Source organism: Lampetra fluviatilis, chromosome 35, assembly GCF_964198595.1.
Source record: "Lampetra fluviatilis chromosome 35, kcLamFluv1.1, whole genome shotgun sequence".
In the NCBI taxonomy this organism is placed as follows: Eukaryota; Metazoa; Chordata; class Hyperoartia; order Petromyzontiformes; family Petromyzontidae; genus Lampetra; species Lampetra fluviatilis.
Window position 1 is genome coordinate 12,067,235 of NC_136309.1, and position 60,263 is coordinate 12,127,497.

Sequence of the window (60,263 nt, forward strand, 5' to 3'; positions counted from 1 at the left end):
GTGGCTCCGTCCTCTGTAGCTCCTGCGGCAGCCTCCTCCTCCACTCCAGCGGCTCTCCCTGTCCCTCGGTACCTGTGGGCTGGGGCACAAACTCAGCAGCAGAAGGGTTTAGGAGCCGTCGTCCGCGTCGTCTCCTGACTGGATCGGGGCGTCTCGGGGGCCCGGCGGGGCCCATGTAGTGTGCGAGGCCCCCCAACACGAGGGGTGCGGGTACCCCGGGATTTTGGGGCCTTCGGGCGACGGGGTTCTCTCTCCCCGGGGCCGCTTTCCATGGTTTTAAGCGGCGGATGTTGACCACCGTCTCTCGACCCCTCTCCCCGCCATAGATTAGTACCGTCCAGGGGGAGATCTGCCGCACCACGGTCCAGGGTCCTCGCCAGTAGGTCGTCAGTTTCCCCACCTGCCCGGCCCCGACGCGAGGGGTGTGTAGCCACACCTTAGCGCCGGTCAAGAATAAGGGGGGTTCCATGCGGGGTCGGGCGTCCTGTTCTTGCCGCCGATGCGCGGCTTCCCCTTGCGGGTATGCTCGGCCTCGGGCTTCTCGTAGGGTCTCCATCAGGTGTTCCACGGGGCGGCTTCCCTCCTCCGGCTGGGGGGAAGGAACGCCGAACAGCAGATCTGCGGGTAAACGAGACTCACGGCCGAACATCATCAAAAACGGGGTTTGTCCCGTCGACGTGTGTACGGTGGTGGCGTAGGCGAAAAGTGCGTAGGGGAGGTGTTCGTCCCAATCCCGTTGATTTGCGGCCGCCATACGTTTGAATTTCCCCGCTAAGGTCTGATTCATGCGCTCCACCATACCGTTCGCCTGGGGGTGGTACGCTGTGGTTCGGTCCTTCTGGATTCCGAATTCTCGGCACAGTGCCTGGAACAGCTCGGCCTCGAACTCGCTACCCTGGTCGGTGAGGACTCGTTCTGGGATCCCGTGCTTAAGTACGTAATGCTCCACGAATGCCCGGGCCACCACCAGGGCCGTTTTGTCAGGGATGGCCACTGCCACGGGGTAGCGGGTGAAGTACTCTACTGCGACTAGGATATACCGGTTGCCTCGATGGGACCGTGGGAATGGCCCTTGTAGGTCGATCCCGACCAGCTGGTTCGTGCGGCTGACGCGGAACGGCCTTAGGGGTACCTGGTATCATGCCGGTTTCCGCCCGCACTGCTGACAGGCGCGGCAGCCCTGTACCCAGGCGGCCACGTCTTGTGCCAATTTGGGCCAGAGATACTGGCGACGCAGGGTCTCTCGAGTGCGTCGTTCCCCATCGTGGCCCCCGAGTAGGTGGTCATGCACCAGCCGTAGCAGCTGGGGTCGTACCTGGACAGGAACACAGATGCACCTCGGCTGGCCGGCCTCGGTTAACTCCTGTACCACCCCGTTCTGCACACACAACCGGCCATACAAACCGCTCCAGGGTCCTGGTAGGGCGCTCTTTTCCTCCCGTAGTGCCGCCTCCACCGCCGCCAGATCGGGATCCCGCTGCTGGGTCTGTCTCAGCTGCTCGTCGTTCAGGCCCGGGAAGGCGCAGCCGACATCCTCCTGGATCCGTCCGATCGGGGCGGGGTGATCCGCCGGGTCCCGAGCCGTGGGTCCCGCGCTTGCCGGGCGGTCGACGGGATCCTCGGTGCCACCTGTGAGGGTCTCTGTGGCGCACACTGCACTCTCTCTCGCTGGGGGGGGGTCAGTAGCCGCGGCCTCTCGGGGGTACGTTGCCTGCCGGCAGCGTCCCCCCGTGAAACATAGGCAGGCCTCCTCCGCCCTTATCTCGGCGTACACCGTGGGCCGCCTCGACAAGGCGTCCGCGTTTGCATGCGTCCGGCCAGCCCGATACTCGATTTGCAGGTTGTACTCCTGCAACTGCGCCAACCACCGGGCCATCTGCCCCCGCGGCTCCTTGAATGTAAGAAGAAACTGCATAGCATAATGGTCAGTACGTACGCGACATTTCCTGCCGTACAAATACGGCCGGAACTGCTTACATGCGAAAATCACGGCGTATAACTCTTGGCGGGTCACGCAATAGTTCAGCTCGGCCCCACTCAAGGTCCGGCTGGCGTACGCGATGACTCGTTCTGTCCCATCCTGTACCTGTGACAACACCGCACCCAGCCCGCTGCTGCAGGCGTCGGTGTCCAAAATAAAATCGGTGGTAAAATCGGGGAAAGCGAGGGTGGGGGCGTGGGTGAGGTGGTCTTTGAGAGTGGTGAAGGCCGTCTGGCAGGCCCCCTAGGGGAGGTGAGTTAGGTGAGGGGGCATGCAATCTCGCTGAATCCCTTCACAAATCGACGATAATAGGTGGCGAGCCCCAAAAATGATCTGATCTCCGTCAGATTCCTTGGCCGTGGCCACTCCACTACGGCGCGTACCTTCTCCGGATCGGTGTGCACGCCTGCCTCGTTGACGCGGTGCCCGAGGTACCCCACCTCGCGTTGTGCGATGTAACACTTACGTGGCTTGAGCTTGAGATGAGCCGCTCGCAGTCGCTGGAATACCTCTCGTAACCTGGACCAATGCTCAGACAAAGATCTACTGAACACTATCACATCGTCCAAGTAAATCAAGCACTGTTCCCATTGCAAGCCCCGCATCACCAACTCCATCAGCTGCTGGAACGTCGCGGGCGCATTGGTGAGTCCGAACGGGAGTACTCGAAACTCGAATAGCCCCATCGGGGTGGTGAATTCGGTTTTCGGCCGATCCTCCTCCGCCATCTCCACCTGCCAGTACCCGGACGCGAGATCGAGGGTGGAAAAATATCGCGCTCCGGCGAGGCTGTCGAAGGTGTCGTCGATGGGGGGTATGGGGAAGGCGTCGCCGAGTGTGACTGCGTTCAGTTTACGGTAATCGACGCAGAACCGGGTTGACCCATCCTTTTTCGTTACTAGTACCACTGGGGCTGACCAGGGGCTCGCCGAGGGCTGAATTATGTTATCGCGAAGCATGTCTCCAACTGCCTCTTTGATCTGGGCGCGTTCGGGTGCGCCCACTCGGTATGCAGGGAGTTTGATGGGTCGGGCTGCACCGGTGTCAATTTGGTGCTTAACAAGGTCGGTCCGACCCTTGTCCGAGTCGTGTTTACTGAATACGTCGGCATACTCCCGCAGTAACTCGCGCAGCCGATCGGCCTCTCCCTTAGGTATATCCGCCCATGGTACATGTAACGCGTCGAGCAGGGGAACAACCTCGGCTCGGGGAGTCGGGCTGACTCGCCAGGCCAGGTCCTGGTCACCCTCAGGACGACCGGGGTCCTCAGCCCAGAGTGCGAACACCGAGTCGTTAGAGTGGCGTGCGTGCAGGGGGTGTACAGTGGCTATCGGGGTGCGCCGTCGTAGTATCGCTGGGGTGCTGTGGGGGTTAAAAATCCGCATAAACAATCGGTCCCCATCTGCGTTTACCAACGTGGCGGACCCCACGACCCCATATCGTTTGGCCAACTCCGGGTGAGGAGTTAGCATTACCTCCCCTGATGGTCGGAGTGCGGGGTCGGTGGGGGATGTTGCTACCGGCACTAGCATCTCAGTGAGCGGCCCGATGGTGACTGCCGTCGCCAGGATAGCGGCCACAGGTGCGAAGCGGGGGCGCGTCGGTTCTCGTCCCAGGAACGGAATCCGCTCGCCGTTGCTCTCCATGGTGGCGCATCGCTGGCGAAGTTGCACGTTGAGTCCCAGCCGTTCTAGGAGGTCGGTACCTGCGATACACAACGCACTCGACACGTAGAACTCCTGGGTGCACACCTGGCTGCCTATGCGGACCTCTAGGGTGGCTCTCCCCAGCAACCCCATTCCGGCTCCGCTCACCGTGTGCAGCGCGCGGTCCGGGGCCTGCAGGTGACGCACGTCGACCCCGATCGCGCTGCAGTGCGCTGCACTCACGAGCGAGGCCACCGCCCCCGTGTCCAGCAGGATTCGGGTACGCATTCCGTTTACCTCCCCTTCCACCAGCGACGTGGCCCCCGTGATCCCCGCCACCAGCTCCCGTAGCCAGTCGCCAGGAGTCACCGTTTCCGTGGGCGTTGTTGCTGGAACCTGTGTGGAGATCACTCGCTCGCCATTATTCTCATTATTGTCTATTTGTATCGGGACCGCGTCGATTGCACCCCTAGTTGGTCCGCTCTCTAGGGGGCGTTGGAGTTTAACCCCCGCGTCTGCCTAGCTCGGGTGATTTCAGGACAGTCTCTCACTAGATGTCCTCGGCGATCGCACATATAACATGTCCGGGGAGGGGGGGCGGCTCCGTAGTGGGCCCCCTGCCCACTCCCTCCCCCCCCATTACGCCGCTGTCCACCCGCCGCCTCTAGTCGGGCTACCCTTCCAGATAACCCTCCTACCGTGGCGCGTAGGTCCCCCATCTCGGATCGGATGGTCTCAACGGAGGATTGCAGTTTAGTCATATTGTTATTCGTTTCTTCGCGTACTTGGGTTACCCTCTCACCTACTTGGGTTACCCTCTCACCTACTTGGTTTATCATATCTCCCATACCGGCCTGTAACCCGGCTACCCACCCCGGGGTTGTCTCGCTGGGTCTCTGGGGCTCCCTTGCCCGTCCCCTTACTGCGATGGCGAGCTCTTCCTCCACGTCGGAGAGTAGGCTCGCTACGGCGCACTCTCGTCCCCTCCCTCGAGGCTGCGCGCGCTCACCCGAGAGTTTCTCGCATTTACGCGCACGTTTTACGAGGGTGTCAAAGGAGAGGCATGCACCATCTACATTTGGCTGCCACCACGGGGTGTGTGCCAAATATCGCTGGACCTTCCCGGCAGCGAGGCCCTCAATTATTTTTGACTCGTACTCCGGGTACGCGAGCTGGGTCAACGTGCGTACGTCCTCAGCGTAATCTCGCAAATCCTCGCCGGGTTGGCAGCGGCGTGCCTCTAAGGCCGCCTGCGCCTCCTCCTCGTCATACGTGCCGAAGCGCTCTTCGAGTTGGCACATTTGTTCCTCCCACTGTGTTTGTGCGCTTGCGGGCAAAGCTTCCACAAAGTCAGTTGCCCGCCCATCTAAATGTAGCTCTAACTGCTGCAACGCCTCCTCATCTGACCACCCATTAACCTTTTTAGCCCCCCTGATGCTGCGGGCAAACGATTTCCATGATGGAATTCCTTTGCCCGTAAATGTGCATTTGATTTTAATCTGGGTTGGGGGGCCTCTTTCCCTTGGGGGTGTGGGGGATCGTCCCGTTTCTGACACCAATATGTGAGGGTCGCTGGCCCCCGAGATCCCTCCCTCGATAATGCTAACGGCCGGGCTAACATCGTTACTCGCCCCCCCGCTGCTAGGCGAACCGCTGCTGGGTTCCTCACCCATGGGGTGTGAGCCGTCGCTCGAGGATTCCCCTCCAGCGCGGGTCTGCGTAGTAGGCATGGTTAGTTAGCGAGTGGTATTATGCCCCCCTTTACGCTACCACGATACCTCCCTTTCCTAATCGCGCACCTGCAACCCACACGGAGCGAACGTACGCACACCCACACACGCAGCTCCGTGCACTCCAACTCAACACTGACTACTCACGTTATGATCGCGCACACGCGACACCCACTCTCGCGCCGCTCTGCGCAGCGCTCCCACGAGGCGAGCCGCTGTATACGCAGCACTACACGCGTTCACACTGCTCAACGAGATCACACGAGGCCACGATTCGCTATTAATGATTTATTGTTTGCTACCTGGAACTGGTTGTTGAGTCAGTGTGAATCGACGAGGCTGGCCTATTCTACTACCCCTGAACCTATTCTCTATTAGGCTGGCCTATTCTACTACCCCTGAACCTATTCTCTATTTATCGGCTATGATCCTACTTCACCTTCTTACTCACTGTTAGGTGCCCACGGCGGTCCGTTGATCGCGTGCTCGCAGCGCACCTCGATGCGTCTCACGGACGTTCGGGTCGCTGGCTGGAGAGCGTCTTGTCGCCTGGTGCTGGAGTAAGAGAGAGATCTCTCGTTTTCGCCCCCTTTTATCGTCCCTACATCAAAGGGATGTTGCTCTGCCTGTCGTCGCTCCCCTTCCCGTTTTTCTTTAGCAATCGGCGCGCGCCCGTTAGGGCGCGTGCGGCGGTTCCGGGCGCCTTTGTTATGCAACTTATGCGGCGGTGTCCATCACAAAGGCTCGCCGTGGGAATTTGTGTACGGGCTCCCCGCGTGCCTCCGCTCTCCCGATTATTCATACTTTTAGCTCCATCCTTTAAGTCCCCTAACAATGGTGTCTGCGCACTCAAGCATAATTATCCCAATCAGCAGCGACTACGCGCAAGAGCCCCTGCGGTCATGCTAATCACGCCGTCCCTCCCCTGCCTGTGCGGCGTGTGTGTGTGGTGCTTATTCTAATTATGCTCCTCCATCACAATGCTTATGCGCGGCGCTCACTCCAACGGCCTGCTGTGGAAGTTAAGTGCGGAGCCTCCGCATGTCCCCACCACCTGCCCTATCAATTGCGCACCCTAAACTATGCCGCCCCGTCCCTCCTCTGCCTGTCTCGTCGACCCGTGGGGGGTGTGTGTGGGGGGATGCGTTTCAACCGCGGTGGCCGAATGCCCTTCGCCGCAACCATACCATCTTAAGGCCGGTCGCAGTGCCGCGGTGCAAAGTAGCGTCGGGGGAGGTCGTCCAATTCCCTGGTCGCCGGAAACCGTGAAAGTCAATCCCGATAAGGGCTTCTCGGATAAAAACCGGTCGATCAGGTGACCTCCCCTTCCAGCTCTATGGGGGGGGGGGGGAGATGCGTGCGGGTGTGTTCATGTGAGGTGAGGTGAGGGGGACGCGGGGTCGGCTCCGTCGCTTGGTGGTGGCGAGGTCGTAGATGGGGCGCCTGCTGAACGGCTTCGTGGCGGCGGCATCACACAGTCCTGCGAGCTTACATTGACATGCTAATCACATTTACACAGTACATTTACATGTAAATTTCTCACTTTAACATCACGAGCCCCCCCCCCCCCCCCCCACTTTGTTTATGACTGGGGCTATGCCCATCTCTAACCTTTAAAAGCTGCCTGCATCAGCAGCTTCCCTCTTTCTTCCGCCTGATGACGATTGCTTGCGTTGCAATCGAAACGTTGTGATCTATAATTATTTCTACCTACGTTATTTCACAAAAAGAACCAAAGAGTATGGTTAGTTTAGTCTTGTGCTATTCTTTCGTCCCGTCTCACCAAGCTAGAATTTGCCTCCTGAGCGAATAACCCACCTGTCGCTAGTATCGGGAGTTCATCTTTAGTACCAGGTATCCGTTTTTGTACTTCGTGTACTGTGGCATATCCCACTCTGATTTTTTTTAATTAGCTGGTTTATCAGTTAACGCCCCCAATTTACGGTAGTTTAATTGTATTATCAATTTCATTGTTTGTACAACATGTTTTGGTTTTGGCACTCACTGCCATTTTAATTTGTGAGTTATTGTAACCGTTTAATTATAGCGCTTTGATGTGTTTAATCTTACTTCTCAGACTTTCATAACTTTGTAATAAAGGACTCTCTCTCAGATGTCAATCTCCGTTGTCCTTTATTGGGTTCGTAGAATCTCGGCACCACGGCGTCCTCGCTCAGGCCCTCGTCCCTCCCGACGATCTCTCCACAGCCACTCGGCTGCTCCGATATGCAGTCTCCCTGTGCGTCTGACACCGATGGCTGACGGTGTCGACGTCTCCCACCGCGTGGCGACCGCGCCACTCTCTCCGTCCTGCCCAGCGTGGCCTCCTCCTGTTTCACTCCATCTCAACTCCCCTTTCCCCTTCCGGTTCTCCCCCTAAATCCTCTCTCCCACGTGACCCTAACTCCACCCACTCCCCACATGACCCAGACTCCGCCCCCCCTCAGTCCTTGCTCGCATTACACGACCCCCCCCCCCTAATGAAAACCCAGCCGTCCCCGGCTGCAATAAATATAATAAAATAATGCGAGCAACATTGTAACCATCTGGCATTACTGGACAATGGAGAATATAACAACGATAACAAGAACAACAAGAACAAGAACAATCAACGAAAGGAAAGGGATTTGGAACGCGTGCGGGTCGCCGGCCCATCACGAACGGGCGGCGGTCCCCCCACAGAGCGAGAACGCGACGGGGTTTTAAGGTCGACAGGAGTAGAACCGCCCGCCGCTGTTGGAGGCCCAAGGTCCCGTTCCCCAGAGAAACCCAAGTCCGGGGTCTCTGGCAACCGTGTCTGTGGTGGGGTTGGAGGGGCAGCGGGGTCAAGTGGCCCCGTCGCCGTGGTAGGCCCACCCAGAGCAGGATTCGCCACATCCGCCTGCGTCACGGCTGGTTCGTCTGTAGAAGGCACGACAGGCGCGCTTGCAGAGTCAACAGGCAAAGGCAGAGGTGCGTCGGGTGCAACAGACACCGGCAATGCAACATCAGGGGATGACGCATCCGTCCGCGGGGCCACGTAGGGCTTCAACCTAGACGTATGAACGTACCAGCGCCGCGATCCAAACCGAACCCGTGCGGATTGCGGGTTAGGGACTTCAATAAGCTTAACCGGCCCCTGCCATGGTTTGTGAAGCTTAGGGGAGGTCCCCGGCCGCACCTGCGGGCAGTGCAGCCATGCCATGTCCCCCACTCGCCAGGGGCATGTACCGGTCGAGCGCCGGGCGCAACGCTCGTTTCGCGCCTGAGTCTTGGCAGTAGCCAATCGGGCCCCCTCCCGTGCCTCGGCGACGCATCGAACAGTGTCCTGAATGTATTCGGGGAGAGGTTAAACAGGACCCTTCGCCCCCGTACCCGCAAATGTGCGGCTAAAGACGATGACATCGTCTAAATAAATCAAACATGTCTCCCACTGCAGACCCGTTAACACCAGCTCCATCAACCGCTGAAAAGTGGCGGGGGCCGCATTCAAGCCCATCAGAAGGCAATTAAACTGAAACAGTCCCTGCGGCGTACGGAAAGCCATCTTTTCCCTCGAGGACTCGTCGAGGGGAAGCTGCCAGAATCCCGAAGAGAGACCCAGCGTTGAAAAAAACTTCGCCCCAGACAAGGCATTGAGGGAATCATCCATACGCGGCAGGGGGTACGCGTCTGCGATGGACACCTTGTTCAATTTCCGAAAATCGACGCAAAATCGCAGTTTCCCATCCTTCTTCTTCACAAGGACTACCGGCGCGCCCAATGGACTGTTAGACGGGGATATTATGTCAGTGGCCAGCATGTCCTCCACTGCACCGCGAACCTGATCCCGCTCCGTCGGGCTCAACCGATGAGAGTTCAACCGAATCGGAGCGGCATCCCCCGTATCAATGTGGTGGGAAAGCAGGGAGGTGCGTCCCAAGTCAAAATCATCCGAGCTGAACACGTCGGAATAACTTAGCAACAGCGCGCGAAGCACGAACCGGTGTTCTCCGGTCAGGGATGAATTCTCCCCACATAACTCGGCAACCCAACTGTCATCCTGCCCCGTAGGCCCCGAAACCCCCCCTACCATGTCCCGGCGGGCCCGGTTGTCATAGGCCGTGAACGCGGTCGTGGCGTGAGCCAAAACCGTTCCGGCCGAGACACTGACATTCTCCGCACTCCCATTTAGCACCTGTAAGAACGGGGGCTGGCCCGGCCGGACAATCATTTGTGCCCCAACCAGAGCCGAGCCGCCCGTTATAGCCGTGGACGGCGATAACAGAACCCCCGCCGCTCCCTCAACGCCAGGTACTGGCTTCCGATATCTCAACGGGATAAGCATCTGCGAACCAGGTGGAATGTCAACAGATACTTCGGACAGCGCCTGCACCTGGCAAACAGGGGCAGGCCGGCCCCATGGCGACGGTAGGAACGAAATTTTCCGCCCCCTGGTAAGTCAATGCAATTTTGATCAACCCTTATTTAAATGGGCATTTTTGCCAGGAAATCAGTCCCCAACAAACAGGGTACCGCGAGGGACCTAGAGATCAAAACGGTCCCTGAAGCCGACACCTCCCCAATCGATATGTTGGCGTCCACCTGGCCCACAATGCCCATACTTCCCCCGTTCGCTGCTATGCATGAATCATAAACCGCTCGCACTCTCCCTGGCGGAATGCCCAAAAGATGGAAAATGACATCCGAAATAATGGTCGCGGACGCACCGGAGTCCACCAAAACACGCACCTCGACCCCCTGAATAGAACCCGGTACCGTGGACGAGCCCATAGCGGCCGCAACTACCCTCCGTGCCATTCGGCGCCATTGCGTCAGCGAGCGACACGGGTCAATCAGAGGCACCTCGTCGTTGTTAACGACACACGGACCGCGCGGCGATGGTGATGCATGAGGTGACAGGCCTTGCCGGGTGTCTGATGCGCACCGACTTGCCTGTCCTGGCTGGTCTTTTCGCGCGACGTCCGTGGTCGAGGCCGCCTTCAACGATGGGGCCCCCCGTCCAAGCTGACACCTGCTTCCAGCGTCAGAGATTAAATTGAGCGTCCAAGCACTTAGCCGCAGCACGGGACATCAATTTATCATGGCTGCACACCGGCATGGGGATCCCCAGGTCTCTAGACAATTCCAGCTTCTTGCCCAACACAAGGGGCTCCAACAAATCCGGCTCCGTCTCGGGGTATGCTGCCATCGCCAGTTCCAGAACTGCGCCTCTGAAAGCCATCGGCGATTCATCACGCGCCCGTTGGCGCTGAACAAATCTACGATGGGCATCGTCCGGAGGCTCGTACGCATCCGCCATTTCCTCGAAGACACCCTGCAGCGTCTTCTTCTTGTCGGCCTTGATGGAGCGGAAGAACCGGACGGACTCGTCGTTGAGAAGTGTTGGTAAGACTTCCAGGGCCTCCGCGTCCGTCCATTTGGCGGAGCGTACGGCCGCTTGAAAATGGCAGGCAAATGCGCTCCAATCGCCGCCGATGGAGAATTCTTTGACCGTTGTTAAATGACGGCTGCGGGTTCTTGCTCCGCCGTCCTCCACCGATGGTGACTCACGCGGCAGCGACAAGATGGCGTCACTCCGCAACGTGTGCAAGATGGCGGCTTCCCGCGGCGGAGGGCGCAAGATGGCGGCTTCCCGCCGTTCCTCCTCGGCCACGCCCAAGATGGCGTCTTCGTGCCGCGTGGTCGAGAGGGCTGATGGCGACGGCAAGGCCCCGGTCTGTTGTTCCCCGCTGGGCCTCCCCGAAGTTTTTGCCGGCATCACAAGGTCGCACAACTGTGCCAACACCGTCTTCAGTGCCTCCAGTTGCGCCGCCACCTGTCGCCATCCGTCCTCAGCGTCCAGTCGCGCGAATGGGCCCACCGAGGCGGCCACGTCCTGCACGCCCGGACCCCCGCTCGTCCCCGCGCCACTTTCCTCCTCCATCGTCGGTAGCGCCACCGCTGGAGGGAGGTCGTCGTCAGAAGATGCTGCAGAAGATGGTGCAGGGACGGTCTTCCTCCTGAGCTGTTTTGACATGCCGTTTCACTTCTGACACCAATGTAATAAAGGACTCTCTCTCAGATGTCGATCTCCGTTGTCCTTTATTGGGTTCGTAGAATCTCGTTACCACGACGTCCTCGCTCAGGCCCTCGTCTCTCCCGACGATCTCTCCACAGCCACTCGGCTGCTCCGATATGCAGTCTCCCTGTGCGTCTGACACCGATGGCTGACGGTGTCGACGTCTCCCACCGCGTGGCGACCGCGCCACTCTCTCCGTCCTGCCCAGCGTGGCCTCCTCTTGTTTCACTCCGTCTCAACTCCCCTTTCCCCTTCCGGTTCTCCCCCTAAATCCTCTCTCCCACGTGACCCTAACTCCACCCACTCCCCACGTGACCCAGACTCCGCCCCCCCTCAATCCTTGCTCGCATTACAACTTGACACCTGTTTTTCCCGATGAATGACCATCTTGATGAGAGAGCTTTTCTGTGCAGGGTGATCGTGTGAGTGTGCAATTTATTTCTGTACACGCTGTTATTTTGCAGTTTGGGCCACCTCCGAGCAGAATATCCAGGAATTGGGTTTCCTTCACCTCCACTTTCACGGTAAACTGGATGGGTTTTGCGAGTTGAGATGATTTAGACATTAATTCAGTGTAATTTTACCGTGGGGCCCAGACAATCAATGTGTCCTTCACATATCTAAACGAACGAGAGGGTTTTAGTGTACTTGAAGCTCGCGCTTTTGCTTCAAACATTTCCATGTGTAATGAGCGACTTCCACGACACGTCGTATAGAGGGTACTTCTTTATTACTCACACTGGGCACAACACAGGCCAACACTGATTCTTCTTCCCACTGAATATACTCTAGACCAGGGGTCCTCAAACTTTTTAAACAGGGAGCCAGTTCACTGTCCCTCAGACCGTTGGAGGGCCGGACTATAGTTAAAAAAAACTATGAACAAATTCCTATGCACACTGCATATATCTTATTTTGAAGTGCAGAAACAAAACGGGAACAAATACAATATTTAAAATGAACAAGTAAAGTTAAATCAACAAACTTGCCAGTATTTCAATGGGAACTTTGGGCCTGCTTTTGGCTAATGAGATGGTCAATGTCCGGTTCCATATTTGTCACTGCTAGTCGTAACAAGTGATGCAAGTGTGCATCCGTTAGTCTAGATCTGGTTGGAGATTTCAAATGTTTCATTCTGGAAAAAGTCTGTTCACAGACATAAGTGCTGCCAAAGATGGTTGCCATTTTGAGTGCATGGTTCCTGAGATGAGGATATGTCTCAGAGGGGAGAGATGCATAGAAATTATGAAGGCTGCTTGACTTGAATGCGTCTTTCAGAGTCACAATTCTGCAGTTCAGCCAGTTCCATTTGGTAAATTGTATCCACATTTTCAATGTCAATAGAAAATGGGTTACGGAAAAGCTGTATGTCATGTTCATGGAGATGAAGCTCTTTAAATCTAAATTGGAACTCCTTTTGCAATTTTTCCAGTGAATCCACACATGTTTTGTTTGGGAATGCAACCAATGGTTTTTCCGCTAACAGATTTTGAGTTGTGGGGAGATGGCAGAAGTTTTCCTCCTTCACTTGTTTGATGAGGAGGCCTAATTTTACTTCAAATGCTTTGACATGTGATTGCATATCACAGATGAGCTTCCCCTTTCCTTGAAGTTGCACATTGAAACTGTTGAGTAGCTCTGTTACATCTGTCAGAAAGGCAAGGTGCCATTTCCATTCTGTATCATTGAGCTCTGGTACTTCTTTGTTTTTTGAAAGCAGAAAAGCTGTAATCTGTGGAAGTAAGTCATAGAAACGTTTCAAAACTCTCCCTCGACTCAGCCAACGGACTTCTGTGTGGTACATAACATCTTCATAGTCAACATTTATCTCAGACAGAAATTCCTGAAATTGTCTGTGGTTTAGTGCATGAGCTCTAATGAAGTTAACACAAGATACCACAATTTTCATAACAGAGTCCCACTTCAGTGATTTACTACACAGCGCTTGTTGGTGGATGAGGCAGTGTATGGCTATTGGATGAGAATGGTTATGTTTGTCCATCTCTTGGTTAATGCGAGCAATTACTCCTTTCTTAGACCCCACCATGCTAGGAGCACCATCCGTTGTCACACTGGCTAGTTCAGCCCAGTTCAGCTCCAAACCATTCACAGTTTGGCAAACCTTTTCATAGATATCCTCTCCTGTAGTTGTTCATTTGATGCTTTGCAGTGCAGCAAGCTCTTCTGTGACTTCGAAATAGTCATTCGTCCCACGAATAAAAATTAGAAGTTGTGCAGAATCACGAACATCATTGCTTTCGTCGAGTGCCAAGGAAAAATAGGAAAGTTTTTTTGTGGAGTTTTGCAAATGCTGATGCAAATTGTCTCACATTTCTTCAATCCTCCGTGTAATTGTAGGTCCTGAAAGACTCACTGTACTAAATAAATCGGCCTTCTCTGGACACATCTCTTTGGCAACAGAAAGAAGGCATTCTTTAACAAATTCTCCCTCCACGAATGGTCTGCCAGTGCACGCTATTAGCTTGGCAACTTGAAAACTTGCTCGCAGTGATAAAATATTTTGCTGCTTCTGCTTCACAAAAGTATTTTGCTGAGTTGTTAATGTATTTTTCAGTTTTAATATTTTATCTTTTCTCACTTCTCCGACCAAACAATAATATTTATCTTTATGTTGAGTTTCATAGTGTCGACGTAAATTGTATTCTTTGAACACAGACGCTATATTCTGGCATATCAGATACACAGCTCTTTCCTTGTACTGCATGAAAAAGTAATCATAAGTCCACTGTTCTTTGAATATCCTACACTCCGAGTCAATTTTTCTCTTTCTTGACATCATTGTTTCCTAGGGAGTCAAAATTGCTATTAGTAAAATACCAATATATATACAGCGCTACAAAAACAATATACCAGCAATAACTTTGCCCACACAGAGACATACAGACTGCACTGCCCATCAATGCAGTCTGATTGGGGGAACTCCGCTTTTACCCCAGGCTCACACTGGTGCGGGTGCCATTAAAGAGTTAATTACACCTGCAGTTTTGTTCACAGATTACAGTGCGATCTGCGAACTCGCATAGGAATATGATCGCATGGGGGAGAAGACCCATGCGATCCGATTCCACTGCAGGAAAAAAGAAGGCACATGTGCCTTTTTTCTTCCAAATCTAATGCAAGTTCAGCCATACAAGCATATGGCTGAACTCGCACTGCTCAGAGATCGCAACAGTATGAACCGGGGCTTACACAACATACAACACATAACCTCATACAACTGAATAGCAATCAGAATATAAATGCACTTACTGTCATTTAAATTGGGTTTCCTACTCCTCGGCTGTCTGTCACTGACCAGCACGGGAAAACAGCAGGCAGCCCCTCCAGAGATCAGAGATCACTCTGTTATTACCCCTCTATCATTTACTCAGCGGTGCGTGTGCTGGGGATCTACATCCCCAGCACACAGGAATATCACTGGGAGTGGAGCCGAGGGGCAAGTGAGGGAGCTGAGGGAGGGAGAGCCAGTCAAGCGCAGCCAGGGGAGGGCTGGCAGCCTTAGGCCTGGGGGGCAAGTCCAGTCAATTGGCCCATTGAACCATTCACCAGCGCAGCCCAATGAGTGGCCACCGCCGCAGCTCAATCAGTGCCCACCGCCGCAGCCCAATGAGTGCTCACCAGCGCAGCCCAATTAGTGCTCACCAGCGCAGCCCAATTAGTGCTCACAAGCGCAGCCCAATTAGTGACCATGGGCCGGATAAATGTCCTCGGCGGGCCGCATGTGGCCCGCGGGCCGTAGTTTCAAGACCCCTGCTCTAGACAATAACACCTCTACCGGCTACACGCACAGCCGATCACTCTGCGTGGTCCCCTTGCCCTCGTCTCCGCCGCTGCCTGGCGGCGTGACAACGGCGATGGAACCCACGCAGGAGATCTTCCACGTGGCCGGACGAGCAGGTTCCCGGAGCATCTCGGCCAGCCCCACCTGTGACCTTTGCCCCAGATACACCTCCTTCCCTGATTGGTTGTTACCTCTGTGGCCATTCCCGTGAATCCCTTCCCGGGCCAGTAGGTGTCACCCTGTCATTTCACATAGGTTATCAGAAGACAGGAGAGCCCATTGCTGCTGCTTTTCTCCGTAGAAATCGCCTCTCTACGGGAAATAGGTGTAGTTTATACAATGCTCAGCTAATTGTGGGATGTCTTTGGGTAAACTTTTGTTTCAACCAGAATACCGAGTATCTTTATTAGACTCGTTAACTGGAACCTTAGTGACCAGAGAAATTGCACCAACATTTACCGGAATATCATTAGGGTTAAGCTTTATATATTTTATTATATTTACAAGATATTCTGAGTTTTTTATGACCGAACAGGACCTGCTAATGTGGGGCTGTATGTTTTGTTACATTTGCACTGATTTATGTGGCAGAGCTGATTGTACTATTGGTCTTAATGGGCCACCACATTGGTATACTACAGGTCGTGGGTTCGACCCAGACCATGAAGCCTGTATATGTGGATTTTACATCTCTCTTCCCATAGTCACGTGGATTTGTGTCTGGGTCCTCCAGTGTTTTCCTCTACATTTAGAATCAACATGCGTTTAGAGTATTTGGCTGCTATACATTTTCACATGATAAGCCACTTCGTTGAGCTATCATTTGTGGCTAGGTCGCTTCTCAAAGAGAGCTTTATAGCTCAGTGGAGCCTTCCCTGGTAAAAAAATTAAAAGTTTAATGAACCTTTGGCAAACCGTAAACCCCCAGTGGTTATGGCGCCGTTTGTTTGATCATGTATTCCTCCTCCTTGGGAATTAATGGTTTGGCAATCATTGCAGTTCTCTTCAGTTCCAAAGGACTGGTTAGGTCTCATCCGGTAAAACTCTGATTTTGTTCCCATAATCCCCACGGGATATCATGTTAATTGCCATTTGTTTTAGACTTTTGCCTCACCTAAAGTAATGTTTTTGGCAATTTACTGCTTTCAATTATTTTGGCAACCTCGTGCCCAGTCATCTCAGCTTGATTTTCAGAATCAGAATCTTTATTTATCTTGGAGATTCCACTTAAGCAATTATCGCAATAGCAATTTTGCATGGGGAAACAGCAAAGACCTTTAGATAGGTCGAATATCATATCGCTGGTAAATCATTGTTAGTCATGTTAATGACCGTATTTTTAATGATTTTTAATTGAGTCTAATTAAATTTAGTAAGTTTATGACATATTTCCATGATCTAACTAAAAAAAATCATGAATTTTAACCCCATTTACAGGAATGGAAGAGCTAGGTCACCACGACAAACAGAAGGGGAATCGGATATGGAGACGCGCTTTAGCCAAATTATTCAGAGCAGTGACAGAATGTTTCTGAAATTTGCATTCGAGAAACAGGAATAATTATGAAAGGTGAAAACATGGACCATCGGGTTTGATTTTGAAGAGAGAATTTCCACTACTTGGGAGTGTAGATGGGAGATGAGCACTGCCCCAATATTGTCATGAGCATAGGCAGCGCTCATCTTTGGATTATTTAGATTACTTTGCTGCTATAAAAATCCACATGATGAGACACTTTGTTGAGCTGTCATTTGTGGCCAAGTTGCTTCTGAAAAATAAGTTTATACCTCAGTGGGCTTTATTTAGTATTATAAAAAGTGTAGTTATATTCATATATATTTTTAAAGTGATTTGTTTACCTTTCCTATACTTTGCACTCCTATCGTGTCTTTGTATAGTTTGTTGTAACGTTTTGACCCACCATACTAGACATCTGCGATAAAGAGCTTTATGGCGGAACAGATTCCTCCAGGATAAATATTCTGATTCTGATTCTCCGCACATGGATAATATACATATAGAGACGCTGAGAAGCAACCCCTCATTAAAATAACGCAATCAGTGGCAGCATAACATCACACCTGGTGTTTGAATAAGGTGCACCCGACTCATTCGCTGAGTGGAGAAGCCAATCAAATGGTCGTACCAACTAGAGGCCCCTTGGCCGCCAGTTTAAAATTGAGGTGGGCGTGGAAATTTCGAAAGGGGAAATTACCTATGTGTGTCAGCTTATTCTCTACACAAACGTGTAAGAAGAAATGATAAACCGTAGTCTATAATTTCTACACAAACCTAGTTAGGCTAAGTGTGAGGGCTGTCTCGGACGGCCCTCTGTGCGCATGTCCCCAACGTATGCTGACGGAACGTATCTCTCGGATGCGGCGGACAGGATGGAGTAACACGGAATTGGGCCTATGGGAAGTGATGGCCCACAGGGATTCGTAGCCCCCCGTTTGAAAGCCCCGTACTCACATTCCGTGACCTTGCGTCCTTCGACCTTGCAGCGCTGTCCTATGCTGTGCAATGGTTTCGGCCCATACTCGGAGGGCTCTCCTCTTCAAGCTGACTCGCTACCTGCCAATATTTTACTGTCATTGTTGCCACCCATTGCGTAGCGCAACGGCCGGGGTCCATTCACGAGCGTGCAGACTTCCTCGCAATGTCTGCCCATATTTTGGTTTGGTTCTGCCCACGCACGGCTCCGCCACCGTGGCGGGAGTAATGGGATGATTCTCTCACACCTCCATTGGGTTGCATTCACCTCACTGCTCCCCCGCCTATCCCGCCCTATCCACTCCCATCCCTTGTCCTGGAGCTGCCCCGTGGCAAATCTTGTCATGGCCTACGTGGCTGCCTGGCTCACATGTCGGGCTCACTTTGTATCTATCACAGCGACCGGGCGCTTCCCCCTTGGCACATCAGATGAGCCAATTCTATCCCCCCATAGGAAACCCTTGGCTGAGGTTTGATATTGGGGCTAACATTTTTGGTTGTACCCAGGTGTGGAATGCTTGGTGTGCTGGGGGTGTGTAGTGGAGGGAAGTCGTCTCTAAGTGGTTTCACGGTCTTGGCATCACACAACCAGCTTCATGGACAATAGTTACTGCACAGGCAAATTGTCTCAATTAGCGTCACCATCTTTTTGGATTTGACTTGGATAGTCCAGGAATTGGCATCTGGGTTTGGGTGACAGGAATTGCTTCGTATTGAGATCTGGTGGCATTCTTTTGAACTCTATGACTGCACAATTTTCCAGTATTGGTCTGTGGCAAAAGTGGCCAATCTCATTAATACAAAGTCCTGGAGACAGCTCAATCTGAAGACATTTCAGGACAACCCTATTTAGGGATGTTTGACAATTCTTTAATGTTTTCGGTAGGAGGAAAACAAAGTACCAACTTACATTGAATTTAATGAAAAAAAATCAACATCTTAACTTTTTTAAGAAACAACAAAAACACTTAATAGGATGACATAACCCCCCCCGCCTATTAAACTACAGGATCGCCCGGCTCCTGTGCAGGCTCGCCGGACTCCTTCTCAGACTCTCGGTACGAGCAGCTGTCTTTCTCTGTAGCTACTTCACCCTGCTCCTGAATAGGTATCTTGTTTCTCGTCGTTTCGTCAATCGGGTAATGTGCTGACGTGAAATTGTCACCCTGCATGTTACCGTCGCTCGATATCTGTGAATGCAGGCTGGGCCTGGTGCTGGGATTGGGTTGGGTCTCGGGCCAGGGCTGGGTGTCAGGGCGGGCCTGGTTGCCTGGGAGTGGTGATGGGGGCGTCGGTTGGGACGACTGTGGAGGTTGGGTTGGCTGTGGAGTTTCGCTTGGCGTGGCGTTTGTTGGTTCTGGTGTTGTCAGCTGCACATCAACCTTAACATCCACGTTTGGAGCTGGGGAAAAAAACACCAGTTTTTATTAACTTTTTGCTCACAGCTATGAATACTGTTTCATTATTAAAAGCAATGGCTTATGACTTAGTTCAGGGAATCAAGAAGCACTGGTTCAGATCAAGATGTAGAACCTATCCCCTTGAGGCACAATTGAAAAAAATAGTAATAGCATACTAAACTCATGATCCTAGTTTCAGGGATGTAGATGCATAGCCTAACACAAATGTCATCTTCATTACATGTACAGCTCTTTTGTCAATCCACTGCTCGATGAGGGCCTCCCACACCGTGCTGCTTGTGGGGGTTATTTGACCCAACTTCACCACGCCGGTCAATACAGCTTGGTGAAGGTGGGGAACACAGACATGGGAGAAACATTGAGTACATTTCACTTTTCTGCACTGCCCTCTGCTGACAATGTAGCCCGGCAGGGACCTACGAAAGCTGTTTTACGCATGGTTGTAGCCCATTCATGCACTATCCAGGGTCAACCCAGCTTAGTGTCCAAAATCTGATGACACGGGGCACATAGTAATGTGAACGTAGGCATATTCACGAGTTACTCGGAGAGCCTCACAAACGTGCAAATACCTCCGTTAAAATGTTTACTAAGGTGCTGTGTTTCAGCCATTTTGTCAAAAACTACGTCCATGTAAATGTTGTGGCTTGGCTCTCCAACACACCAGTGTGCTGTACTAGTGACGAATTGGTATGTTCTGTTTACGTGACAACCCCTACGAGTTGGCTGTGTCAGGTGGTGGCAGGTTTTAACGAAACATTTATATATTTACGCGATCTAACCCAAAAAACCTCTTATGGATGGTAACCGGTAATCCTACAAAAAGATTTTAACAACCCAAGTCAATTTGTATAGTAAATCTATTAAGAGGACTTTGCAACGTTCATGTAATTTTATTAATTCCACTTAATATGAAAATGTCTTCATATTGTGATGCTGCTCTGTCAGACCTAGTTTGTAACTCAATTCAAATGACTGTACCTTGAGGGTAGATGTTGGTGATGTTGATGTTAATAGACTGCTGCGGTGGGAACGGCTGCGGTGGGAGCGGCTGCTCTATGCCGGGAGACGGTGGAGAGTCGTCCTCCGAATTTTCAAGATCCATGCTGTCATTGTCATCCGTCCCAGTCGCTTGTTCACCTCCTGAATTTTCCATCTGCAATGGCTCTTCTCTCTCCCTTGAGACCGAAGGTTTGATACTGCACAGAAACGGCAATATATTACTCTCCCACTAGAGCATTGTCAGTGATCATGGTGGAAGGCGACCTGTAAATGACATTGGAATCCCACAATGCACAGCTTATTTATCTTAACGAGTGAATGGCACACCACTTCATCCCTTATGCGTCACTTACCCATCCCCTCCTCGTTTAAATTCATCGGTAATCTCAGCTGAGGTTTGGGCTGTCCAACCATCGCTGAGTTGTGTGTGATTTTGTTGGGCCTGCTCAGGGTTGGTACTGAACTAGAGGGAGGGAGGGGAGGGAGAGAGGGATGTGCAATTTCATTTTCTGAATGCGAATGGTAGCATCACACATTTAAAAGCCACGTCACAGAATTACACAATCACCACGCAGAAAATGATTGTTTTGTACAGGCTATAAAAGCAGGACTATCTGGGGCTCAGTTATTTTAGGGAAACTTACTCTCCTGTTGCTTATCTTATTTTGTGGGTGTTACCCATTGAGGAAAGAACAAAAAGTGTGTATACAGCCAGGTGACGCTGTTGGAAGAACGCTCAACTCGCAGTTGGAAGGATGGAAGTTAATATCCACGTTGGCGTCAACTATACACGGCATTATTCCTTTGGGGCCAATCATAAAATGAGTACCACTTTGTGGAAAGTCAGCGTTGTTTTTTACAGTGAGACTGACTCCTGCTATGCGAACATGGAATTTCCACTGCTGGCTTACAGCCACAAAAGGAGAAGAGTACTGTTCATATAACTAGCACCATCAGGTATCTCTTCACCTCTGTAAAAAGGTTTACGAAAAATTATAGCACTGATCAAGTTTCATCAGCTTCTTGTTAAGTCCTGATCAGTTAATTTTAAAGGAGTCAATTGCTTAGCAACACTGTAAAGTGGGTTGTAAAAGTTGCTGACGCCTCAATTGGATGGGTCTTTGGTTATCGTGCCATTGGATATTGAAACAAGCCATGTTGCAATGTGTCTTGTGCGCAGTGGTGGGTGGCAGAGCAGCCCGATGCTTCATGGTTTCACGAATGCAGCAGTGTGTGGAGGCAGCGATGTTATGAATCTGGCCGTCAAGGCATGCATACCAGTTTGTTTTCCTCCTCGGAGTTCTTCTCCGCTAAGAGAGAACAACCGGACATTTGGATTTAAAGAAGACATTCTTAAGTAATATTGCAAGAATGAGTCCAGAAATTCATGTGATGTACAGAGGTGATTTAAACAAATCTACTTACGTTTCTTGAAAATGCATCGCAGCTTATTTGGACACTTCCACATGATGATGATGAAAACAACGACAACAACTAAAACAACTAAAACAACTATAACAACTGAAGGAACCTCGATGATCGGCACATATTCTGGAAAAGAAAATCCACCACACACAAGCACACAGGTTAAATATGTTTAATTGTTAAGTGTTCACTTTCAGAGCCAAAAAGTTTGGCGTCTGCTTAAATGGGCATTGGGGCCGTGTTATTGCCATTGAACTCAATGGAAATCCCCCATTTCTATGGCAGAGGCCAGTCTCTTGCTAGAACTCTGCAGGATTATCAAGTGTTACTAATTTTTGTTGATCCCAAGTCACCCCCTTACAGCAATTTTAACTTGTATCCCTCTAATTGTGAGCCAGGTGCTCTGCTACAATGTAATTATAAGAAAAGCAAATGTAACTGTCCAGTCATTGGAAACTGAGCCGAGACCATCAACTCATGACTCAGCAGTGCCCGAGTGACCTACTATCCACCTCAGCCCGCATGTCTTTTTGCGCGCCCACCTAATCGGCCCTGCGCCTGCTAGGCCACCCATCTGTGACACTACTGAGATGTCACTTACTGGCGGGGTGTGTACACTCGACGTCCTTTGTGTTTTCCACGGGCAGCACTATCACCATCCCTTCAGACGAACAGCTGCGGAGAAACAACATTGAGACTTTTTACAGTCATCAAGCTCGTTATGAGAAAGTAATGGAATGAGTGACAACTATATGCTTTAATATGCATTATATAAACGTTCCGAAAGTGTCTTCCTGATTCAATTAACATGGGGTTATGCTCATCTCCTCATTCATAGCCCTGAGCCAGTGATAGAAATTAACATTCTTATAGTTTTATTGAGAAATGGGTTTGGTGATAAGAGTAGGCAGATGAAGATGCACTTGGATGCTATATTAATGTAAATTGTATTGAAGAGTGCAATAACGTTTAGACATAACATCTTCAAATGGTTTGACGGAAATTTGTGGCCATGGATGCATGTCTCGGATATAAATGTGTTGCACGTACTTGGTGTGGCGCTTGCAGGTGATGTTCCCGCCAGGAGAGTATGAACCAACCCCACATGTTCTGCATTCCACGTCTTCCAATAGCGAGGCTGCCATGCATGCATACACACACAAACAAGTTCAAAGATCACACAGGCACACACTGTCCACACTTGTGTGTACACACTAATAACAGGCATGAGCCTCCATTTAGGATTACAAACCATAGAATAATTTGTTTGCGGACAGACGCTGTTGGCGAGCACCTTTTAAGGTCGGCACGGGGTGTGAAGTTAGTGTGACTAGTCCCATGCCCTGATGCTTAATTCTCCCAAGTTCTGCACAAAGTACTAATATTATGCCGAGTCAACCTATAAGCAGCCCAAGACGGGTTCAGATACCATGTGCGATTAATATGCCTGGCCGGGGATCGAACTCGGGTCACCGGGACTGTCGTGCAGTGCATAAACCACGAGAACAACAACAGCCACCATTCGCCACTAAGTGGTGGTAATGTCACCACGGTGCTTGTGCCAGGCCAGATGCACTCAAAGGCCACGTGAAGTTTTGAAGGTTCACTGACATGTCATGAGAGACCCAGGTGCAATGGGTTGACTGATTTGGATCACTGGCAAATGCACCACATTTCCCCCCCACTGAGCTAACTTTAGCCACAAGGCTCTCCGCTCGTTGTGAGCATCACTCCATCCGCCCTCCGCTGTTGGAGGGCGACTGATTGCACCTGCCTAATAGCGTCCTTAATGAGCCTCCTCCAGAGAGGCCAATCTTGATAAGTCCACTCAGCTCCACATCCTCCTATACCGCATCCGTCTATCTCCTCTCCAGCCCGTATCGTGCCCGTTAAGCTCCTTCTATCAGGCAAAACAAGCTATTTGGGCATGTGATGGTTGGGCATGCGGGCTACATGACCCAGCCAACGCAACCTTGCTCACCAGAGGTCACCGATGGGAATGTGTCCAGATCTTTCAAGCATTTGTGAGCTCATACAATCTAGCCTGGTTAAACCCAGGTTTGATCGTAGACAGGCCAGCCTGAAAGTTTCAAACCAGTGCGGATATTCCATGAGAGGAGGCAATATTTTGCAAGCAAAGAGAATGGAGGGTATCACTGGGCGAGACGATCCAGAGCTTCATGTGGAGCAATAGACCAGATAGCTTCCACACAGAGTTACGCAGCCGATGAAAAGATGCTGCTTATTGGATTCTGAGTGAGACATCTGCTGGAAAACCGGTGCTGGTCACAAACACGCGACCAAGTATTGGAAACTTCTCCACTCTCCACAACTGCCCCATCACTCATGGGGAGTTGAGGGGGGTGCATTATTGGATATAAAATACCGAGGCAGGTGCTTAGTTTTGTTGGGCCAATAGTAAGGCCCCGGATCTTAGTGGCAGGCTCGAGGTTCAGCAGAATCTTCCACTCAAAGTGAGCAGCAACCACCAAAACATCAGCGTCCATGACATGGTTGACCAGTAGGGAGCCATCCCTTGTCCACACCAGGGCATCGATCAGCCTCTCATTGTAGCAGACAGGAATTCTATTGGTATAACCATGGAAGGCTTTTCGGATTACGTGGTCGAAGATGTTAAATAATGTGTGAGCTGGAGGATATCCTTGTTGCACCCCAACGTGAGCAGGGAAAGGCTCTGACTCCTAGCCAGAAAACTTTACCCGGGCCTGTCCACCATCATGAAGGTCCTTAATGATTGTGTGAATAGAGTCGGGGACCCATAAAGAATGAACAATTCAGAGCTGACCTACTGATGGTAACATAGGCCTATTACCAGGTCAATAAGGCAGAGAATTAGGTTTGTCTGCTACACCTCTGCTATAGCAGACGGACAGAAAATATGCCATCCGTGCAGGACCCCCCCCAACCTGAAACCACATAGGGGCTCCACAAGCCTATTGGTGTACCTGGCAAAGCGATGTTGATTAATCCTTGCCAGGACCTTACCCTGCACACTGAGGGAGATGCCCCAGTAGTTGTTACGATCTGTGCGGTCCCCCTCAAAATGGGGGAACCACCAATCCTGTGGTCCAAATAGTTGTGATATATAGGCCATTCTGCACACGGACGCCACCCTTCCTCAGAAGTTTGGGAGATCATCTCTGCCCAGTCATTTTCCTGGTTTCAGACCTTAGATCGCCCTTCATACTTCCTCAACATATGAAACCTCACCTAGCCACTCACAGGGAGTTGCTACAGGGCCGTCCCCACTTTTCCCAAAGGCCTCAGAAATGCTCTGTGAACCTCCAGACCTGGTCCTGGAGGTCAGAGATCAGATCACTGCTTTTTTTCTTAAGGATGTATATATGTTGAACTTCTTTTGCACCATACATAGAAAACCGAGGTGCGGGGGAAGGATGCTGTTAGGTGAGGTGCTGCAAGTTACTTTTTGGATGGAATTAGAGTGATTTGTGATCACGGGCTACCGAGGCTGATTCCATCTCAGCAACCTGCGCCCACCACTCAACCTTGCAGCACCACAAGGCTCTCCGAACCTCCGAGTGAAGGCTGCGGTAAGCCTCATTCTCTGACGTGAGATGTTGCAGACGGCGAGAGTGGGTCTGTCGTTTTCTCTCAACCAGCCTGCACACCTCTTTCAGCCATGTTCTCTGGGGAGGTCTGGACTGCATAAGCAATGCAGCCATTGCAACTGCTTCAGCCACAGTTGTGAACCTCACCCATTTTCCCGCAGCATCAAGAGCAGGGGTGGACGATGCCAAACACAGCTAAAAGCGATGTTGAAATTCTCTCTTGCAACTATTAGCTTGCTGTCACCAGGTTATTTTGGGCTTGAATGGGGGGTCCTTGATGGACGTCCAACCCCCCAGTCGAAAAATGGCAGGCACATCTTACGGATGACAAGCCGATGGTCAGTGGGCAGATCAGCTCCGCAGTAGGTCCTGGTGTTAAGGACATGGGCCGCATTTGCCGTTCGTCGCTATAGTCCAGCAGATCTTCTTGCTTGGACCCAGCATACATCCATGATGTTATGTGGATGCGCCGATGCTGAAACAGCCTATTGGTGATTATAAGCCCATGGGCTGCACAGAAGTCTAGCAGTCTCTTACCATTATTATTAAGCTGATCTAGCCCATGCCATCCAATCACTGGCCCTGGTATCTGTGACATGACCCACTCGGGCATTAAAGTTACTCAACATGATGACTATCCTGAGGGCCAACTTTAGCAAGCACATGGGACAGGAGTTTATAGAAAGCATAGCAACCACCATTCCTCGCCTCTTGTTTATGCGCGCGGCTACAAATCTCTTAGCTCAGTCTGTGCTATCCGCTGAGATCGTGACGAGTTTATTTTTTGTTGCTATATGCCCCTGTATTGTTCCCATTCTGTTGTAATGTGCACTGATGAACCTAACTACATACCTACACACAGCCTGAACCACCAGACAAAGATCCCCTGTATAGCCACTAACAGACTGTTGGGGCAGGTGCTGTTAGCAAGCACCTATTAAGATCGTCACAGCACACGAGGGGTTGGGTGGCGAACACCTTGCCCGGCCGCTTTTGTCTCCCAAGTGGCGATCTTTACACAACACTGCACCAGGTACTTATTTGAGGCTGAGTCGACCAAGGGGAGGCCCAGGACCGGTTCAGAGTGGACTCGACATCATGTTGAAGTCCCAGTCAACGTGGTAGTTCGATTACATTGGACGCATCATGGGACCTCCTTTGCAAGTACCAAAATATACCAATAGGGTTTTTCCCCTTTTTTCTGGCAACAAAACTGACACCTTTTACAAGGAATCATGTCTACATTAACTGCAATACTTGCAGTCAAATGCAAACAAAAACACAATACTCTGGTAATTTATGCATTGTCTTTGAAACTGATTGGTCCACACCAAAGACAGCTTTCTTTGGAGCCTCGTCTCATATGGTGTGCGCCTTTTGGCGTCATCTGGTCGAACACCATATGAGACGAGGCTCCAAAGAAAGCTGTCTCTGGCGTGGACCAATCAGTTTCAAAGACAATGCATAAATTACCAGAGTATTGTGTTTTTGTTTGCATTTGACTGCAAGTATTGCGGTTAATGTAGACATGATTCCTTGTAAAAGGTGTCAGTTTTGTTGCCAGAAAAAAGGGGAAAAACCCTATTGGTATACATTGGACGCATTTTAGTATTTTCCCCTTACGATGGAAGTTAATCTCACCAGGTTTTGCGTCTATCGAACCTGGGTCGACAGGTTCGTAGCGCAGTGCACTAACCGCTACACTACCACTGCACCACCCACATACAGGCTGCACCACTGCCTACACCACACACAGCCTGCACCACCCTCTTGATCACACTAGAACATCTCCCTACACCACACAAATGCACGAGTCAAAACGCACTCATAAAAGCCAAATTCACACAGTAACCAGTGTGTATGCCGGCACAGTGGACTCGACAACATCATGTTCAAGTCCCAGTCAACATGGTAGTTCGATTACATTGGAGACATTTGAGTATTTTCCCCGTACGATGGAATTTAATCTCACCAGGTTTTGCAATTTCAGCTCCGGGGGGACACGTCGTGTGTGGCTTGCAATCCAGGCAGCTTTCCGGGCCGTCTTTGTGGCTGCAGTATGACCCCTCGTTGCACCCGCAGATGGCATCGGACGTAGCAGAGCAATGCCTCATGGGGTGCAGGTTATGGGCTGCAGTGGTGCCACAGGTCCACCCAGCAACGTGTCAATTCACATTGTAACATCGAATACATATAATCAAAGAGTAAGTGATGTTAATTCCAAGTATTTTCTAGAAAGGCTTGAAAATGAAATTTCCCATTTAGTCACATCCATGTTTACAGATACAATCATCCAAATATCTAGATTGTTTAATTTGGGCCCCCAAAATATACTATGCAAATGTAAAAAATAAGGAACGTGCTTATTATAATATGAAAAAAATATATGCTGCACTCAAAAGAAAACAAATAATAAAAATGAGATCTATTCAGAAGAGACTTGAGATGTACAGAGAGAAAAGCATTCATGTGCTGGACTCGAAAAGCTGAAGTCCTCACCCACTAGCCTCCCACCCCCAGCAACCCCCACCCTTTGCCTGTCCCATGCATACACGGCCTACACACTGCTTTCCTGCATCATTCTCCCATGAAACTCATGATGAGAACCCAAACTATGGACTGTATAGTAAACCACTGTAGTCTGCGCTCCTTTGACAGAGGATGAATGGCAAAACTACACAAACTCTCTCCTGCAGCCCTCTTCTGGCTAGCAAAGCTCGACATTGGCATTCAACTCTTGAAAGTGTTGTTGCCATGGACAATTTTTTTTTTATTAATTTCATTTCAAAGCTTTAAAAGGCCAAGTTTAATCGCCAATTTGAATAATGCCTTGGGCAGGATTAAAACGAGTCTGTGGGAAACACTGAGCACACAGGAAATAGTTTGGACAGCCCTGCCTTATGACATAAAAAAAATCCATGACCTTGGAAGGCCAGAAGCCCTGGAGAAATTACATATTAAAGTGATGATAAACTGGTGTTGACCTCGCAACAAGAGAGAACGATGACTAAATGAAACAAGCTGGCTGGGCTGTGTTGTGCCAGATGTAATCGAGGGCCGTGGTTTTTCGTGGGGAGTTCTCATACCATTGTCACAGATACGGCATTGTTTGCATTTCGTATTGGCAGAGGGCTCATCCAAATAGTTTCCATTGGAGCAGTCTTCACACACAGTGTCCGAGCTACTGGTGCAGTGGCTTTTCAGACGCTTTCCTGTAGATACACACACACATTTTATGCTTGTTTACCAAATAAAGCCCCACTGACTCTCAAGACTTTTGCAGGCCAGTCCTGCCAAGTTTTTGCAGTGGTGGGTGTTGATAGCTATCTGTTTCCTACTTAAGTAATTTGCTCGTAATGTTTCTAATTCAACATATTTGGACCATGGCGCCAGCACACAATGGCCTGCTATATTTTTTATAACATTATACAATCTTTTAAGTACACAATTAAGCATATAGCCCATATTTTCAAGATTAATACACCCGTAATATTAACCAGAGTAGCCTGCCAGACTAAAACCACAAACCTCTGCAACAAGCGGCGAAAGGGCTAATGCTGGGCCATGTCACATACATACATCCTGAGTATGCCCTTACATCTTGTTGGGGCAAGTTCTGTTAGCAAACAGCTATTAAATACAATAAAAAAAATTAAGATGGGTTTAAATGCATTCAGCTTGGAAGATAAACTTCAGAATATTCATGTTTTGCAATGTTTGGTGTACAGTAATGCATTGTTTAATGATGATGTCAATGCCGATGATAATAGTGGTGTAGTGGTAATGGTGGTGATGATTGTGGTGATTAACATGATGATTTTGGTGATGGCAATGGTGGTGATGATGCCTCTAATGATAATAAAGTACCGGCTTGGCATTTCTTGCACCAAATATCGTTGTGGAAATATTCATCAGCACGGAAAGATTGCCTCTTCAGTCTGACGAGGTGTCCATCCTGATACATAAAAACAATCACCATCACGGCACCAGCTGCCACATCTGACATGCACCGGGCCCGGTGGCCTCAGGATATGGTCTCCCTGCCCACTGTAGAGGTGGCCGATGCTGTGGCGATGAGGCAGAGTTGATGGATCAAGCAGAGATTACCATCTGCTGTGAGACTGAAACCCCCTGGACTCGGAGGTGACAGGATACCAATCGATAGAGAATCGATACATGGTGACATCCTGAACAGCAGCGCAGTTCGAATGTTATCCCCTGACCCCGCTGATGAGATTCAGAGAAGTTGAAACCAATGCAGGATTTTCCTCACTTCTGGAGTTATTATTCGGTTTACCTTTAGTGGCAAGTTGCATGCTTCCCTGGTTCGTGTATGTTGTGCTGGTGTACACTTTATGTTTAAACTCACAAGATGAATGGCAGTCTCCGTGTTCAGCGGGTCGACTGAAAAACACCACACCAAGGGTGTAATTAACGTGAGGAGGAGGACCTGGATGTGCAACTGGGCCATGGTGGAGCCTCACTCTCCTGGATGGGACAGAAACATTGACACATTTATACAGACACACATAAGTCAATACACATTCATCGTCATATACGCACATCAATATGTATGCACATTCATATATATGCACACCGGCTGTAGTTCCAAGGCTACGAGGCACAAATTTTGCTTAAGTTCAAATCCTGTCGCTGTAACCTGCCTCACTGTACTTGACATAATTTAACTTGAAGCAATCTCGTTGAAGCAATCTGATGATTCATCACTGACCGATTCACTCCAGTTACTCACTCAGTTGCAATACTATCTATTGCTACTACTGTGGTTAGTATTCCCGTGAACTTTACTCCATAGAAGCCGATCTTGACACTGCTGGTACCAGTCATCGGCAAGTCCACTCAGCTCCACATCCTTCTGTACCACATCAGCCCACCTCTTCTGTAGCCCGTGCCGTGCCTGTTTAGCCCCCTACTTCTGTGCAATTCCATCTCTGCCTTACCTAAAGGGGAGCTGATTATAATCACTGGCGACTTGAACTGGGTTGATCCTCTGACTGAAGCTCTTGCTTTGACAGTTGAATTCAACCTATGTCAGCTCATCTGTTTACGAGGCACATCATAATATGAAAGTACCCTTGACCACTCATTAATCATTGATTTTCTCATGTCAAATGCTCCATCAAAGTTTGTAAAAGTGGGTGTCTTGAGAAAATCATCTTCGTGACCACTCAATATTGACATACAAAACTGCTTATAGTCCCATTTAAGATAATGTATAAATGTTCTTTGAATTCCTTAGACCACCAGGCCTTCAGCCACATAGCTAATTATAACCTATATACTCTTAGTTCTTTCGGTAAAGTCACGTAGGTAAAAAAATGAAATAAAAATTAATAAAAAAAAATTTTTATAAAATTTTATTTATTATTAATTTTAATTTCATTTTTTTTAACCGAAAGAACTAAGAGTATGAATCCTTGCAGTCACGAAAGCTTCAAATCTAGAATTATAACCTACCTAACATCTGTAAGATTTCCATATTGGGCACCGCTTGGCCTTTGACCTTTTCAAACATGCCCCGTTAATAAAGCCCCCTGGATCAAGCCATGTATTGCCCATCTCACCTGCTCAAGAAACGTAGCTTAGAAACTCGCTAAGCAAACCGGGTTGGACTCAAACTGGACCAACCATAGAGTCCTAATGACTCGTTGCACCAAATTAGATTGGCAGACCAAGCACTCATTTTCAAGATACTTTTTGGGATTCAAAATATGACCCCACACTTTTCTGGAAAGCCATAAAGACCCTTGTAGGTAAAACGTCTGAATACTGACTACTGCCGAGGCTTTTGCTCAATGGCAGTTGCCTTTCTGATAAAGCTGCAATTGCGAATGGGTTTAATTCACACTTTAGATCTGCAGGCCACAGCTTCACCACTGACATCCAAGCTTGTGACACCACGATTCACACGCCTCTTAACTGACCCTCCTCACTCCATCCTAATCAGAAATGTAATTTCCTCTCAGTGTCAGAATTTGAAATGCTAACCTTGCTCTCCACGCCAAAACCTTCCTCTGGTGATGGTGCCGATGGTCTCCCCCACCTTTGGCCCCCAGCTTGTGGAAAACTTCATTGCAAAACCGATAGCACAAACAGTATATTCAACCTTTCCATTCAATAACATTCATCCCTCCAGAATGAAAAACTGCTCTCGTGCGTCCTAGTCATAAAGGTGGCACTAGAGATGAGCCTAACAAATACCGCCCTATCTCAATCCTCCCCTCTCATCCAGATCTTTGAGAAGATATAAAAATCACACGCCACAAATTTCATCTGAGAATATGCCATATTCCATCCGAAGCCATCTGGCTTTCGAGAAAAATATAACACAGCCTCTGTGGTACTCAATACTCATGACTTTATCTCCAACAGTATTGAATCTCGTCATTGTGGAATCATCTTCCTCAACACCTTCTAAAGCATTTGAACCTGTGCACAAAAGGCAAAAATTCTGAAATTATATTGTTTGGAATTTATCTGACCAATTTAAAATTGTCTCCATCAATAATAACACTATGTAACACAATTTTTGTTCCTGGGTAGTGTTATTTCTTAATTTCTTATGCCTAAAAAGTATAGAAAATGTCTATTATTCCGTACACGGCTGAGGTGGCAGATCACTGTTACAATTCAGTGGGCTCACATGACATTGACTTCTCCAAGACAGAGGTTCTCTGCAAGCCATCTGGCTACCATGAGAGATTCGTTCATGAGGCGATCCACATATACAAACACAGAGACAATTTCAACCGAGAAGATGGATTCTGGCTCAGCAATCATTGGAAGGACGTAATAAACCATTTTGGATCTTAACTGATTGTGTTCACGTTTACGGTGACTTTCAGACCGCAGTCCACTCACTGGCATTGACTATATATCCTGTATTCTCCAGGAAATGGATTCTTTGCTCCGCTGCAAGTGTGTTTCCTCACCCCTCTCTCATTGACATATTTAGTTGCTTCCTCTTAGTATCTTTCACGCGACGGTCAATGGTATAGTGTATAGCAGATTGTATAAATAGTATAAACTTGTAATGTTTAATACAATGTATAAGGTAATATACAGTATCGTAATTGTATAGTGAATATACAGCAGTGTAGTATACAGTAGGGTGGGTAGAATAATACTTAGGGTAATATAGTTGAAGGTATAGAATGGTGTATAGTAATACAGTATATAATTTAATGTTGGGTTTGCCTATGGTAGTATATAGTACGGGGTAGACCCGTGTGATGTAAGAGAAAAAAGTTTAGCTGGAAGCATATTATATTTTTTCGAACATAGAATTGTAATGTATTACTTACTGTTAGTAGCTCAGCTTATTGGAGAGTATATTTAGTATACTGATGATACTATGTAGTTTATACTTTAGTTTTTTATGTAGTTTATACTTCAGTTTTTTACGTGGTTGTTTAGTAACTGCAGCTACATACTATTAACATTCCTTCCCTTTTTTAATGCTACCCACATCCCCTCCCTTTGATGCTGCTAATCCTGCATAATGCACGGGCATAATATGACTTTGAAACCCCCTGCCCACCTCCTACGCATTTCCCATAAATATGCTAAATTATTTTGTCAAGGCGCTCTTCTTCCCCCCTCCAACCCAGCTTAAATATACGCTCCAAGCTTGGTGGTGTATCATTCTTCACCTGAGGACGGCTGCTTGCGTTGTGGCCGAAACATCGTGAGAATTATTTTATTATGTTTTATTTTAATTATTTTATTACTTCCCTTCTACGTGACTTTACCGACAGAACCAAGAAGATGAATCCCTGCAGTCACGAAAGCTTTAAATGCGATAAAGCTGTTCCAAGTCGCTTTCTCCTTACTAGTGAGCTCCGTGGGGAATTCATTGTACTCCAGGATCTTCTTTATCTGTGGTCTGACGAAGACACCGGCTTTGACCTTTGCCTCAGACAGCTTAGGGAAGAAGTATTGGAGGTGTAATGACAGGGTGACACCTGCTGGCCTGTAATGGGGAATCATGGGTACGAGCACGGTTAAGTAACAACTAATCAGAGAGGGTGTATCTGGGGCAAAGGTATAAGGTGGGGCTCGCTGAGATACTCCGGGAAGCTGCTCTAAGGTTCCACGAGAGGGCGTGGCCGGAGGCGGGACTTAGCCACGCCTGGGGGGATATAAGGGGGAGCAGACCCGGCGCTCAAGGCTCGTGTGTGGGGTCTTGGGTCCTGGCTGCGTTGCTGCTCGCTGACATCTCTCTCTGTCGTCCGGCCATGCCGAGTGTTCAGCTGTGTGTAGCCAGAAGAGACGTTAAAATCTAGTGTTGTACTCAATGTGAGGAAGAATAAGTGTTGGCCTGTGTTGTTCCCAGTGTGAGTAATAAAGAAGAAGCACCCTCTACACGACGTGTCACGGAAGTCACTCATTACAAAGGTACTTGAAGGCTCTGACAAATTGTTTCATAAGGCCCAATTTGATGTGCAGTGGTGGCATCAGCACCTTCCGGGGGTCCACCAGTGGCCAGTCCCACCTTCGGTAGTGCGCCTTGGTGTCCCTGCTGTCCAAAAGGCAAAGATAGCAGGGAAACTTGGTAAAACTGCCTTGGAGACCCATCAGGAATGCCACCATTTTGAAGTCTCCGATGACCTCCCAGCCGTACTCATCATACTTCAAGGCGTCAAGCAAGGTCTTGATGCTGTTGTAATCCTCTTTGAGGTGCACCGAGTGAGCCAGGGGAAGAGACGGGTACTTGTTACCATCATGGAGCAGCACGGCTTTGAGGCTCCTGGATGAGCTGTCAATGAAGAGGCGCCACTCATTCTGGTTACAGGCGATTCCGATTGCCTCGAACAGACTGGTCACATTGTGGTAGAAGCAGAGCCCATCTGCAAAAAGGTTGCTGACGCTGCCTCTGATCTGTGACTTTCACACTTTCATCCAACAAGTTCCACCGCTTGAGCCTAGACGTCAAAAGCTCGGCATTGGACTTGGTGAGACCAAGATCTCTGATCAAGTCGTTGAGCTCTTTTTGGTTGGGGTAGTATGGGTTTCTCTCCTCAGCTCCACCTCTGAAATTGTCATCTGGATGTACGTCTTCCTCGCTCTCTGACATGCTGCTCTCTTCTAAAGACGGCTGCTCTCTCTCTGGAGGAGTGGGTATGGGGAGCTCATGGCAGTGTGGCACTGGGCGATGGATGAAGGAAGGTCTGGATACGTGATAGCAGGTACATTATTAAACTAGATTCAAAGCTTTCGTGACTGCAGGAATTACTCTTTGGTTCTTTCGGGTAAAGTCATGTAGAAAGAAATGCAATTAAATAATAATAGAATACGACATTTCGATTGCAACACAAGTAACCATCATCAGATACAAATAAACGAGAAAACAAGCATAGTAAACTTGGAAATATAATGCAATACAACACAGAGTCGGCCAACAAAACAGTCAACACCCCACCTGGTTGATTACGTTCTTCAAAAGATTGCTACATTTGAGAGAGACAAAACATAGACACGGAGATACACAGACAGACAGACAAGCAGAGAGAGACACACACATAGGCACACAGAAAGACGTCTCTGTGTCGAGGCCTTAATAGAGACAGAGGGGGGTGGGGCAGAGGGGGAGTTGTGTGGAATTCCTGCCCATAGGGGGACGGACGAGCTGGACACTGGACTTCTAAACAAACAAGCACGGAGCGTTGTGTGGAATCACTGCCCATAGCGCCCGGAGGAGAGAATGGACCTATAAACAATCACGGTAGAAAGCAAATTTAGTAAAATCAGGTGCATTCTTGCCAGTCCGACGTTTGTGTAGTGAGTTCAAGGAGACGTAGACGACGTAGTCGGAGGCACACTTATTTATTCAACCAAAGGGCAGAACACAATACTTGAAGGGGTAACGGCCCCTTCACCCGTCTAACAGGGAGACACCCCTAGCGCTAGCCCGGCTAGTCTGCTCTCAGGTCCTCCACTAGAGAGCTAGGGGAGGCTAGCTGATCCAGCTCTGGCCAAGCTCGGATCTCGGCACCCTTAGCCAACCAGACTGGCTCTTACAAGAGCATCGGCTCTGGGCTCTCAGGGCCGCGCCGCTGGCTTGCCCTGGTCGGTCCTTAGAAGGACAGCGAGCCAGGGGAGTCCCAGGGCCTATCCTGCTGGTCTTCGCTCTTCGCTGGTTAAGCTGTAATACTCGACCCCGAGCCCACCAGCTCCCCGCCTTACATAGCAACTCCCCCCTGAGGGGTTGGGCTGTGGGGGATCACAGCGCCGTCACAGCCCCCCAGGGCTAACCGTTGCGGATGTGGATGTAGGCACCCTTACGCGTGCGGGCGCAAACACCCCTCGTGTGTTTGTTTGCCCTCCCGTAACACCCCTACATCTGTAAGGGTCCACCATGCAGAATTAGCAGTTGCTTGAGTGGTCAGTGTGTTCCCACCAAATTATTGGGATAGGGAACTTCATGGCTCTCTTTTCCCCTCTGTACCATCCTACAAAAATACATTTCACCCATGTCTAATGTGTAAGAGATTCTCGCAACATTTTTCATATATGATACAGATAACTTTTTCGCTCTTGTCTTGATAAATTGGCCGCAGACAGCAAAATGCGTCTGCCGGATGCTTGCAGCCTCTTGATGCCATCTCAGAAAAATGCAGATATCCACTTAGGCAGCTGGAACTAAACTGAACTGGTGGGCTTAAGGCCCCTGTATTTATACTACTACTGTATTTATATTACTGGAAAGTTCTAGAATGTTCGAGAAGTCACTCAGCACTGAATCTATCTGTAATGTTCTGGAAAATAGGTAAATTTTTAAATATAACTGTCGTGGTCACAAAAGAAAAGTTTGTGGGGAATAATAGCCATTTTATGTACTTTTGAGGCATAAGCGATTAGGAAATAACACTTACTACCCAGTAACAAAAAAACTATTGTTACAGTGTAATCCATCATCTGTCAGAACCCTCATTTCTCAGGGAGTTACTTACGGGTTAAACAAATCCACCAATTGCCTAAAGGACCACTTAGTTCCTCTAACAGTCTAACTCCTCGTAGACTCAGATGTGCCTCCTTATTCCTCCTAATTCTATTCGCTAAAACTTTGGTAAAAAAAATCCGTGTTGCTTCTCCACATTTCTAGAATACCCGAGCAGCTCATCCCCAGTTTGGTTCCCTTACTTCACGTCTTCTTCTCGTTCTCCAATTAAGCCAAAACACAGTGCTTGCAACTTTATCTATTTCTGGTGCCTCTTGCTTATGTAGTAATTACTCAGGAGGCTTGACGACGGGATCGGAGGCACACTTATTTATTAACACAACTTGTATACAGTTAGCGAGTATACACAGGACCTAAGGGGTAACGTCCCCTTACTCGGCTAACAGGGAGACACAACATCTAAGCCCCGCTAACCTAAGCCCAAGTCCTCCACTAGGGAGCTAGGGGAGGCTACCTGTCCCAGCCCTGGTCAAGCTGGGATCCGACCCCCTGAGTTCCCAGACCTGCTCGTCAGTCTGGGCTCTCGGGGCCACGCCACCGGCTTGCCCTGGTCGGCCCTGATAAGGACAGCGAGCCAGGGGAGCTCCGGGGCCTATTCTAGCTGGTCTTCCGTCTTCGCTGGTTAAAGCTGATACCTCCACCTCGAGCCCTCCGGCTCACCCCCTCTTATAGTCCGCGGCCCCCCCGGGAGGGGCCCGTGGGGGATGCAGGTGCGGACGTCGGTGTGGCCACCTCCTATGTGTACGGCCCTAACCACGCCCCTTGTGTTTGTTTGCCATCCGCTCCCATACACAATTACACCTCTACATCACCCCCCCCTGTACAGCTCGCAGCCGTCCCCGGCTGCAACAAAACCAGAATAAAGGTGCATGCCTCCCCAAAACCGTGTGTGCCTCGCGTAAATTTAACAAGAACGATAACAGTCATAACAACAACAACAACAGGAACAGGTAGAAGAAGAAAGAGAAAAAAATAACCCGGCGCACCCTCCCGAATAAATACCCCATTCCGCAAACCCAACATATATACACGCGCTCCGGATGTCCCTCCCCCACTGTCCGCAAGGGCCCCCAAAGGCCGACCTCACAATAGTCTGCGCGTTTTGGCGCGCGTTTTGGCGCGCGTTCTCGCGGCGGGCCCGTCACAAGGGCTCGACCCGGCACGCTCAGTGGTGGTTGGTGACGGTCCGGGTGCAAGAGAGTCTGGCGTCGCTGCCGAGTGACCCCCGACCCCTCCGGGAGGGGTTGGCGGGCGTGGACCCGTCACTCCTGTTGCACCTGGAGATGGAACAGTTGACGTCATGTTAGGCGAGAGCAGCGACGTCGGGGAGTCGGCGGACCCCTCACACGTTTGGCCATGCGTGTGTGTGTGTGAACCACGGGCCGGCGCAATGAACGGTTTCAACCTTGAGGGGTGCACGTACCACCGACGCCTCCCCCATTTGACGCGAACACATTGCGGCCGTAAGACCTGTACGACCTCCACTGGCCCCCGCCACGGCCGTACCAACTTTGACGAGGTTGCCAGTGGCACCTGGGGACAGTGCAACCATGCCCTGTCCCCTGGTTTCCATTTGAACACATGTACCCGCCCCAGCCGAAGCCTCTCGTTCGCCTTCTGGCGGAGTTCAGAATTTTGCACGGCCGCTTCCCGCGCCTCAGACAATTTGCTGATGTTAAATTTAACGTGTTCGGACAAGGTAGACTTCGCCTGAGGCGCCGAGAGCTTCAGCTGGGTCGTCACAGGGGGGTTAGCCTCGCGGCCATACATTAAAAAGAAAGGGGAAAATCCGGTGGCCGCATGGGGAGCCATCCTGTAGGCCTGCAACACACCGGCTATGCGAAGGTCCCAATCTGTCTGGGATTCGGACACCTGTTGGGACAGCATAGACGTGATGGTCCGATGTAGCCGTTCCACCATCCCGTCAGTTTGAGGGTGATACGGGGAGGTCCGAATTTTTTCCGTACCCAAGAGGTCGCACACCTCGCGGAGGAGTTTTCCCGAAAAATTCTTACCCTGGTCAGTAAGCAGCCGTTCCGGAGCACCTTTGTCGAGGACATAGCCCTGGACAAAGGCCTCCGCGATGGCTGCTGCCGAGTGGTTGGCCAGGGGCCAGGCCATAGGCCATCTCGTGAAGTATTCGACCCCTGTCAATAAATACCTATTCCCCCTGGGTGTAGCGGGAAATGGGCCGAGTATGTCTAGCGCAACGAGCTCGTTAACCCGGGAAACCTTTATGGACTGCAGCGGAGGGTTGGACCCCCTAGCTGGTGGCTTTCGCTGCGCGCATTGCGTGCACGACCCCAGGAGATCCCCCACGTCCTTTGCCATGCCCGGCCAGAAGAAATCGAGCTGGAGCGTGGCAAAGGTCTTGTGAACCCCCAAGTGCAGAAGCCGCTCATGAACAGCCCATACCACCTTACCCCTCAATGCTGCAGGCACCACGAGCTGCTGGCGGCGGGTTTTTCCGTCCCAGTGCATTAAAAGACCCTGGAACAACCCCCACGAGTCAATGTTCGCCACCCCCTGCCCAACCCCCCCTGCGCGACGGCGCAGAGCGAGGAGGGAGGTGTCCTCCATTTGGAGGCGTCCCCATTCCGCGACCGACAACCCCAGCAACGAATCCCTCCCTTCTTGCTCGATAGGACCCGAAGCCAAAGGCGCATCGGCGGCGGCCACGAGGACCGAATCGGTGGTGACGTTCGGGGGCCTACAACGCCCCGAACCCAGGAGGCAAGCGCACTCCGAAGTGGGTGGCAACCGTGACAGGGCGTCAGCGTTCGTGTGGCGGACGCCCTTACGATATGTGGTGACAAAGTCGTAGTCCTGGAGAATCTCCAACCATCGAGACAACTGGCCCGATGGTTGTTGAACCCGCAGAGCGTACTGTAGGGCCGCATGATCTGTACGGACGGTGAAACGCCGACCGTACAGATATGGGCGGTACTGCTGAATGAAATAAACAATTGCCAATAATTCCCGACGGGTAACGCAGTACCGTTGTTCCGCTGGAGACAGTACCCGACTACCGTAAGCCACCACATGCTCTACGCCCCCAATGAGTTGGGACAGCACGCCCCCGATGCCCGTGTTACTTGCATCTGTATCGAGCAAGAAGGGTTGTGAGAAGTCGGGGTAATTCAACGGCGGAGCCCCCACCAGGGCATTCCGGAGGGCGTGAAAAGCAGCCTCCTCCTCCAGCCCCCAATGAAACCTGACTCCCTTGGACGTCAAGGCATGCAATGGTTTCGCGATCGTAGCGAAGTCAGCCACAAACCGTCGATAGTACGACGCGAACCCAATGAAACTCCTGACCTCTCCCACCGAGGTGGGAGTCGGCCAGGAGCTGACGCATTCTGTTTTGGCGGGATCAGTGGATATCCCCGAGCGCCCAACAATGTGACCCAAATACCGCACCGATTCGCGGAGCAAATGGCACTTCTGCGGTTTAAATTTTAAATTGGCAGCCCGCATTTTGAGAAAAACAGCACGCAGCCTCTGGAGGTGTTCCTCGAAGGATTTGCTAAAGACGATGACATCGTCCAAGTAAATTAAACACGAATCCCATTGCAAGCCTGCCAAGACCAGTTCCATTAACCGCTGAAAAGTTGCCGGCGCAGAATGTAAGCCCATCGGCAAGCGGTTAAATTGGAAGAGACCTTGCGGTGTCCGAAAAGCAGTTTTAGGTTTTGATTCGTCATCCAGAGGAAGCTGCCAGAATCCAGATAGTAAATCGAGGGTGGAAAAGAATCGCGCCCCCGCCAAGGCATCGAGCGACTCATCCATTCGAGGAAGCGGGTACGCATCTGCCACAGAAATTTTGTTCAATCGCCGAAAGTCGACACAAAACCGCAGTGAGCCGTCGTGTTTTTTCACCAAAACGATCGGTGCGCCCCACGGGCTGTTGGAAGGGGAAATGATATCGGCGGCTAGCATGTCATCAACAGCCGATTTGACATGATCCTTTTCGGCGGGACTGAGCCGAAAGGGATTCTGGCGGATTGGCGCGCTGTCACCCGTGTCAATATGGTGTCGCAGCAATTTAGTACAACCAATATCAAATTTGTGTTTACTAAAAACGTCCGCAAATTCTTTCAGGAGAACTCGCAGCTGCGCACGCTGCGTGTCGGACAGATCCACAGATCCCGCGCAAAGTGCATCCAGCCATCCGTCATCACAGTCCGAATGCGGTCGCGACGGAGGATCGGTGGTTACCTGACCCACGAGTGGTTCCTCATAGGGCGCCGGCGTTGCGTGTGCAAGCACGGTCCCTTGAGGAACCACGGCCGTTCGCGATCCTACATTAAGGACTGCAATGAAGGGGTCCCCATCCCCTTTCACCATGGTCTGAGCCGCTAGCAAATCGGGTCCATTGACCCCGGCCCGAGATGGTCCCAACAAGACCCCCCGATCCGCAACCCCTTTAGCAAACGGCCGACGCAACCTAAGAGGGACGAGCATCTGAGCCCCCGGGGGTACGCGCACAGTTTTTGTCACGAGCGCCTGCACGGTGGCAAACGCCCGACGCTCCGTGGTGGGGGAAGACAAAAATGTAACACGTCAGCCCGATGGGAGCTCGATGCACCCCTGGTCAATCAAGATACGGATGGGCATTTTGGCCAAGAAATCCGTCCCCAACAGGCACGGAACCGCGAGTGAGGAGGAAACCAAAACAGGCCCGGATAATTTAATGTCTCCAATGCAAATTTTGGCGCGGATTTGCCCAATAATGCCCAGCGAGCCCCCGTTAGCAGCATAGCATGGCACGTCAACAGGGAGCAAGGGACGACTTTGAACGGGAAGGATGTTATAAATCAAATCAGATATAATGGTCGCCGATGCCCCTGTGTCAATTAAAATCCGCACCTCTACCCCATCAATATGACCGACCACAACCGATGATCCCGCCGACGCAGCAACGACACGATGGGCGAGCTCCGACCACTGACCCGGTTGGAGCGCTCGCCGCATTTCAGAACAATCGCGCGCGATGGGCGGCGATTTTCGAACCCTGTTCAGTTGAGCGCGTGAGTGTGTGTCGGATGTGTGCATGGGCCAAACGTGTGAGGTGCCACGACTCGCCGGATTTCTCTGCTGGAGCTTGGGTGGAGACGGCGTGGCGTCCTGACGAGGTGTCGCTCCGCGCTGACGGGGAGCCCGGCATCCTGACGCAACGTGGCCTTGCAGGCCACAGTTGTAGCAGCGTGTGAGCGCCCCAGATGGCCTGGGCTGCTCCTGGCGGCTCGGTCCATTCCGAGCCTGCGGTGCCGCCGATCTCCATTCCCCCCGCCGCTCCACCCCGCAGACCTCCTCTGATGGGAGGGCGGTGGCCGCCATGGCATGGCCGGCCACCCCCTTGGCAGCCTTGCGACGCAGGGACCGCAAGCCCCCGTGGATGTGGCGCGCGACCAGCAGGGACGACATCTCTCCGTCGTCTTGAGCCAAGACGGCGATGTCCAGCTCATCGGCGAGTAGCAGCAGCTTTTCAGCCACCATGGCGTCCACTCCCTCCTCGTCCATCCGCGGGAAAGCTGCCTTTGCCAGGGCCAGGAGAGCCGTTCGGAAGGCCAGGGGCGATTCGTTGGCGCCCCGATGCCGATCGTGGAACAGCTGCCTGCAGTCCGAAGGCGGCCCATAGACGGCTGACAGCAGCTGCAGCGCCAGGTGCAGCGTGGCGCGCTTTTCCTTAGGCGCCGAGGTGAGGGTAGCCAGGGCGTCGTCGTCCAGCATCGCCGGCAGCGCGCATAGTGCCTCGGCGTCCGTCCAGTTCGCCATCTCTTGATGAGCGATGAACCGCCTTTTGAAGCCACCCCAATCTCCAGCCGCTCCCACGAACTCCTTGAGAGGCGGCAGTCGCTGTTGTAAGGCGACGTCCGTGGCTGCGGATCTCGCTCCCTCGTTCCCAGCCGACGTTACAGTGTGGGCGGGCTGTGAGCATGGCATCGCCGGTCGCTCCGTTGTTGACGCGCTGGCCGGCGTTGATGATGTCACGGCTCGTGCTTGGCCCTCAGCAGTCACCTGACGCAGGCCGGCCCCGCCCTCTGCTCGCACTGTAGTGATGGCGGGAAATTTAACCGCGAGCCGCGTCGGGGTGGCGGGAAATGCCGGCGTGCGTCGGCTGCTGCCGTCTTCCCGCGCAGCCCCTCCAGCTCCCAGCCGCGTGATCTCCTCCAACACGGCGGCCGCGGCGTAGAGCAGCTCCGCCAGGCGGGAGTGAGCCAGCCGAAGTCCCTCGGCCGACGCATCCCCCCCCTCCTGTCGTAGCGGCGCGGGTGTACTCGGCCCCGGCTGCTCCGATCCGACCTCGGCCATCTCTGGTGGTGATTCGGCCGCGGTGTCCTCCCTCTCCGACTCCCTGGTACGTGTCGTCCCTCGTGTGTCCATCTTTGGACGTTTTACTTCTGACACCAGATGTAGTAATTACTCAGGAGGCTTGACGACGGGATCGGAGGCACACTTATTTATTAACACAACTTGTATACAGTTAGCGAGTATACACAGGACCTAAGGGGTAACGTCCCCTTACTCGGCTAACAGGGAGACACAACATCTAAGCCCCGCTAACCTAAGCCCAAGTCCTCCACTAGGGAGCTAGGGGAGGCTACCTGTCCCAGCCCTGGTCAAGCTGGGATCCGACCCCCTGAGTTCCCAGACCTGCTCGTCAGTCTGGGCTCTCGGGGCCACGCCACCGGCTTGCCCTGGTCGGCCCTGATAAGGACAGCGAGCCAGGGGAGCTCCGGGGCCTATTCTAGCTGGTCTTCCGTCTTCGCTGGTTAAAGCTGATACCTCCACCTCGAGCCCTCCGGCTCACCCCCTCTTATAGTCCGCGGCCCCCCCGGGAGGGGCCCGTGGGGGATGCAGGTGCGGACGTCGGTGTGGCCACCTCCTATGTGTACGGCCCTAACCACGCCCCTTGTGTTTGTTTGCCATCCGCTCCCATACACAATTACACCTCTACACTTATACGTTTGCACTTTTTCGAATCACGTGTTTGTGTCACTCTTAGACAAAAGTCTTGCATTTAATTGCACATGTACCTACGTTTTTCTGTAACCTTTGGTTGTATTTTGTTTTTTGTTGTCGCTGTTCTCACGCACCACAGGTCTCCCTTGTAACTAACTGGCCACAAATGAAGCAACCCCGAACTCCTCTATCCAGCCAAACATGGCTGGGCAAGTGGGCTACGTGACCCAACACAAGACAGCCCCGCCTGCCGTAGGAACTCAGACACATTGACATACACAATAGGGGGTTCCCCCTTTTTTCTGGCAACACAACTGAAACCTTTTTACAAGGAATCATGTGTGCATTATTTTGGTACTGGCAAAGCAGGTCTAATGATGTAGATTGACATACATATTGACACACGCACGAACACCAAAGACCCCGTAGAGCCTGAACAGACTGTTGGGCCCGATGCTGTCAGCAGCCCCCACAACACTCGCGCACCCCGCATGCACTCACCGGCTCTTGGCGAAGGGTCTGAAGCAGCGGCTTCGAGCGGGCACGACGCGACCCTGCGTCTGTATAATCACCGTCTCTGTCTGTGTGAGCACCGTGTCTGTCTGTGTGAACACCGTGTCTGTCTGTGTGAACACCGTGTCTGTCTGTGTGAACACCGTGTCTGTCTGTGTGAACCCCGTGTCTGTGTGAAAACCCTGTTTCTGTCTGTACGCTGTGTGAGCACCGTGTCTGTATAATCACCGTGTCTGTGTGAACACTGTGTCTGTCTGTATAATCACTGTCTGTCTGTATAATCACTGTGTCTGTCTGTGTGAGCACCGTGTCTGTCTGTGTGAACACCGTGTCTGACTGTGTGAACCCCGTGTCTGTCTGAACACCGTGTCTGTCTGTGTGAACACCGTGTCTGTCTGTCTGTGTGAGCACGGTGTCTGTCTGTGTGAACACCGTGTCTATGTGAGCACCGTGTCTGTCTGTATAATCACTGTGTCTGTCTGTGTGAGCACACGAACACGGTGTCAACAGAACGCGCGCGATTGGAAATCCCCGTCCGTCTCAGAGGGCGGTAGCTGTGCCCACGTGACCCCCCCCCCCGTGCGCTGCTTCCTCGTGTGTTGCGACCACGCGGAGCCCAAAACGTCGCCCCGCGTCGCCGTCGCTCTCTGAACGCAACGCAGGCGGTGCCGCTGCTGCTGTTGTTGGTGGTGCCGCCGCTGCTGTTGTTGGTGCGCGTGTCCTGCTGCGCCACCCCGCTGGCAAGGCTTGGACGAGGCGGCCGCCTTCCCACTCCGCACCTCGTTGTGTCTTCTTCACGTCCTCCTGTAACGCCGCTCGCTCTGTTCTCGATTTTTTTTGGTTGCCGAGGTCACTTGCGGATGAGACTCACCTCGCCCTTGAGTTCCCTGCAAGTTAAACATTGACTTGCACCGGCTGCTGATGATGCTGATGTATTTACATGCTGATTATCGGAACTTCTGAGAAGTGGTTTACATTTGCTTACAGTGCAAATTAAACTTTCATTTTTAGACTTAACTTGCGTGACTGCAGGAATTCATATTCTTGGTTCTTTCTGTAAAGTCACGTAAATAGAAAAAAAAATGAAAATTTAAAAACTCCTTAAAAAAAGTTTTTAAAAACGATTCTATTCACAACTTCGTTTAACTCACGGTCTAGAAGTACGTAAATGATGCGCCTGCTCCCACTTCAACGCTTGTTTATTTTATAAATTAATCTTAAATGTACAACTTTTGTTTGTGTGGAGTGAGGGTGCCGGAACTCGTCGGCACGTGGCGCCTGCTTCTTGGGCGAGGCGATTCGAGAGTTTAGGGACCGCGGCGTCTTGGACCTACCCAAATAAGTATTTAATTAATACGCCGTCCATATAAAATGTTAATTGCTTTAAAAGAGCCAATTAATGCATTAGCTGATGCCGATTTTGATACAGACATGCATTGTCACCGGATCTGAGTCCGTGTGCAACATTTAGAATTCATTGGACAACAGGAAGTCGACTAAATGTTGGTTACATGATTTGACCACGACACGGGAGTCGAATTAAGTAAAACCGTTGAATGAAAATATTAATTATTTTTATTGTATCTTGTTTTTTGTTTTCTATATACGTGACTTTACCGAAAGAACCAAGAATATAAACTTTCATTTCCTCTTTTTTTAAAGAGGAATAAGTGCATAGCAAGGCGTTGTTCGGCCAGGTTGGTGGTGGGTCACAGAGTCGCCACACACTGCGACGACTCCCATAATGCGAAGGCAGTACAGCAAATGGGTTGCTGTCCTGTCTGGATGTTTAAACATTTGTCTGCTCATTCTCGCGACTGCTCCAGTACCCCACCACCCCCAGTTTCCTCCCATGCACAAAAGAGGTGGCCAAACATCGTCAATGCAGGGCCGTCTTGAGAGACAATTGAAACTCCGCGACGTTCTGCTCGGTTCGTGCTGCGTTCACCCCTCTTCTTGACGCGAGTGGGTTGATGTCAACTCGAGTGTCCAAGGTTGTGTCCATGCACTCAAATCATACACCTCTCAAAAGCATGCACGTGCATCGTATTATCAGTTTGTGAAACACTGTACAAGCTAACCAACATATGCCTTTTAATAGTTATAACACGAACCTATTGTAGGATAAATAACGCAAGGTTCTGCCGGGGATGGTGACCTCATCTCTTCATTGGTTTTCCCATTGAGAGGAATCCCCGAAGTGTCCGAAGAACCCCCACGCGGTCTCCGGGATGACGCTCGCTGCCCCCGGCGTCCCGGATTCTCTGTTCCCTCTGCACCCTCCGGCGTCTCCGTTGCGCACAGCAAGGCAGCGCTGTCCGTGCCTGTGGTGTTTGTGCTCAGCTGTAGACCCAGTGACGCAAGCAGCACCGGGGGGGGGAACTTACACCCATTGTGCAATAAACTACCGCAGAAGCGAGCAGCGTCATCTCCGCATCCGACACGCGCACTGCCGGAACTTTGGCCAGCAATACAAACAACAATTGGACCCACGGGGGGACTTCCCCAAATGGAGCCGGCTGGCTCGCGATGCTCGTACAGGATGAGCTGCCGGCTACGCTCTGGCCCCACAGCCCCCAGCGAGAACTCACGACTCCGGGTGGGAATTCCCGTGCGTGCACCACCGGTGAAGAACCAAACTCTCCCAGCCCTTCGCCGCTCGCCGTCAACATACGTGGCTGTGTCACGGGGCCGTCCCACCAAAGCACGTGCATCTGTCGCCCTGCTCATATCCACTGCCAGCGCTGACAATTCCACGTTCTTATGGCAGAAGCCATAAGCGAGCCTTCCCTGAATCGGGTACTACAGTACTCCATTGATTGACCCCGGAAGAATTCGGGATGCCGTCAACGTAGTACAGTCCAACAATAGATTTTGTTGCACTGCCCTCTGCTGCTCACTACGTAGCCCTGTAGCCAACAACAACACTTGTGCATGGTGGTCACGGTAGTGGTCATCCATCCAGGCTCCACCTTGCTTCGCTTTGGAGATCTTACGAGACCGGGCGCACTCCGTGTAGTGACGTTACGTGATGTCTTCAGTGGTGCACCCCCCCCCTCCATCAAGCACATTCCAGTGACGGAATAAACGAAACTTTGGGTTGGATACGAATTGTGAACGCATTACGTGTGCAGTTCTGAGCACACTACTTTATATTGAAGACAAAGATTTCCCTTACAGCCTTCAACGGGCCGTTCGAGCAAGTGCTCTTGGCAAGCGCCTATGGAGGCCAACACGCCACATGAGGGAGTGGGTGACCAGTATCATGCCCGGCCGCCTTTGTTTCCCCACGAATGATGTTTGCACACAGCACCTGGTACTCATTTAAACATGAGTCGACCTAGGAGAGGTCCAGGACCGGATCATATATTCGTCACTGATGGTGGCCGTGAGCGGGATATTGAACTCGGTTCGCCGGGTTTGGAGCACTGTGCTAACTACCGTCCCACCGATCCACACTAAACATACGCATTAGAACCAGTTGGGTAGCAGCTTCCCGTACTACACGTGTGAGATGAAGAGCTATTGCCCGAAACGTCACCTGTGAATGTATATTTTTAATTTCCAGGCCACAGTTTATTTTGTTGCATGCGTTGAGGTCACTTCGTGGATAAACGTGTGGCCAAGGACACCCTCGGCTACAACGTATCTGTCTTGAGCGACGCTGTTTTTAAACGTCCGTGCTGTTGTTTTTTATCATACATATTATAGTAGCTTGCCTTATATTTTTGCTGTACTATTCCATTTTAGACTCAGAATACGTAAGAGTTAATGTAAAAAAGCCGAGCAACCTGCATGTACTTTTCGATTTAAAGCTTTCGTGACTGCAGGGATTCATCTTTTTGGTTCTTTCGGTAAAGTCACGTAGAAGAAAAATAATAAAAATAAAATCTTTCTCACGACGTTTCGGCCACAACGCAAGCAGCCGTTTTTAGGCAGAGTCTGAATGGCACGCCCCAGGCTTGGAGCGACTATTTATGCTGGGATGGAGGGGCGAAGAGCATCTTGACAAAATAATTTGCATATCAAGAGGAATTTAGCATATTTTTGGGAAATGCAGATATGCGATTAGTACTACTTGTGAAATGCGTAGGAGGTTTGGCGAGGGGTTTAAAGTCATGCCCATGCATTATGCAGGATTAGCAGTATCAACGGGAGGGAGTAAGGTTAGAATTAATAAAGGGAAGGAATGTTAATAATATGGCGCCGCAGCAACTAATATGCTTATAGACTATACATTATAATATTACACTATGTATTATTCTACCCACCCAACTGTATACCACACTGCTATATATTCACTATAAAATTACGATACTATATATTACCTTATACATTGTATTAAACATTACACTTTAAACTGGCTCGTTTTTTGTCTGAAATCCTGCGGCCTTTCACTGGAAAAACCACCTCTGCGGTACTAAACTCTACTGATCTGGTATCGACAATCAAGGGAATTTCCCTGTCCCCAGACAACCTGCTTGTCAGTTTTGATGTGGTTTCCTTATTCACCAAAGTTCCTGTACCTGACACCATCGCAATCATTGAAGACTTGGTTCATCAAGGACTGGATACTGGGGTACCCCCCCCTGGTGAGACACTGCTTAACCAACACATACTTCACCTGGAATGGAACTTTCTACAAACAAACTGAGGGCACCCCAATGGGCTCCCCCCTATCTCCGGATGTAGCCAACGTTTTCATGGAAAATTTTGAGACTGACGCCATCCAGACTGCCACTCTACGCCCGACCTTATGGAAGAGGTACGTAGATGACACTTTTGTCATCTGGCCACACGGCCGGCCTGCTCTAGACCAATTCCTCGACCACATCAATTCCATACACCCAGCCATCAGATTCACCATGGAAGTCGAAAAAGATGGCAAGCTACCCTTTTTGGATGTCCTAATTAAAAGGAGACCTGATGGTTCAATGAGCCACTCTGTCTACAGGAAAGCCACCCATACGGATGCTTACCTAAAACCGGATTCCCACCACCATCCATCCCAGAAGAATTCCCTCATCAAGACTCTATACCATAGAGCCCAATGCATCTCCGACCAGGAACACATTGCCAGTGAACTCAAACACGTACGCCAAGCTCTTAAGGCTAATGGTTACTCGGACTACACAATCCGCAAAGCCATCACTCCAACCATCAAGAAGGATCCTATTGAGGAGCCTTTCAAAACCATCACCTTACCCTACATTGCTAGGGTCACAAAAAAGATCTCCAAAATCCTGGTAAAACACAAGATCCAGGTCCGATTCAACACAGTACATAAAATCCGTGATCTGGTCCCGTCTGTAAAAGACGTAGTTCCATACATACAGTACCCTGGCGTTTACAAACTAAGTTTCCTCTGTGGTAGCAGTTACATTGGAGAAACCAAACGACATGTCTCGGACCACATCCGTGAACATAAAGCAGACTTGAAACACGGTAGGACAAACACCTCAGCCGTGGCAGATCACTGTTACAATTCAGTGGGCTCACATGATATTGACTTCTCCAAGATAGAAGTTCTCTGCAAGCCATCCGGCTACCATGAGAGATTCGTCCATGAGGCGATCCACATATACAAACACAGAGACAATTTCAACCGAGAAAATTGATTTTGGCTCAGTAATCATTGGAAGGACGTAATAAACCATTTCGGATCTTAACTGATTGTGTTCACGTTTACGGTGACTTTCAGACCGCAGTCTACTCACTGACATTGACTATATATCTTGTATTCTCCGCAGGGAATGGATTCTTTGCTCCGCTGCAAGCTTCCAACCACCACTCTCCCATTGACATATTTCGTTGCTTCCTCTTAGTACCTTTCACCCGACGGTCAATGGTATAGTGTATAGCATATTGTATAATAATAAATAGTATTAAAATGTAATGGTTAATACAATGTATAAGGTAATATATAGTATCGTAATTGTATAGTGAATATACAGCAGTGTGGTATACAGTTGGGTGGGTAGAATAATACATAGTGTAATATTACAATGTATAGTCTATAAGCATACTAGTTGCTGCGGCGCCATATTATTAATATTCCTTCCCTTTATTAATTCTAACCTTACTACCTCCCTTTGATACTGCTAATCCTGCATAATGCATGGGCATAATCACTTTAAACCTCTCGCCAAACCTCCTACGCATTTCACAAGTAGTACTAATCGCATATCTGCATTTCCCATAAATATGCTAAATTTATCTTGATATGCACTCCGCAGGGAATGGATTCTTTGCTCTGCTGCAAGTTTCCTACCACCACTCTCCCATTGACATATTTCCTTGCTTCCTCTTAGTACCTTTCACGCGACGGTCAATGGTATAGTGTATAGCATATTGTATAACAATAAATAGTATTAAAGTGTAATGTTTAATACAATGTATAAGGTAATATATAGTATCGTAATTTTATAGTGAATATATAGCAGTGTGGTATACAGTTGGGTGGGTAGAATAATACATAGTGTAATATTACAATGTATAGTCTGTAATGCGAGCAAGGACAGGGTGGGCGCTGCCTCCGCACCACTCACACGGGCCGGTGTATTGGAAGGGCGGAGCCTGGTCGTTGGGGTGAGTGGGGGCGGAGACAGGGGCGGGATGAGAAGGTGGAGTTGGGTCACGTGAGAGAGGGGATATAAGGAGAGAGACGGAGGAGGAGCAGGGGGGAGAAGAGAGTGAACAACGGAGGAAGCCACGCTGGTGGTGGAGGGAGAAGTGGCGCCATTGCCACGTGGTCGGGGCCGATAGGCGTACTAGGATCCAGCGCGCGTGGGCAGCGGAGCGTGCGGGACCGCACGGAGAGAGAGAGCCAGCAGCGTGTGCGGGGTAACCGAAGGGCGGTGTGGCCCAGGCGGGTGAGGAGAGAGCACACGGAGGGGCCGGAGGAGACGGCACGGCGAGAGCCACATGGAGCGTGCGCGGGGCGCACGGCGAGAGAGAGAGCCACACGGAGCGTGCGTGGGGCGCATGGCGAGGGTCGGAGCGAGGACCAGCGGGTGCGACGAAAGAACCCAATAAAGGACCAACAGAGAGCGACATATTGTGAAGGAGTCCTTTATTACAAGTCTATAAGCATATTAGTTGCTGCGGCGCCATATTATTAGCATTCCTTCCCTTTATTAATTCTCACCTTACTCCCTCCCTTTGATACTGCTAATCCTGCATAATGCATGGGCATAATGACTTTAAACCCCTCGCCAAACCTCCTACGCATTTCACAAGTAGTACTAATCGCATATCTGCATTTTCCATAAATATGCTAAATTCCTCTTCATATGCAAATTATTTTGTCAAGACGCTCTTTGCCCCTCCATCCCAGCATAAATAGTCACTCCAAGCCTGAGGCGTGCCATTCAGACTCTGCCTTCTCGACAGACCTGTTCTCCACCTGAAGACGGCTGCTTGCGTTGTGGCCGAAACGTCGTGAAAATTATTTGATTATGTTTTATTTTTATTATTTTATTATTTTCCTTCTACGTGACTTTACCGAAAGAACCAAGAAGCTGCATGTACTTTCGATGTGACCGTCCGTTCGTCCCTCCCTCCCTCCAGTAAGCCAGCCAAACCTTTTTTACAGTATGATACTTGCTTGTTAAGGACTATTTGGGGAAATAGATCCTTTATCTATCCAGAAAAAATATCCTGCAATGGGATGCTTGGCTGATTCTTTGATACTGTTAAATCCGAAGTTCAAAGAGAAACCCCACAAATAAGAGCCGATTCTAATATCTGAAAAAAATCAACAGCACGTGCTACTGCCACCTAAAAAAAAAAACCCAACATAAAATCTCTCACATAGGGACATCACAAATCTGTGTTATGATTAAAGACGTAAAATTTATATTTCTATGCCATACACCTGCCCCATGGATGCTCCAAGCTCGGACGGTGGTGACACGGGCCAGGAGTAGCAAGTTCACCACTTATTGCAGAGGTTCGTTGTTCATATCTGGTAGGCTGCTCCCATTAATAATTATCCACATAAGAACTGCGCTATCTGCTTCACAGTGGGTGTTGAAGATCCCGTTGTGTCCTTCACAAGAGGAGGACATTGTGTCAGTCCTGGTCCAAATTTTTCTACTTTGAAAAATTACACCGCAAATTACTCAATTAGGATTACATATTGTATTGCCCCCTACTCTGAAACTACTGTATACCGTGTCTGTGAAACACAGCACCTTTGTGACAGCCTTGCGCTTTAGGAATGGTGCCATTCCCATTATGTACTCATTAGTTATTAATTCAGTATTCAGTGTCTGGCAGGACTCTCTTGCCAGTTGATAAGCATACATCACTTAATTGCCATTAGCCATTAGCTTTATCCACAAGGGATTTCTTGGTTGTGGAAGCATGCGAGAGGCACAAGGAGTCAGGTCTGCGGAATGTGAGTTTTCACACAATCCTTTTTGGATTTTTTGTGATATCATTGTGTTTTTATTTGATTTATACAGGTTTTTCTGGATTTTTACGATTGATCGAGTTTTCAGGAAACATACAAGATAATTAAAAACTGTACAAAACTGCAGATATAGTTAACCTCCACTTATCTGATTTGATGGGGGTGGGGTGGAGAGGGCTTTGGGTAGTCCTGGTATCCGTGTTTATCCATGCAGTTTATTTCTACTTGGATAAGGATGAATTTGACGGATAATCAGGCTGCATTTTGACGAATAAGGGTGAATTTAACAGGGAAAGGAGGAATTCGATGGATATTAATGATGAATTTAATGAACCAGGATGAATTTGCTGCCACTTCTCGGTCAAGGTCTTTTTTGGGAAAACACTTTTAGGTGACTAGTTTATGCCACCACTCTAAAAACAAGAATGTTGCGTCACTTTCTCTTTCCACCGAGTGGCACGGACTACAGGAAGAATGTAGTGCATATATAAGGTGTGGCCATCGCTTTGAGTCAACAAACAATAGCAAGCACGGATAATGGGCACTTGGATAAGAGGTGTTTTGCTGGAATTCACATCAAAGGCAAAAAATAACAAGCAACAAAGACTTCCTCTAAGCTCCTCGAGCAAAGAAAGAAAGAAACCAGCTAACGAGAAAAAACGATGTATTGAACAGGGTTGCTTTTTATAGTAGGGGCTAGAGAGGTCTCAGTGCTGCTCACTCAGCCATGACGTCACCAGAAATCCCTATCCTATTAATGATTTAACATAAATATTAAACACATACCATTTAACAATATGTTTAATAAATATCAAAACTTATACGTGTAAAACACTCTCCCCTTAATTTCCATCTTCAAGAGAAAAAGAGCTTTGCTGGACACATTCTGAACATGAAGATGTCATCAAGGCCACAACGGTTGATGCCAATCAGCCAGATCTATAAACTTCCCAAGGGCATGGTAATACCAAAATAATAGTGTGCTATATTAACAAAAAAATTTGAACACATTGGACAAGTAAATATCAATGGAATACAAAGTTTCGAAGTCTCAAGGGGAGGTTGAAATCTCCCCCATCACCTCCCCTTAGATCTGCCACAATGCCACCACACCTCATTTACCATTTATACCCTCTGCCACATCCCGCGACTCTACCAGACCAGTTGTTTGACTTCCAGAGTCTGTTCTGATGGTATCCCACCATATACAAAAAACACTATTTCCATGTACATTCTACAAATACATAATAAATATTATACGAAACTAAAGCTTTTGGTGCGGGTGTTGCAACCATAGTGTAGGTCTCCACGTCTCAGAATTGGCCCTGCCTGCCCGAGTCTTGGCAGGGGAGGCTTTGCAGACATTCCGGGTTGCTTGACTCCAACACCGCGTCACTTTCCTTCAGCGGATAGCGAGACGACTTGGCGATGGATATCGAGGAGCCATGGACGGGAACCTGGGACAGCAGGGAGAGCTGGTTCCGATCCGCTTCCAGCATCGAGCACCGGTCCTCGGTGTTCGAGCCATCACCGCCTTGAGGGTCCGGGCGCCCATGCGCTGCTTTCTGCTTGGAGGCACGCTGGGAGCCACTCTCTGCTAACACAGCACGTGTGCACAGGCGGTTACTATAAGAGAAAAACAAGATGGATGCTGTATCCAAATACCACCACGTTCGACAATAGGTCAGCCTTGGACAACAGGAACTAGACTACATTTTTATTACAAGATTTGACCACGACACAGGAGTCAAGTTAAGTAAAACCATACTCTTTGGTTCTTCCCATTTTTCAACAGTTTTACTGAATCTTGATTTGAAGCTTTCGTGACTGCAGGAATCCATACTCTTTACCGAAAGTATGGATTCCTGCAGTCACGAAAGCTTAAAAAATCAAGAGTACGTAAAACCGTTGAAAAAGGAAAGAAGCAAAGAGTATGGTTTTACTTAACTTGACTCCTGTGTCGTGGTCAAATCTTGTAATAAAAATGTAGTCTACTTCCTGTAGTCCAATCAATTCCAAATTTTGCACACGTACTCAGATTCGACGACAATGCATGCCGATGTAGTGGTGATACGCGCTGGGGTAGCGATCGGGTGCCAGCGCGTAGTGATTGGCTGTGTGTGTGGTGACGCGCGCTGACGGTGAAGGATCAGGGGTCAGCGCGGGGTCGTGGGTTATGTGGTGCTGATTGGCTGTGTGCCGGTGACGCGCTTGAGAGGGAGTGATCGGGTGGCAGCGCGGCGTGATTGGTTGACGAGTGGAAACACGCGCTGGGGGAAAACGGATCGTAGAAATAGCGCGTCGTGATTGGTTAACTAAGGAGCGATGCTCACGTCGAGATCCGCATCCGCTCCGTCTCCCGTGAGGAGGGACTATATAAGGTGATGCACACAGGCGCACGGAGAGGGTGTAACCAGCGAAGACTGAAGACGGAGAGGAAGAGATAGGGCCCTGCGGTACCCAGTCCCGCTGTCCTGTGAGGACCGGGACTCTGCGTAACCCAGAGGTGGAGTGTAGGGTGAGCATGCAGTGTGATCATGCAGTGTGTGTAGCCAGAGGCATAGGGTCTACACGAGACGAGTGATGCGTGTGTAGCCAGAGGCATAGGGTCTACACGAGACGAGTGATGCGTGTGTAGCCAGAGGCATAGGGTCTACACGAGACGAGTGATGCGTGTGTAGCCAGAGGCATAGGGTCTACACGAGACGAGTGATGCGTGTGTAGCCAGAGGCATAGAGTCTACACGAGCTAAGTGAAGTGTGTAGCCAGAGGCACGGAGTCTACACGAGCTAAGTGAAGTGTGTAGCCAGAGGCACGGAGTCTACACGAGCTAAGTGAAGTGTGCAGTCAGAGGAATAGAGATCACACGTTGTATCGTCGTATCGTGACAGTAGTCAGAAGAATAGAGACCACACGTTGTATCGTGACAAGTCAAGATTTAATAAAAAGTGTGTTACCCGTCAAGGAGTTTCCTGCCGTCATTTCCAATACTTCAACTGGCGTCAGAAGTGAAACAGTCTTCCAAGCATGGATACGAGGAAGACCCGTCGGACCCACGGGATTGACCGCGAGGATAACCTTGACGACTCGGGCCAGCTGGCATCGGGGGGTGAGGACGAAGAATGGCCCACGCTGCAGGATCCGCCGACGGCGCCGGGCGAGCGACTGGGATCCGATGCCGTGCTCCGCGAGGCGCACTCCCGTCTGGCGGAGCTGCTGCTCGCCGCCGCGTCCATCCTGGCGGAAATCAGCTCGTCGGCAGGAGCGGGGACGGCGGCGGACATTCTACAGGGTCGCCCCGCAGATTCCCGCCAAAATGACTTGGCGATTCCCGCCATTTCATCTGCGCCGACTTTTGGCGGGAACGGCGACCGCCACGTGGCGGCGGTTCTCCAAGCGCGCCCGCTTACATCATCAACGCGCGCTGCGGACCGCCATCAGACACCCGCCACTGGGGCCGCCATCTTACACACCGATGGGGTGGCGGAAAGGAACCACGAGGCAGAGGACGACTTCATTTTTCAACAGCGCCTTCCCGCATTGTCAGCCTTCAAGGCGGAAGGCGGGGACTGGGGCCAATTTCAGCGCAGGTTTTTGGCGCATCAGGAGATGTCCGCCTGGTCCGACGCTACGGCGCTGCGGGCACTGCCTGCCATGTTGGACGACAACGCGCTCGCGGCTTTCATGTCCGCACGGAGGTCGGACCGCTCCACGCTTAAGGCAGCGCTGGGTCTCATGGCCAAGGTCTACGGACCTCCCTCGGCGTGTCGCCATCATTTTTATGCAAGGCGGAAGGCGGACACGGAGACCGCGCTCGCCTATCGCACGGCGTTGCTGGCTCTCGCCGATGCCGCATTCCCTCGTATGGACGAGGAGGGCCAAGATGCGATGGTTTTGGAGCAGCTGCTTAAGTTGGCGCAGGACCTGGGGGTCCCCATCAACACGGCCGACGAGATCGATATTTCTTCCTTGCGGGTCGCTACGAGTATACAAGCGCACGTGGTCCTTCAACGCAAACAGGGGGTCGTCTGCAACGCTGCCGTGGCCTCAGCTCCGGGTTCGGTGATCACCGAACCCCAAGTCGTCAGCCCACGAGAGGAGGCGTTCACCGCGGGACGACCAGGGGACTGGAGGTCGGGGGGCCGTTCGCCTCTGCGATCGGCCCGCAAGCTGGAGCAACCGAGATCTCCGACGACCCTCATCACGTGTTATAACTGTGGCCTCCGGGGCCACGTGGCGTCCGGTTGCCGCGCTCCACGTCAGCGCGCCATGGGATCTCGGCTGGACGACGACCAAGGCCCCAAGTCATCCCTACAAACCCCGGCAAGTCGCGGCACCTCACATGCTCGGCCTACATACTCGACACGCATGGGCCGTCGCGGTGCGGCGGAAAAGGGCCGGTTAGGGTTCGGGGATTCGGTTCGGCGAGGGGGGTTCGGCCGGGACCGGGGAGACATTGAATGGTCGGAGTTGGGGCACAGAATTGTGGCTGCTTCAGCGGGTTCATCCGTCGTTACGGGATCTATTGATGGGGTCGAGGTCAGGGTGTTAGTGGACACGGGGGCGTCGGCGACTATTATATCGGACCTCATTTACAACATTCTCCCCGTCCAATGCCGTCCGCTGCTCCCAGTGGATGTGCCATTTTACGCCGCTAATGGGGGATCGTTGGGCATTATCGGTCAGATTAGGGCGTCCATTTGCATTGGAGATATCAAATTGTCGGGACCCGTTTTCGTTTCGTCTTCTTTGGCGGTTCCTTGTCTATTGGGCACTGATTTTTTGGCTAAAATGCCCATTAAAATTCTCATCGATCAGCGTTGCATTGAACTACCATCGGGTCGCCGTATTTCATTTTTGACGAACCCTACTGAAATTCGGACGGCGTGCGCTACGATACAAGCGTTGGCGACACAGACCGTGCATGTGCCCCCGGGTTCACAGATGTTAATTCCCCTCTGGTTGCGGAAACCATGGGTGGGGGGGACTTCGGAACAAGGCATGCTTTTGGGTCCTTCTAACAGGGCTGTCGGGGGGGTCGATTTGTCGGTGGCTCACACTTTGGTTCGGGCTGACAAGGATCCGTTTGTGATGGTTTTAAACGCTGGGTCGCGGCCAGCCGTCATTCAGCAGGGCACCGTGCTGGCTCACGCGGCACGGGTCCCTGCGGATGAGCGGCTGGTTGCGCAGGTTGATCCGAGCCCCACGCAGAACATTGAACCGAAGGAGGACCTTGAATGGGTCCATTCGCTGTGCGCGGACTCGGACGATTTGTCAGCGGTACAGTTGGGTGCGCTGCGCGAGTTGCTAATGGAATTTTCTGATGTGTTCAGTAAACATGAGTATGACATTGGGTGCACGGATTTGGTACGCCACCACATTGACACGGGCGATGCGGCACCGGTCAGGCTAAATCCCTTCCGACTGAGTCCTGCTGAGAAGGAACATGTTCAGTCGGCCGTTAACGATATGCTAGAAGCCGACATTATTTCGCCTTCCTCCAGTCCTTGGGGAACACCTATTGTGCTGGTTAAGAAGCAGGACGGGTCCTTGCGATTTTGCGTAGATTTCCGTCGCCTGAATAAGATCTCTGTGGCTGACGCGTATCCGCTCCCCAGGATGGACGAGTCCCTCGATGCATTGTCTGGTGCACGATATTTTTCGACTCTTGATTTATTATCGGGATTCTGGCAGTTGCCACTCGACGAAGAGTCTAAACCTAAGACAGCATTTCGGACTCCAGGGGGCCTGTTCCAGTTTAACCGGTTACCCATGGGACTTCACTCCTCTCCAGCGACGTTTCAGCGCCTTATGGAGTTGGTTTTGTCGGGCTTGCAATGGGATACGTGCTTGATTTACCTTGACGATGTCATTGTTTTCAGTAAAACATTTGAGGAACACCTCCAGCGATTGAGAGGGGTGTTCTTACGAATGCGATCGGCTAAATTAAAATTTAAACCGGCCAAATGCCACCTTTTTCGTAAGTCCGTTAGATACTTGGGTCACATTGTCGACTCTTCGGGGATCTCTACCGATCCCACGAAGACGGACTGTGTCAGTTCATGGCCGACACCCACGTCAGTTTCGGACGTGCGCAGTTTAATCGGTTTTGCTTCGTATTACCGCCGATTCGTTGAGCACTTCGCCACTATTGCAAAACCCTTGCACGCTCTAACGGCGAAAGGAGTGAAGTTCCGATGGGGACCGGAGGAGGAGGCCGCGTTCTGCTCCCTCCGGGACGCCTTGGTGGGTGCCCCACCCTTGCGCTATCCGGATTTTGCGAGTCCCTTCTTGCTAGATACGGATGCTAGCAACACGGGCATTGGGGGGGGTGCTATCCCAAGTCGTTGGGGGAGTCGAAAGGGTGGTCGCTTATGGTAGCAGGGTGTTGTCTCCGGCGGAGCAGCGCTACTGTGTCACCCGTCGCGAACTGCTTTCCATTGTTTTTTTTGTACAACAGTTCAGACCGTATCTCTATGGTCGTCACTTTACGGTCCGGACGGACCACGCGGCGCTACAGTATTCATTGAGGGTCGCCCAACCCTCGGGCCAATTGTCACGGTGGTTGGAAGTCCTCCAGGACTATCAGTTCACGACTACATACCGTAAGGGGTTGCGACACACAAATGCCGATGCCCTGTCGCGATTGTTGCCTTGTCAGAAATGTGCTTGTTTATCGGGATCGGCGCGCTGTAAACCGCCGGTTGTGGAAGATATGGGGGCTTTGGCTGCGACCGCGGGCGCACCAATCGGGGATGTCCCCGCTACCTCTCAGGGTCAGGACTCGCTGCTCTCACTGTCGCTGAGTGAGTGGGGCCGTCTCCAAATGGCGGACAGCTCCCTGCTAGCATTGCGCTGCAGGGTGGGGGGTCCCAAAGAGGACCAGGAGCGAACTGGCTCCTACATACTTAAACAAGGCATGTTAATGAGATGGGACAGTTTGTCCCGGCGGCATGCACTTGTGGTGCTTTCCGCTGTGAGGGGGAAAGTTGTTTTGGCCGCACACGAACGCCTCTTGCATTTGGGAGTAAACAAAACGCTTGCCCTGCTTCAGCGTGACTATTATTGGCCGGGGATGGGGAGTGACGTGGTGAATATTCTGAAGGGATGCGTTGAGTGCGCCAGGCGAAAACCACCACCCGTGGCAGCTAATCCACCGCTGCAATCTATTCAAGTCTCGCGCACTAACGAGCTCGTTGCGCTCGATATTCTGGGGCCCTTTCCAGTCACGCCTAGGGGTAATAAGTACCTGTTGGTGGGGGTCGAATATTTTACCCGGTGGCCTATGGCGTGGCCACTCGCCAACCAGTCGGCGGCGGCTGTGACGGACGCCTTTGTCCAGGGCTACGTCCTGGACAAGGGGGCTCCCGAACGCTTGCTGACCGACCAAGGGAAACATTTTTCAAGTAAATTGCTGCAAGAGGTGTGCGATCTGTTGGGTACTAAGAAGGTGCGTACCTCCCCGTACCACCCGCAGACGGACGGGATGGTGGAGAGACTCCACAAGACTTTGACTTCTATGCTGCAGGTCCCGGGGGTCCTCGCTGCGTATAGAATGGCCCCCCATGCAGCGACGGGGTTTTCCCCATTCTATCTGATGTACGGTCGGGAAGCCGACCCGCCCATGGAAACGCAGCTTGGCCTGTCCGCACCACGAACTAATTCAAAATTGGCAGAACATATTAAATTTAATATTCATAAGCTGACAGAGGCAAGGGAGGCCGCACGGCTTAATTCGCGGGCTCGCCAAATTGCAAACGAGGGGTTGCGTGCACGGAAGGTGTCCGTGCACGACTGGAAACCAGGTGACAGGGCCTGGCTGCATTGCCCTCAGGCACCTTTGGCTACGTCGCCTAAATTGTTGAAGCCATGGCGGGGACCCGTGGAGGTCGTGCGTGTTGCACGCCCCCAGTGCGTTCAGATAAAATGGGGAAAGCGACGGTGGTACGTCCACCCCTCCCGACTGAAACCGTTCTCGCCTCCATATGGCCTCCCCTTGTGTCGTGAGGGCCGAGCATGTGACGTGACCGACGACCCAAAGGGGAAAATGTCTCTGCCTGATCCTCACATGTTTCCGCCTGATCTCCTCCCAGGTGTCTCGGAACTGACAGCTGCCGACCACCGGCGGCCGGATCTTCGCGGCGGGGCCGGTCCTTTCAGGCCCGATCCGCGCCGTCTAGAGCAGCCGGAGCCACCGGACGGTCGTCAGCGTCCCGTCCCATATGACGGACCGGCCAGGCGGACTCGCGCCAGGTCGCG

At 50.9% G+C, this 60,263-nt stretch overlaps 1 protein-coding gene and 1 long non-coding RNA gene across 3 annotated transcripts; both read right to left on the minus strand.

Annotated features, from left to right (window-relative positions):
• Positions 1-12,110: 12,110 nt before the first annotated feature.
• Positions 12,111-17,808, minus strand: LOC144944681 (uncharacterized). Its single transcript, XR_013639612.1, has 2 exons — positions 17,673-17,808; positions 12,111-14,203 (listed from the first exon to the last, which is right to left on the minus strand). It is a non-coding gene; the product is annotated as an uncharacterized LOC144944681 (long non-coding RNA).
• Positions 17,809-18,049: 241 nt separating this feature from the next.
• LOC144944682 (tumor necrosis factor receptor superfamily member 14-like) lies at positions 18,050-44,116 on the minus strand. 2 transcript variants are annotated; one of them, XM_078873041.1, is made up of 12 exons: positions 43,577-44,116; positions 29,501-29,619; positions 28,999-29,086; positions 28,218-28,343; positions 27,104-27,262; positions 22,592-22,679; positions 22,143-22,216; positions 21,542-21,667; positions 21,395-21,426; positions 20,470-20,579; positions 20,096-20,313; positions 18,050-19,095 (listed from the first exon to the last, which is right to left on the minus strand). In XM_078873041.1, the coding sequence occupies exons 2-12, from the start codon at positions 29,600-29,602 to the stop codon at positions 18,692-18,694; spliced, it is 1,527 nt and encodes a 508-aa protein (XP_078729167.1). In that variant the 5' UTR covers positions 29,603-29,619; positions 43,577-44,116; the 3' UTR covers positions 18,050-18,691. The 2 variants fall into 2 exon arrangements, with proteins under 2 accessions (XP_078729167.1, XP_078729168.1); XM_078873042.1 differs by lacking the exons at positions 18,050-19,095; positions 20,470-20,579 and having other exon boundaries at positions 20,111-20,313.
• Between the last annotated feature and the right edge of the window lie 16,147 nt (positions 44,117-60,263).

Excerpts from the sequence above, each read along its gene's own strand:
- LOC144944682 (XM_078873041.1), bottom strand. The coding sequence starts at position 29,602 with ATGGCCCAGTTGCACATCCAGGTCCTCCTCCTCACGTTAATTACACCC. Across the intron at positions 22,680-27,103 it reads AGCTGAAATTGCAAAACCTG|CCTCGCTATTGGAAGACGTG; the intron begins GTGAGATTAAAT and ends CATGCATGGCAG. Across the intron at positions 21,427-21,541 it reads GCGATGCATTTTCAAGAAAC|CGGAGAAGAACTCCGAGGAG; the intron begins GTAAGTAGATTT and ends GTTCTCTCTTAG.